General features: G+C 37.0%; 2 protein-coding genes across 2 annotated transcripts; both read left to right on the top strand.

Moving 5' to 3' along the window:
• Window positions 1-18,320: 18,320 nt before the first annotated feature.
• On the top strand, window positions 18,321-19,046 carry LOC129251469 (tigger transposable element-derived protein 6-like). The gene is made up of 2 exons (XM_054890812.1): window positions 18,321-18,762; window positions 18,820-19,046. The coding sequence occupies exons 1-2, from the start codon at window positions 18,321-18,323 to the stop codon at window positions 19,044-19,046; spliced, it is 669 nt and encodes a 222-aa protein (XP_054746787.1).
• A 33,858-nt stretch (window positions 19,047-52,904) lies between these two features.
• On the top strand, window positions 52,905-54,997 carry LOC129251468 (uncharacterized). Its single transcript, XM_054890811.1, has 2 exons — window positions 52,905-54,759; window positions 54,854-54,997. Exons 1-2 carry the CDS (start codon window positions 53,068-53,070, stop codon window positions 54,995-54,997), a joined length of 1,836 nt encoding a protein of 611 aa, XP_054746786.1. The 5' UTR covers window positions 52,905-53,067.
• The last annotated feature ends 17,092 nt before the right edge of the window (window positions 54,998-72,089 follow it).

Below are 72,089 nucleotides of genomic sequence, written 5' to 3'. Positions count from 1 at the left end.
CTTAATGATTTAAGAGCCCATACGATAACGAGCATCTCTTTTTAATTTGTTGCGTAGTGCTCTTCGCTCTTACTAAGGGTACGAGAAATGAACATAATCGGTTTTCCGTCTTGTGCAAGGACAGCACCTATCGCATAGTCTGACGCATCTGTTGTCAGTTGAAATTCTTTAGAGAAATCTGGATAGGATAACATGACATCTTGTGATGTCAAAGAACATTTCAGTTTGTTAAAAGCATCGATTGCTTTAGCGTCAAGTTGTATTATTTTTTTCTTGGACATATTTTTGGACAGTCGTCCCTCTTCCCCTCTGAGAATCGCTGTTAAGTGTTTCGCAATCTTCGCATAGTCCTTTATGAAACGTCTATAAAACCCAGACATGCCAAGGAAAGATCGCAAATCTTTTAGAGTGTTTGGAGCAGGAAATTTATTAATTGCATCCACTTTAGGCGGGTTTGTTCTTATTCCATTGGAAGATATTAAAAAACCCAAAAATTCAACTTCTTGTTTCAAAAATTCACTTTTATCGAGCTGAACTTTCATGTTTGCTGCTTCTAATGTCTGAAAAAGTGTCTCTATGTTTTTGATATGAGATTCTTCATTTTCGCCAAAAATTACGATATCGTCAATGTAGACGTAGCAAATTTTTCCTATATGCTCCCGCAGGATGTCATCGAGTGCCCTCTGAAATATCGAGGGAGCAGTGGTGAAAGTTAACTTTTCGTCAGGTTCGACGAAAAGTTGGGGATATTTTTTTACTAAACTATTAATTTTCTGTTTTTGATCGCTTGTCATATGCGACGTTCTAATGTTTATGTTATTTACTGCTTGAGAGGCTTGCTGTTTAATATGGACTTTAACGCTGTTGTTGATTATCATGTAGTTGTCTTTGGTGTGAATTATGGCAGATAATTCTTTCAAGGAATCATTTCCCAAAATTCCATGAAATGATGTCCATGTTGGTAATAAAAATACTTTAACTTTGACTGATTTAATATTGAACAGATTTATGTAAGAATAATGAGTAATTCTCGTTTTCCCACCTACAGAAGTAGCGTGAAAGATATTGTCGTTAGGTATTGGGTTTTTGATAAGAGCCGGTTGAATATAATTTTTATTTGACCCGGTGTCAATTAAAAATTTAAGAATTTTATTGTCGCTCGTCTTACATTCAAAATACGGCAAGGACGAGCATGTTATTCTAAAAAATGGATTTCTATAATATCAGTATCGTTCATATCGGTATTATCGTCAGTGGGTTCATTGACGTTATTTCCGTATTCGGGGTATTCATTTAAATATTCTTCCCAGGATTGGTCATATTCATAATTTTCTGTTCTCGCGATTTGCGCGTTGTCATAGTCTTCGTTGCTGCCATTACTTTGAAGAGTTTCAATGTGATAATTTCTTTGCCATTTATGTGGTTGCTGTGTTTGTAAAGATGTCGGCAGAGGTCGTTTACCTATATTTTTGTTATTATTTCTAGGGTTATTTAGATAATTAACGTCTTTAGTTTTGAAGGTTTGATCGATTTCCATGGGGACTGGAGCCGGAAGTGGTTTAGGCGCAACTGGTCTCGGTGGTGGTCTACTGTCATAATTGTTATATTGTGGAAGATAAGGTCGGACCTTATTCTGATTGTTAAACTGTTGAAAGTTTGTTGGATTTTTTTGTGGCCAGGTTGGGATGTTCGCTTGTCGTAACTGTGGTAAGTAAGCTGCTTCAGGGTAAAATTGTTTGGGCAACATGTGATTATTTGAATTATTTCCACGGGGTGGGATTAAAGGCTTTTTATCCGCAATATTATTATGAGTGTAGGCCGAAAATTGTGCTCTGAATTGTTGGTTCTCAAGATTAAGGCATAACTGAAGGGCCTGGGGAAGATTTACCGGTTCACGAATACCTAATAGGCGAGGTAAGTCTCCTTTAAGCCCTCTGATGGATGTGTCTAGAGCCTTATTTCTGTATGTCCTAATTAATATTTGCATGGCTTCCGCTCCGATTTCCATGCACAAAATTTTATTAATTATTAATGAAAGGTGCATGTAAACCTCTTGATAGAAATCTTGTATTGTTTTACTGCCTTGTACCATTGCTGTTAACTGATACTCTAAAGTGTTAATATCCCTTTTGTCTGCATAGTGCAGGTTTAGGCATTTCACAATACAATCCCATATCAAAGGTGTATTATATGATTCTAAAATGTTGTCTGCTCCTCCAATTATTTTGTTTCTTACAACACTTAAAATTCCATAGTACCTAGGGGTGCCTTTGATTGGGTCATAAAGAGCAAGGATGCGCTCAACACTTTTCCGCCAGGAGCTATATTCAATAGGGTTTCCAGAAAAGTCCCTGAGGCAACGTACTACATCTGGCACCTTGTCTAATTCGCTAAGGTTAATTGAATTACTTTCGTCTATAGTTTGGTCAATTCCCAACAAATCGTTATTTGGATTAATTATTGATTCCACTGTACTTCTACATTCACTGGCGACAATTCTCCTGACAATGGTTGAAATTAATGCCTCTAATTCCGGCGTTGCATTAATTCTAGGTGTGCGAGGATTATCGGATTGGGGAATAGCATTACTAGAGCCGGGCTGATTATGATTAAGGACCGGTGGTCTTATAATATTAGGATTCATTTTCACTCAACTTAAAAGTATTAAAATTTACACGATACCACCAATTATTTACTTATAAGTTTTCTTATTAAACTTTCTTATTTCTATTTAAATTTTATTAATCTTCCATTAAAACTTATTTTTAATTTTAACTTTCACTTCTGAGATTAACTTTTATTTTGTTTATGAACTCTTTATTTTTAATTTTAACTGTAAATTTTGGTTCATCAATTTTCTTGCTTTTTATAAAACTTTAAAAAATTCTTTCACAATTTTCATTTGCTTATCCTTATGTTAAACTTAACTTACAATGAAATCACCAGTCTCCACTGAGCCATTTGGTTGTATCCTGTTTGTCCGTTCATATTCGGTCTACTAAGGTCCTCCTGGACTTCTTCTTCGTGAAGGTTCCTGCGAACTGATACTACAGGTTGTTGGTGTGCGCGTGGATTCGTACTGCTTAAGGACGAGTTCGCGTTGGTACGTACTATTAAGGACGATTTTAATATTCGCGTTGGCACGTACTAGTAAAACACGTAAATTGAAATATACGATTTTAATATTCGCGTTGGTACGTACTAGTAAAACTCGTAAATTGAAATATACGATTTTAATATTCGCGTCGGGCGCCAGTTAGCCGAATTAAAACCCACTGTGTTTATGTTTCGACTTCCTTTATTGAGTGCTACTTGAGGACTGACTTACAATTTTTAAATTTTGACAAAAGTAAATTTGCTTACAATTAATATCGTGAATTTGTCACGTAGATGGGCCACGTGACTGCAGTGAGGTGTAGTAGAGCGATGTCAGCAAATTCCAGCAGGTATCTTTCTCACGGTTCGATGTCTGTTTGCCCGTGAGCGTTGTTGTTGTTTACGATTCCAGCGGAAGCGGTGTTTGGTTACTTTTATTGCGCGTGTGGACAACAAAGCGGACACTAAATTTGTGTGAAGTTAACTTATATATATGTATATATAGGTCAGTCCAGAAGTTCGTGCGTTTTTTAAAGGTGGTTTTAAAGTTAATAAAAAAGATGTTTAAAATATTTATTAATCAATAATATATTTTCCTGCATTATTTAGAATGTCTCCGCAACGTTTAGGCAAATTTTTAATTTCCTGCTCAAAAAATTGTTTGCCCCTGGAGCCAAAATACGCTTCGATATCCCTTTTTATAGCTTCTTTTGAGGAGTAGTTATTGTTACTCATATGGGATTGAAATCCACGCAAAAGGTGATAATCACAAGGTGCAATATCCGGAGAGTAAGGTAGATGCGGCATTTGCTCCCATCCGAGCTCGTTCAGCTTTCCTAATGTTTACCTTGCGGTATGAAGTCTTGCGTTGTCGTGGTGAAACAAAACTTTGCGTCTATTCACTAAAAACGGTCGATTTTTGTTAAGTACCTCATTCAGGTTTGATAGCTGATGTGAATAATAACACTAGTTTACACCAAAAATGGTCCTCGACCAAAAGGCGTTTTTTAAATTAATTTGAGGTCGCTGAAACCAAAAATGAATTTTATTTTTTTTTTTCAAAGAACGGTTTCCGAGATATTCCCAAAAAACCTGTTTTTTGGGCAATAGTGCAGATATTACTTGCAATCTCGAAAACAGTGCGCGCCATTTCTTTGAAGTGCATCAATTTCGAAAGGCACATACAAAACCTACATGGCAATACATAATTCGTGTCAATGGAAGTCGTAGTTTTCGCAAAACAGCTGTTGAAAGTTGAAAAAAAAGGCATTTTTGACGTTTTTTACTAAATTATCAAAGTTTATTAACTTTTTTCTGGAACAAACATTTGGTTTATATCGACATAAGATAAGTTTTCTGAAAGACAATTTTCTCACCTACATTTGAAGTCTAAGTTTGTCTGAATCGACGAAAAATTGTAGAAGTTATGACCCATAAAGTCAACACGTGTGATTTTGCAGCTTTTGACTTGGCTATGTTTGAGGTCGAAAATACGTTTTTACTCTCGAACTTCTTCTTTTATGTTGCACGGAATCTTTACGAAGTTGCATCCAGCAGTAGTCGCTCATCATTCCTTGATCCCAAAAGCCCTCATAACGCTTTTCAATCGTAGCAATATCTTGATGAAATCGCTCGCCTTGTTCATCACTTTCAGCCCCCAAATTCGGAGGAAAAAAATCCAAATGACTGTGAAGTAGGTGCATTTTTAACGACATGCGAGCACCTGTTAACAAAAACAAAGTTAATTGTAAATTTTCCAATCAATTTATATGATAAATATATTTTGGAGTATATACGTTTTACAATACTAACCAATAGTTTTAAAGTGTTTCATCATTGTATGAATCAACTGACGGTCGTTGTTGCTCCTGTTGTTTCCCAAGAATCCATGAACAACTTTTTGGAAAGCTTTCCAAGCTTTAGCTTCGGAACTGTCAAGGCATTGTTGAAATTCTGTGTCCGTAAACAATTTCTTTATCTGTGGACCGACGAATATACCCGCTTTGATTTTCTCTGTTGATAATCTTGGGAACTTGGTTTTCAAGTATTTAAGGGCTGTGTTTTCCGGTTTTTTTGTCAAAGCTTTCACAAAATTCTTCATTAGCCCAAGTTTTATATGCAAAGGGGGGAAAATAACTTTTTTTTCTCAACAAGTGCTTTTTTGGTAACGTTGTTTTTTCCCACGACATGCTCCATACGCTTCGGCCAAACTTGTTGAGTGAAATGTTTGTCATCCGCTCTGCTATCCCAAAGACACAAAAAACAACTGTATTTGGTATAGCCACCCTGCAGACCAGTCAGTAGAGCGACAACTTTCAAGTCACAGCATATTTTCCAGTTATACGAACTGTAGTCAATTAATTGAAGTAGCTCTTTCATTGTCTCATAAGTTTCTTTGACATTCGTAGAATGAGCAACGGGGATCGATGGTTTCTTGTTGCCTTTGTGCAGTAAAACAGCCTTAACACTGTACTTGCTACCATCAATGAATAGACGCCACTCATTTGGATCATGAGTTTCTCCAAGTGCCGCAAACAACTTATTAACATTATTGCTGTAGCAAAAATTTTCTGTTTTTGAGAAATACTGTTCGAAATTTTTATTGCGGTTTCGGTAATACGTTACGTTAGTACCTGATTTCAAATAACCGCGTTCCTGTAGACGTGAAGCTAGGAGTTCTGATTTTTCTTTCGATAAGTTGAGATCACGAAATAAATCGTTTAATGCTCTCTGATTAATTGGCTCTGCCTTCTGACTCGATGTGCTTGGGGAGCTGCCGACACTCGAAATCGAAGCTGTTATTCCTTGAGAACTGAGTGACTCTGCTTTTGGTGTTGGTGGTTCACGTTTTGGATATTGGGTAGAATGTGGTACGGTTTTTGTCACTGATGACACTTCGGGATACGTAGCTTTGCTATATTTTCCTCCTCGAAGTTTAGTCCGGCAAAAATAGCAATCACTCACATGATCAATAGGATTCCTCCACTCAAATGGCTTACCAAAAGATAAGTATGACCGTGAGCCTTTGGTAAATTCGTTCAAACGTGCGGAACATGTAGCGCAGACAAGTTTGGAGTCCACGTTTTGTCCATATCTTTTGCTCGTAAACCAAAATATTGCTCGTAAGCTGCTAATAAATGCATGGTCAGCTTTTTTCGAGCACTTTCTTTGAAGATATATAAACCACAAATAAAACAGAATTTATCTGGTGCGTGCTTGCACATTTCAGTGTATTTTCTTATAACACAGATCTAAACAAAGAAAAACGATGTAAGTTCTGCTCTAGTGCAAGGCGCAATCTCAACTGCCCGATCACCTGACGGACTTACGAAAGGAGCCTGTATAATTTCATCATCTCATTATTCTATTGCTCTCTTTCTTTCACTTATGTATTCCGCGCCTTACGACCAGACCTTACTTGACAACAGAGTCCGTCTCTTTTCCTCTGTCGTCGTGCACAAATTTATACTTGCAGAAATATGGCGTCACCGAAAATTGTATACAGACGTACAATGGTCATACCTACAAGGTCATACCTTTTATTTAGCTAGAATTGGTACAATGGGCAATTAGCTGAAATTGGTACAATGGGCAAATAAGCCTATTCTGCGACATATATATGTATATATGTATATATAAATATATATATCTATTTGTATGAAACAAATATTGTTTTTAATTATAGTGAGCCTAAGAACAGTTATTTTGCGTGACTCAATACGCAGGCTGGCATGATTTACTTTTGTTCGAAACCGTATTGTATACATCAAAAGGATATATGACAGACGATGAAATTGTCTTCACTCAAATAATATGTTATAACTTCTACAATTTTTCGTCGATTCAGACAAACTTAGACTTAAATGTAGGTGAGAAAATTTTCTTTCAGAAAACTTACCTTATGTCGATATAAAAAAATTTTTTGTTCCAGAAAAAAGTTAATAAACTTTGATAATTTAGTAAAACACGTCAAAAATGCCTTTTTTTCAACTTTCAACAGCTGTTTTGCGAAAACTACGACTTCCATTGACACGAATTATATATTGCCATGTAGGTTATGTATGTGCCTTTCGAAATTGATGCACTTCAAAGAAATGGCGCGCACTGTTTTCGAGATTGCAAGTAATATCTGCACTATTGCCCAAAAAACAGGTGTTTTGGGAATATCTCGGAAACCGTTCTTTGAAAAAAAAAATAAAATTCATTTTTGGTTTCAGCGACCTCAAATTAGTTTAAAAAACGCCTTTTGGTCGAGGACCATTTTTGAAAGTGAAAAATTGTAAACTAGTATAATCAGCAGTTGTCGTCTGGTTTGGTTCCATAAGTTCATAATAAACAATACCGGTCATATCCCACCAAATAGACAGGAGAATCTTCTTGGGGTGAAGGCCATCTCTAGGGGTCGGGTCTGGTGTTTCATCTTTATCTAACCATTGGCCTATGCGAACAAGATTATTGTAAAGGACCCATTTTTCATCACCAGTAACGACGCGGTTCAAAAAACTTTCATTTTCAAGCCGTGGCAGCAGCTGAGAACACACATTCACTCTCTGCTGAAGGTTGGCGACGGAAAGTCTATGTGGAACCCATTTTCCCAGCTTTGAAACCTTTCATAACTGAACCAGGTGCCTGTGAAATGTTCCATGCGATGAATTTCATCTCTGAGCTATCATATCTACTGTCAAATTTGGCTCAGCTTCGACGAGTTCGAGCAAGGCGTCGGAGTTAAAGACTTCAGGACGACCAGCGCGCGGGCCATCCCCCACGTCGCAGTTACCACTTCGGAATTTTGAAAACCACTTTTGCGTAGTCCTTACACTCACGGTATCCTCTTCGTGAACAGTGTTTATTTCTGCAGCAGCAGTTGTTGCTATTTTACCACTTTTATAAAAAAATGCAAAATATGCCCCTTATACTCGTACGCGTTCGAACATTCCATTTTATTTTTTAACAACACGGGCTTCCATCCGGGATTAAAATCACTTGTTGAAGGCAAAATTATCAAAGAAAATATAAATAGTTCCGCGAATAATTTTTTGTTCATAAAAATCCTACAAAAGTGAAATTATGGGTAAAATACGCACGAACTTATGGACTGACCTGTACATACACTTAATAAGTGGAGTAATTTCTTGATATGGCAGCTCGTATCTTTTGGCGAGTTCGCCATCTAGGCCAATTCATGTTTTTGTCATTCGCTCGCTATTGTTGCCAGTCGGTTCGCGAAGTTTTCCGTTCGCAACAATATTTTGGACTATAATGTAACTCAAAAATTTTATTTTGGGTTCGAAAAATTTTGATTAGCTCTTTCATTGATTAGCTTTTCTCAGTACTTCAATTATTAAATCCAATTCTTCTATGTGTTGCTCTAAGCTTTCTGAGAAAATAATTATGCCGACCATATAAATATGGCATATTTTCCCAATTCGATCGCGAAATACATCGTCCATTGCTCATTGAAAAATTCTGGGAGCAATTTTAAGACTGTAGATCATACTCAAGAACTCATATTTTCCGTTATTAACGTAAAAAAATGTATTCCTATGGCGTTTTCTGACATTAAAATCTGATGTAAGCCGGACTCTAAGTCAATACTTGAGATGTAATTTGCTTTTCCTAAATTTGACAAAATTATATTCGTATCCGGTATAGGATAGCGATCGGGAATGATTTTTTCATTAAGCTTCTTTATTCTTTTTCTATGCTTCTTCTTCTTTATTACCATTCTGAATTTTGAAAAACCATTATCGTTTATACCTTTATTTAGTACGATCCAAATGGGTGGGTTATACTGCCTTTTACTTGATCCTATGATTCCCTCATTTAACATTCTGTTAATTACCTTCTTAACAAATGAATTGATATTGTATGTTCCATATACGTTCCTTGCCCTGTGATCTTGTTTCTGCTCTTACACCAGTTCGAAATTGGAAATTTGTATCTGCTCGGAAATGGCGCTGTAGAACTTTTTGTTCCAAAGGGTTTACATTTTGTGCACTGTCGGTAAAAATATTGGCAGGCACCTTGGAAAATTTCGTATCCAAAGGATTAACACTTTTTGCATGAATATTAATATTGTATTATGTAGCAAGAGGTTGTTCCAGGGTCAATAAGAGCTTTCAAGACGCTTTTCAATTTTGCGTCGTGGCGGTTAATGTAGGGCAGTTCATTCCCTAATCCCTTAAAAACAATTCTCATTCAGACTATTTATTCACTGATGCTTTTCTTGTGGCCTAAAGCTATTATTGCTTTCTCTTTGAAGCTGTATACCATATGTGACTGGGGATGGTACCACCAATTTCGTTTGCTCTTTATTCGTTGGAACAGTCGTGCTAACCACGTTCAAATTTTAATTTTGAGGCCACTACCCTGTTGCGGCTTGTTGCGACATTGACTCTGATTACGAGACTTTCTTCATTAATGGGAACCTCAAATTATTACTCTGACAATTTGTTGTCCTGTCTTTTTTTCATTCGCAAAGTTTAGTGTAAATAATGCTCTTTGATTGTTCGATTCAGTCTCCTGTGCTTTTTCCTTTCTTCTTCTTAATTTTGGCGCTAACCGCTTCCGCGAATTTGGCCCGGTTTAACAAAGAACGCTAGTCGTTTCTTTCTCGTACCAGTTACACACACCAAGGGAAGCCAAGTCCTTCTCCATCTGATCTTTCCAACGCAGAGGATTTTTACGTGGCGGGACCCAAACCCAGCGCACAACCAGCTATCCTGGGATGCTTCACCTTCTCATAATAGCTCGCTCTCGAGACACTCGGAAAGTCCGTGTAGTGGATTTTTTTTTAATTTGTTAGTTTCATACTAAGTAATGATGACTGAGTATAGAATATAAAATACCTTCGTCCTTTTGTCTTCAATAAGCATCTACTCTAGCCGCCGTGAATGTATACAGTCACTCACACCTTATTTGATACAGATACGATTTTTTTTAAAGTATTCTTAATATATCTTCTGCTCAAATATGAACGAGACGGTATCAATAAAACGGTCCGCGGATGACATATGGCAAAAATTAATTTTTTGTTTTTTGGTATTACTGTTATAAGCTTACATGGCAAATTTCAGCGTGATATGTCACATAGTTTGTTTTCTGTGCTACTGTAAACAAGTCAAGCTCGAGTGTGTTCTTCGAATTCTCTTTTATGACTTCAATTGTCTCAAAATGTTTTCCACGGAGCGGCAACTTCAACTTGGGAAACTGGAAAAAGTCACATGGAGCCATATCAGGCGAATACGGTGCTTGCGGAACGATATTAACATTATTTTTGTTCAAATAATCGCGAACAGGACGTGATGTATGAGCTGGTGCATTATCGTGATGCAAGAACCATGACTTGTTGTCCCACAATTCCTTCCTTTTAAGACGAATGTTCTCGCGCAAACGCTTTAAAACGTCTAAATAATATTCAGCGTTAACCGATTTTGCGATTTGTGCGATTTTCAAGCACAATTTCCTTCTCTTTTCCGATGTTTTCGTCGTTTACTGATGTTGCTGGACGACGTTCATGAGGCAAGTTTTCAACCGATGTACAGCCCTCTTTGAACGATTTGTACCACTGGAAAACACGTGCACGCGATAGAGCAGAGTCCCCATAGGTTGTTTGCAACATTTTTAAGGCGTCTGAAGCCGAAATTTTGTTGGAATAACAAAATTTCAAACTAGTTCTTTGAATTTCCATCGTTAAATTCGAAGAACACACTCGAGCTTGACTTGTTTACAGTAGCACAGAAAACAAACTATGTGACATATCACGCTGAAATTTGCCATGTAAGCTTATAACAGTCCTACCAAAAAACAAAAAATTAATTTTTACCATATGTCATCCGCGGACCGTTTTATTGATACCGTCTCGTTCATATTTGAGCAGAAGTTATTGCAAAAATAGAAAAACAGAGTAAGCAGATATTTTATATTATTTTATTTTATTTATTTTTTGTCGTTACTCAACAAAAAAGTGTACACTCATTTCATTGTAATGCAAGAAAAATCAACATACACATATTTCACGCCGCAGCTTTAAAATTAAAAAGAGCAACTATTTATTTCTAGTTTTCAAGTTTTATATTTATACTTCGTACTTTGTTTTTTATTATTATGTTACCAATTTTTTTGTGTATTCTGAACTAATTTGGTTCCCCTCTTTAAGTATCGTATTTGTTATTGAAGTACCGAGGATTTCAAATGCTAATTAACGGCTGACTTTATTATAGTACATATAACAGAAGTGAAACTTTCAAGCCAGTCAAAGAAAGAGGGAGAGACCTAAGAGAGAATAAGAGAGGGAGAGAGAGAAAGAGATTTAGACACACAATACTTATACAAATAGACAAAATTCACAGAAATAAAATCGTCCCCTTAGTATTAAAATAGCCTATAAATTTTTTGATGTTTTGAGAAAATGAATTTCAAATTTTTTGTCGAAAGTAGCTCTCACTCAAATCTCGTTATGTCTGTAAATATTTATTATTTTCGACGTTTTTTTTTTAAGACTGTATAAAAATGAGTCTATTTTGTTAACTGACCAATTTTTATTATTATAATCATCCTTTTAGTGAACAAAAAAGAGGTGTAAACTACAAATATATCAGATAGGCTATTTTATTTTTTAATGTTTTCTATTAAGTTTCTGATACGTTATTTTATTTTGTATGGTATACACTATTTTATTCAAGAAATACACCAGAATAATAAGGAAATTTAATATGAATTTTTATTACTATAAAATTATTGTATGTTTTAATTACAGTAAGATCGTAAATTATTAGCATGGTCTTTATTTATTGTCGACTTCGTCCTCTTCTTCGAATTTGTCTGGTTCATCTAAGCAATCGCGATTATTCCCTCCTTGTAAATTGAAAAAAAATGTCTGTGAGCCGGGAGGAATTATATTTTTTTTGCATAAATCTTTGAGATCCTTCAATTTTGTGTCAGAAATTGGTAGTTCTTTTTTATATTTGCGAGTTAATGTAAAATTTGTGAAGATTTTTCAATTTTCCCCTCGAGATTATCCTCCTCTTCATCCGTTTCTGGAATATAATAATCTGACGATTCTGCTGAAAACTCTTCTCCATCCTCTTCGTCATTTTCCGATATATTTGAATTCACTGGTTCCACAGATAATCCAACAGAATTTGGAGCAAGTTTCACACATAGGGCTCCGGTTGATTTCGTCGCAAATTCTGTTGGCAACACAGGCCTGCGAAATTTAACTTTTTTCAGTTTCTAGAATGGCTGTACTTGTTTCTTGTAGTTTTTTATGCGCTGAAAACGAATCTGACCTTCAAAATGCTCCATCACGTCAGGATTTTTGGTAAATGAAGCCTAAAAGGTCAAAAAATGGCCATTTTAGCCATTTTTGATAATTTTTTTTGGGATAGAAAATTTTTTTTTTCAATTTTCGACGAAAAAGTCGCATAGTACAACTCTTTAGCTTTAAATCCCATTTTTTTAAATTATTGTACGATTTTTTAAAAAAAAGTTATGACATTTTGAAATTAACAGTTTCAGTTACATACATATACGTTGGGTATAACGTCTATTGGCGTAACTGAAACTGTTAATTTCAAAATGTCATAACTTTTTTTTAAAAAATCGTACAATAATTTAAAAAAATGGGTTTTAAAGCTAATAAGGATAATGGAAAACTTTTATCAAATTATTGCATTGTCATCGGTCCTTGATAGAGGTGCAAAATTCCAAGTCGATCAGATTTTTAGAAGCCAGTGAAAATTAAGCTCAAAGATTCCGTTACATACATACAACCCGAGCTAATAAAAGTGTGTTAATTATTCTATTTGTATCTTAATTTTTGTTACAATTTTGTTCTGAGGTAGCTGACTATGACTGATCGTTCGATTTGCTATTACTTCATTATAGGTCTCTTTGTCATTAAAATTTATTTTCTACTTTTTAGTTCGATTAGCAATAAAAGCGTGTTTTTTAGTTTTTTTAAACTATTTTTTATTTTCTACTTTTTAGTTCGATTAGCAAAAAAGCGTGTTTTTTGGTTTCTTTAAACTATTTGTTTTTATTATGAATGAAAATTATTGTTATCTTTGCCGTCAGTGAATAAATGATTCGATATATTCGTGTTATATTTAATTCCTTTCTTATCGACTGTGAGTCTAAAGCTATGCAGTTATCGGCCGTGATAAAGAAGTAATCGGGATGAAGAACTTAATTCGTGGAGGGAGCCCGAGAAACTGATTTACAAGAATAAATAAAGATTTTTCATTTTACAACCAAATTCACCTTACTTTTTGCCCACAGTAAAAAAAAGAAAATATTAATCCTGGCAATCCTAATAAGGATAATGGAAAACTTTTATCAAATTATTGCATTGTCATCGGTCCTTGATAGGTATGCAAAATTTCAAGTCGATCAGATTTTTAGAAGCCAGTGAAAATTAAGCTCAAAGATTCCGTTACATACATATATACATACAACCCGACCTAATAAAAGTGTGTTAAAAAAATAATAAAACGTTTGCTTCCAAAGTCAAACTTGAAGTGATTATTTTATTCCTACGTTATTTCTTTTATACAAAATTTTTGCTTACTCTATCCTTAACAAATAATTCTTTATGTTTACAATAAATCTTTCACTACTGGATGAGCTTATTTCATCATCCTCTAATTTGTGCTTATGCTAGCTTTAAAAAGTACTTGAGAAATAATTGTTTATGTTTATAGTAAACTAGCAACCCGCCCAGCTTCGCACGGGTATAAAATATATACCCTATGTCACTCATTGAAAAAATGATTAAAATCGATCCAGTAGTTTTGGCTTATTCATTACTGCCCGTGGCCCGCACGCGTTAAATTTGGAGTAAAACAATTCCCTTTTCTTTATAGCATGAAGATTTCCTGCTATCTTTGGGATAACTAAATTCATACCCTACATTTTTGCATATTAACTTTTTGCATTTTTACATATGTATTTATTTTATTTTTATAACAATTACCTTCTTGTCATTAGACAATACAAACATGTTATCTCTAGAGGTTACTCTTGAAAGAGCGACATACAGTTGGCCATGTGAAAAACAGTCAACACTCAAATCTAAGCCTGCAACGTTGAAGGTTTGACCCTGAGATTTATTAATGGTCATTGCAAAATATGTCTTTACCGGAAATTGTAAGCGTTTAAATTGGAATGGTAGATCCGATGGTATCAGAGGGATTCGGGGAATCAATACATCTTCTCCGGTACCACATCCTGTGAGTATTGTGCACTCTATTATGAAAGTTTTCAGTGATTTTACCAGCAAACGCGTGCCATTGCAAAGTTTAGGTGGACTTAGGTTTCTTAATAAAATAATAGGACAACCTATTTTCAGCTCCATTTTGTGAGGAGGGAGTCCAGACGGGTTCAAAGAATTTAGAAATTCTGTAGGAAATTGAACAGCTTCTTCCAAATCGAGAACAGTATCGACCGAGTAGTATATTTTCGTCGGCGCATCAATATTTGAAATAATCAAGTTATTTACTTTATCTACTTGTTCGTTAGTTGGTGACAGAATAGGTCTTTCTTTAAACCAAGATATTATCTTATAACTTATGTTATCAATGTCTGGATAGACATTGTTGACTAACTCTTGGATGTTGTCTATCAAAACACAAAGGTTTTCTAGGTTAATCCTTCCCTCACTTTGTGTTAATTCTCCATTGCCAACTTTTAGCAGCATCTCTGGAAATAGCCTGTTCTCACGTGAAGATGACGAAATCCTCATATTAGTTTTAAGCTCTAATTTATTGACATACGACTAAAGGTGGGATCTGGGAAGCATTTATTTCCTCAGCACGTGTTCCTCGAGTCACAACTGGTAGGATTTGACGGAAATATCCTGAGAACAGAATTGTACATCAACCCATAGGTGCATTTTTGTTGCGCAAATCGCGCATTGTCCTATCCAGTGCTTCCACAGACGTCTTGTTTGACATGGTAGCTTCGTCCCAGACTATTAATGAGCAGTCACGCATCAATTTTCCTGTATTGCTCTGTCTAGAAACACTACAGACGCTGTTATCATCATCGGTGGCGATTTTCAGCGGGTGCTTGATTGTAGAGTGGTGGTTCGGCCTCTTTCCAAAAGACTCTTTCCAAAAGAGTAGCGGCAATGCCGGATGACGCAACAGCTAACGCAATTTTTCCGGTAGATCTCAATTACTAATTACTGATGTAATATCTTGAAAAATATTGTTTTTAATTATATGCTGTAAAGAGCCATATACATAGATCTATATGAAAACAACAATGTATTTAAGGTATTTAATTGGATAAGGATTAATGTTGTACCTATTTGTTGAAATCGCTTCGAAAATAAGCTATTAGTTGTCGTAAAAAGTAAATGACAAAAAATGTTATTGTATGGAATCGATAGCAAACTAAACGCGCTCCGAATCAATAAAAACTATTCAAAAACTGTATTTTAATTATGTGCGATTTACTAATATAGAACGTGAAAATAGCGTTTTATTTCGCTGTAAAATTGTATGTACATATAATTACATGGAATTCAGTACATACATAGATACATATGTACATACGTCCGAAATGAAATAATGCGAGCGATTCGTAAATACATACATACATACGTCACCATACGATGTAATTCAACATTAATTAGGTGTGGTGAGATTATCGCTTAACGCCTGTTGCTTCATTCGGTTGACAGCGAACAAACACACAAACAGCTTTTTTTTGGAAAAAGAGCTGCTTTTGTTTAAACAATTTTGGTTAAATAACAAATAAATCAATGATTTTTTTTGATGCAGAACGAAAGTAAATATTTCAAAGTTAAACTTCAAGAAAATTTCATTTTAATTGATTGATTCGTTTATGATTTATGGCCGTGAAAACAAAAAATTTATGTTGTTTTGCAACATTTTGACCGATTGCCACGCCCCCTTTATATATTTCTTCACATTATATAGATATAAACCTTCCTCTTCAATCAATCTATCAATCAAAATCCGTTGCGTAGTTTTAAAGATTTAAGCGTATAAGGGGACATAGGGACAGAAAAAGCGACTTTGTTTTATAATATGTAGTGATATTTCACTACTGGATGTGCTTATTTCATCATCTTCTAATTTGTGCTTATGCTAGCTTTAAAAAGTACTTGACAAATAATTGTTTATGTTTATAGTAAATATTTCACTCCTGGATGAGCTTATTTCATCATCCTCTAATTTGTGCTTATGCTAGCTTTAAAAAGTATTGTTTACTATAACTTTTTGTATATATTTGCCGTTATGCGGCTTACCAGAGTAGGGTATTAATTCCCCCTCCTCTAAATCGAAACGTCCCGTCTTCGAATATGTATCGGTGATATTCTGAATCGTCAAATCAATATCACTCATTAACATTTCTTTTATATTTTTACTTCTTAATGCTTTTTTGACATATATTTTCTTTATTAATTTATAAGCTGTATAAAAAGACAATGACACTATCAATACTGTGGTAAGTGACCACCAAATCGGGTTTTCCTGAATTTCCTGTTTTATTTTATTTAATACATTCGAATTTTCAAATTTTAAGTATTCATTTGTAGATTCAACATACTCAGTTATTTCAAAGTTATTCACATAATTAATTTTAACATAATTCCAAATTTTTTCATCAATATTTTCATATGTAACATTATCAATTATAGTATAATTCTTAAAAACTATTAAATAAACTCCACCTAATGTGCGTTCATCAATTACATGCGTTCCAGAAACTAATATGGCCCCCTGTTTTATTTCTTCTATTTCTTTATTTTTCTCTTTTAATTTTTTGCATTTGGTTCTTGCTTTATTCAAAATTTTCGACAAACAAGATTTCCTTTCTTCAATTTTACAGGATGTATTTCTTATTTCTTCTTTACATTATTTTACATTTACATAATCATTTCCACACTTCGCTATTTTATCCTCAATTATCAATTTACCATCTCTCTGCGCTATAGCCCGAACTTCATAAAGTTTACAATCATATAATACCTTTGGATATTTTATATATACAGTCGAACTTCTCTACAGTGAACTTCCATATAATGAAGCTCTCCTTATAATGAACTGATTTCGAAGACACTGCTTTTTCGTTCTACTTTCGGTGTATTTTTGTCTCCTTATAATGAATTTCTATATAATGAACAAATTTTACAGCTGGAAACTCAAGCGTCCTAAGTTTTTGTCTCCATATAGTGAATTTTTTCAAAAGATGTGGACAAACTGTAATGAGGGGAATCCCAAAATTAAAACAGAAAGAGCTGAGCTATTGCAGTTTTGTTCAGTGATTGAAGTTAAAATGACGCATCGAAGCAGCATTTCGCTTGAAAAAAAGGTATTAATGATTAACAAAGTTAATGAAGGAAAGAAAAAAAAAAAAGATATTGCCAATGAATTCGGAGTTCTTCCCAGCACTTTATCAAATATTTTAAAAAATAAGGAAGTGATTTTAAAAAATGCGGAGGATTTGGCAGTAAATACCAAACGCAAAAGACTTCGACCTTGTCATTTTGAGGATATTGACGAAGCAATGCTGAAATGGTTACTCGTTGCACGTGGTAAGAATCTCCCTTTATCTGGACCATTATTGAAGCAAAAGGCCAAAGATTTTGCGGAAGCACTAGGACACCACGAATTTGAGGCAAGTACAGGTTGGTTAGACAAGTTCAAAAGTCGGCATGGCGTTATTCAAAAGACATTATGTGGAGAAAGTGCTGACGCCAACATAGAAAACCGTGATGAATGGGTAACGAACGTCTTACCGAAATTAATTGAAAATTACAACATTAATTGAAAATTACAACATTAACATTACAACAATGCGACGAGACTGCTTTGTTTTTCAAATGCTTGCCAACTAAAACACTGGCATTCAAAAATGAAAAATGCTTTGGTGGGAAGCAAAGCAAGGAGAGAATAACTGTCCTGGTGGGAAGCAATATGACTGGATCAGAAAAGCTGAAATTGCTGGTAATCGGAAAGGCCAAAAATCCGAAGTGCTTCAAGGGAATAAAATCTTTAGGTGTCGATTATGAGTTTAACAAAAAAGCATGGATGACCAGTGAGATTTTTACGAAATGGATTGTAAAACTCGACAAAAAAATTTGTGATTAAAACAGAAAGGTGTTGTTTTTTGTTGATAACTGCACTGCCCATCCTAAAGATGTAAGAGACAAGTTGAGAAACATTCATCTCGCTTATTTTCCTCCCAACATGACTTCGTTACTGCAACCAATGGACCAAGGCATTATCTACAACATGAAACAACATTACAGAAAACGAATTTTAACGAATATATTGACTCAAGTGGATGAGGGAAATTCTGTTATGGCCATAGACTTGCTGCAAGCAGTTCGAAATCTTAGCAATGTATGGAATGTCTATGTTAAACCAGAAACAATTGCCAACTGTTTTAAAAAGGCTGGATTTTCAAAAGATGCTATGCAGATTCGATTTGAGCATTGGGATGAAGAGGACCTTCTTTCAATATCGGATTTAACTGCTTTACAGTCTTCTTTTAAAAAAGTAGCAAATATCGAAGCATCGTTTGATGACTACGTAAATGTTGATAATGGTGTGCAGACTTGGGACAACCCATCCGAAGAAAATATTCTCAACAGCATTTTTGAAAGTCGCGGAGTTCCAGCTGAACCTGGTAAGCATTTATCTTTTTATAGTCAAACAAAAATTTAATATGTAAATATTATTTCAGATAACGATGAACACGATTTGACCGTTGAAGAATTGGCAGAAACTGAGGAGGCATTACCTACGTTGATACAAGCTGCTTCATCCATTACCATAATTAGAACCTTTGTGGAAATGAGGAGTGACGTGCCGATTAATGTTTTCAACTCTCTACATGATTTGGAAACTTTTATTGAAAATGAAAAATGGAAGACTGTAATTCAAACCAAACTCACTGATTATTTAAAATAAAATTACATAAAAAATCAATGTTTCTTTATAATGAAGTTTCTATATAGTGAAGTGATTTTCAGGTCCCGTGCGAATTCACTATATGGAAGTTCGACTGTATTACAATTAATTCTTTATTTTGAATTACTTTAAACTGTGAATCATCTATTAAATCTGTAATCGTTATTCGTCCGTGTTCATGTCGTGTTATATTTCTTATCTCATCAATGTGCAGAATAGCTGGATTCAAAATTTCTACCTTTGGCAAAGTTATAGTTTGTATTAAATTCTGTAATTCATTAATGATATAACTATTCCTACGCTTACTCATCATTCTAATATGTGTATTTCCTTGTAATTCTTTAACCCTCTCAGTTAAATGCGTAGTAGCTTTAAACATCTGTGAGTTTGTGGTATACTGTTTATTACTATTTGCCACTAATTCATTTAATTTATTGGTTCTTAATACTAAATCATCATGATCCGGTGTTCCTGCTATCCATTTCCACAATGTTTCCAACTCATTAATACCTCTTGTAAATCTATGATCCTTTTCCTGCAATTGCTCTATTAATGTCTCCATTAATTCTATTCGTATTCAATTTCATTTACGTCAAAATCCGTACGCATTGTCTTACTTCCATTTACATGAATATATTCATTCCTATTGTACATTTGTTGTTTCATTTCTTCCAATAAACTCGCAAAATAAGTTATATTTGCAATGTGAAAAATATCCCCATAATCTTCATATAATAAAACATCTCCGTCTTCTATTAAAACATAGTCTTCCCTTGTATAATCAATAATGTCCGTCATCCCGAAAGATATGAATGCTGCAAATAGCACCAATCTCTTTCTGTAAATATTAAGATTTAATATTATCCTTGTGAATTATTCTGTCGCGTTTCTGAATTATTATTTTATTTCCCCTATCTTCTTTTACTTTTTGTCTCCTATATTTCGGTTTTAATTTATTCCTTTCACCTATAACTTTCTCATATACTGTCTGACATGGAGTATAATTTTTTTCTTTTCGTCTTTTATTATGTACCTTCAACATAAGTTCCTGTGCCGATTTTAATTTATCTTTTATACTTACTTTCATGTGGTTTTTTATTGTAAAGCACCTCATACGGTTTTTCTTTAATTGTCGAATGAATAGTTTTATTGTATTGCTGAGCTGCTCTAATGATGGATTCTAAATCACTTATTAAATTCAATTCCTCCTTTAAACATCTTCCTATTTCAATGAGAGTAGAATGCACTCTTTCTACCTGACCATTAGTTACTGAATGTCTTGGATCGCAATAATATATTTCAATATTACATCTATTAGCAAATGATCTAAATTGAGCCGATGCAAAACTTGGTTCATTGTCCACTGTAGTTCTCTTTACTTCCGGAAATACCTGTAAAGCTTCCAAAATCTTTTTGATTAAATTTGTCTTATCTTCAATATGCTTAACTATCAAGGACTTGGAATAAGAGTCAATCAAAGTTAAAAATTTCAGTTTTTGAGCGTAAAAAATGTCAATATCAACTTGTTCACCTTCTTTCTCTGGAATTGGTGCCCTTCCAATTAGTACCTTTTTGGGTTGTCCATCGTATTTATTCTTATTACATACCTGACAACTTCTAACATATTGCTTGAATTGCTTCACCATTTGGGGCCAATAGTATTGATCCCTGATCTGTGCCAAATTTTCCCTATAATTTCTATGTGCTCTACCATGTGTTTCTCTATAATATTACCCTGGTCCTCTCTATTCGTGACATCAATTGGAAAACACTTCACACGTAAAAATTTCGTTACCGGAAAAGTATCCATCAATACGGTTTTTATTTCATATGCCACTTCCGGAGTACAAAATATTCCTGTAACCAATTTTGGATTTAATTGTTCAGAAAGAACAGGTATTATATTTTCTGGTTTATCATATTCTATTAAAAATCTAGTGTTACCGAAGATTAAAACTCTTTCTTGGGTAGTAATTTTTGCACCTTGATTTATTAATATTTGCTGTTTAAAATGATTCAATGGCTTGTTAGTTTCCCTAATTGAAATTTCATCACTACTCTCGGCTGAATGCTGTGTATTCGCAAATGAATCATCAGATTCTGAAATTTCATTATTCGATTCTGTTAAATTATTTAACTGCTGTCTCGATAGAGCATCTGCTACAACATTTGTTGCTCCGGGTTTATAGATTATTCTTGGCGAAAATTCTTCAATAAATGCCCTCCATCTTTTCATTTTAACATTAGGGTTTCTTTCAGATATCGCAAACGATAGCGGTTGGGGGTCCGTATAAATTTCTAAATCTTTTACAGCATAAAGGTAATGTCGCAATGTTTTCAATGCCCAAACAATAGCATAATGCTCCTTTTCGTTAGTTGCATAATTCTGCTCGGTTGAATTCAAAGTCTTTGAAATAAATGTTATGGGTTTTCCTCGTTGTGATAATACAGCCCCCACAGCTACATTTGAAGCGTCAGTATTTAAAATTAATTTTTCATTAAAATCAGGTTGCGATAATTCAATGCATTGGCATAATACATCCTTTAACCTTTCACAAGCGGCTATACCTTCTTGGTCAAGATCAATCCTTGTGTTTTTTGATACATTCTGCGATACTCCTCCATTTTTTCCTTTTAAGTGCTTTGTCAGTGGCTTAGCTATTGTAGCGTAATCTTGAATAAATTTCCTGTAATATCCTGTTAATCCCAAAAAACCCCTTAATTGTCGTAAAGTTTTAGGTATGGGATAATTGGCAAAATTGACCGATATATTCACGTAAAATATCATTCATTGCTCTCTGAAATATACTAGGGGCATTCCTTAGCGCAAATGGCATCCTCATTACTTTTCCGGTTTGCAGATCTGTCCGGAATATGTAGGGCAGGTGGAAGTTTGACCTAAAAAATGATTTTCACTAATATTTTTGATTCTCTGAGCCTTTGCAGGTTCATTATTATCATTTCTTTTTATCGGTGGATTAAATCTATAATATTTCCAGAGAAAGCATTACCCTGTTGTGATCTTGCAAACATTTCTCGTTACACCGCAGGAGCATTACAAGATGAAGTATCCATGGGTTCTGGCTTTGAGAAATTTACATTTATATTCTGTCTTACTTGTGGATATCTCAAATTATTTTGGAACACTATTTTTTGATCACCTCTAAAACTATTTTGATAATTTCCATTAACATTATTTCACTGGTCTATTAGGGATTTTGATCCTTGTCTTAAAATACTCATCTCTTGATCAATTACATGAATTGGTCGTCTGTCAGCATATGCAAAGTCCAATCTAGCAAATATGGCCTCTAAATTCAATACAGCCCCATGATTAGTCTAAATATCGTTCGCATCTCCTACAATTTTATTTCTTAATATAGTTAGTGCGCCAAAGTATCTTCTGCTACCTTCAATATACAAACTCATAGAATTTTTTGCAGCCTCTCTCCAACTCACATATGATTTACCTGAAAACACGGGCAAAAATCGAATTATATCCAAGCTTTCATTACACATTAATGCATCGTCAATAGTCTGAGTCCGATACTCAGTTACCTGAGAAGCTGTGTCAGAGCCCTAATTTGGTTATTCAATTGACCTATTTCAATACGTAAGTTTGCGGTGTGAGTAGCTATTAATCTAGCTATATCTTCCGCAGATAAATTATTTACTGCCACTCTTGCAAATCTAACTATAATATTATATCGTCCAGTGTATAAAAAAATTTTTCAAGGTCCTTTCCTCACCTTTTGCACTTATTCTCTTGATAAATCTTTCACTCAATTACACTTTTTCACTATCTTCTTATTTAAATGTGGGCACTTAGACTCTTTGTGATTATTGCCACAGTAACTGCAATAATACAGACGCACGTATTTAGGGGTACTTGAACTATTTCCCATTTACCTTATTTCTACGGGTTTTTTTATTATGATAAATTAACTTACATTAATATACTCCTGATTCTGGTGTCGTCCTTTGCTGGCACTTAGATTCTTTGATTGTTGCTTTCTGTTTCTTTCACAGCTATTTCACTGCCGTTTCCTTTCTTACAGCTTTGTAGTCCTGTGAGAATTTTCTACTGCTTTGTGGTCCTGCGAGAATTTTCTACTGCTTTAACTTTGTTTTTAAAAAAAATTTTCTCGAAAATTTATTTTTTTCGCCCAATTCATGGGGTACTTTTTTTTCAAAATATATTGTGTTATTTGTTTTTTCGCCCGATTCGTGGGGTACTTATTTTATTATCACCGACCGTATGCCCTCTCGCACGAGGTATTTGCTTACGATTGATGCTCCTGGCAGGATCGCCAATTAAAGTTCTAACGCGGTTGAGCGTTAAAAAAAATAATAAAACGCTTGCTTCCAAAGTCAAACTTGAAGTGATTATTTTATTCCTACGTTATTTCTTTTATACAAAATTTTTGCTTACTCTATCCTTAACAAATAATTCTTTATGTTTACAATAAATCTTTCACTACTGGATGAGCTTATTTCATCATCCTCTAATTTGTGCTTATGCTAGCTTTAAAAAGTACTTGACAAATAATGGTTTATGTTTATAGTAAACTAGCTTATACCCGTGGGTTTCACCCCACATTTCTATCAAAAAGTATGCAATGTAAATAAAACAACTTTAACTTTTTTAAGTCAGTTTAGGTATTATTTAAAACGATCGGATATACGACATTTTTGTTATATTATTTTGAGTATAAATAAAAAGGTTTTTCGGTGCGCCAACTCTGGAGCAGACTACATATAATTGGCCATGGGTAAAACATGAGTTGGTTAGATTGACTCCTACTACAGCTAATGATTGTCCCTGAGCTTTATTTATGAACATTGCGAAAGCCAGTCTAATAGGAAATTGGAGGCGTTTAAAATTGAAAGGTTATCCGTCGGTATCATTGGAATTCTTGGTATGAAAACTTTGTGGTTTTCAAAATTTCCTGATAAAACCATAGCTTCTATAACATTCGGTAAAAGTTTCGTGATGATTAGCCTTGTGCCATTGCATAAACGTGGAGGATCCAAATTACGCAGCATAATTATCATGGCCCCCTTTTTAAGCATCAGTCGATGAGGAGGAATTCCTGATGGGTCCAAGGAGTTAAGAAACTCAACGGGATAATAAACAGCCTGGGATTCTTCGACGACTGTGTCAATGGAATGATAAGTTGTGACAGTTCCTGGTAGTATTTCTTGAATTTTGGAATTAATGACATTTACATCGTCATTCTTAGGTGCCAAAATGGCCCTTTCTCGAAGCCATCTATAGTTTGTGTGATTGGCTGAAATATTTGGAAATACCCTTTCTATCAAAGCATCGACTGATAATATAAGTTGACAAAAACCTGGAGGAAAAGAAATTAAATTTGGTGGTAAAGAAACTGGTATTTTCCCACTGCCTATTGTAAGTAGTTGTTCAGAAAAAACGTCTGCTGAAGCATCTCCTCCCAAATGTGCTTTCATATTTGTAGAAAGAGTCAATTTTTGAACGTAGTCCCATAGGTATTACGATTTTAAGCAGGCATTCACTTCATCTGCGGCGGTTCCTTTCGGAATAACTGGAAGAATTTGTCGAAAATCCCCTGCCATTTAGAGTAAGGCACCGCCCATGGGTTGATCATTACCTCTCAAGTCTCTCAGAGATCGGTCTAAAGCTTCCAGCGACTTTTTATGGGCCATTGTGCACTCATCCCACACGATTAGCTTACATGTCTTTAGAACCCTACCTTGACCTGAGTTTTTGCTTATATTGCACATCGGTGTGTCAGATATTTGCATAGACAGTGGTAACTTAAAAGCTGAGTGAGCTGTTCGTCCGCCACACAAAAGGGTAGCCGCTATTCCTGAAGAAGCAACTGCCACAGCGATTTCTTTCTTTTCTCTTACATCAGCCAATATCAAATAAAGCAGAAATGTTTTGCCGGTTCCTCCAGGCGCATCCAAAAAAATCAATCCTCCCTTATTTTCAATAATCATTCCTTGAATAGTTTCGTACGCAACTTTTTGATCCGTAACCTCTATCGTTGATAATATAAATTCGTTTCTATATCAAATGGTCTAACTCCCATTTTTCTCTAAGCTCATATTTTTTCTAGGAGTACTAAATACTAACTTCATTAAACCTTTTACCAAGTTTTGGTGTTCTACCATAAATGCGTCCAGTAATATGCAGTATGAAAAATCCCATTTGTATAGGAGGTGTCACGCCCCATTTCTAGCTATCACCAGTTTTCATCTGCACCTGCAGGTATTAACCTTATATAATCTCTTACCAAATTTCAGTTGTCTAGCCCAAATACTTCCGGAGATATGGACAATGAAAAATTGCATTTATATGGGAGGTGCCAAGCCCCTTTTTTCGTTTTTCTCAGTTTTCTTGGAGGTGTTAGGAACTAACCTCATATAACCCCTTCCCAAATTTCATTGGTCTAGCCTAAATACTTCTAGAGATATGGACTATAAAAAATTCCAGTTGTATGGGAGGTGCCATGCCCCCTTTTTCGTTATACGCAGTTTTTCTGGATGTGGTAAGGATTAATGTCATATAACCCCTTACCAAATTCCAGTAGTCTAACGTAAATACTTCCAGAAATACGGACTGTTAAAAAATCCATTTGCATGGGAGGTGCCACGCCCCCTCTTTAGTTATACGCAGTTTTTGTGAATGTGGTAAGGATTAATGTCATATAATCCCATACCAAATTTCAGTAGTCTAACGTAAATACTTCCAGAAATACGGACTGTTAAAAAATCTATTTGCATGGGAGGTGCCACGCCCCCTCTTTAGTTATACGCAGTTTTTGTAGATGTGGAAAGGATTAATGTCATATAACCCCTTACCAAATCCCAGTAGTCTAACGTAAATACTTCCAGAAATACGGACTGTTAAAAATTTGAGTTGTATGGGAGGTGCCACACCCCCTTTTTCGTTATACGCAGTTTTTGTGGATGTGGTAAGGATTAATGTCATATAACCCCTTACCAAATTTCAGTGGTCTAACGTAAATACTTTCAGAAATACGGACTGTTAAAAACTCCATTTGTATGGGAGGTGCCACGCCCCCTATATATATCAAAATATTTTTTAGCCTATGACCATCCCGGTAAGGTATCCAGTTCGTGTTTCAAATTTGGTTACGATCGGTTTATGCGTTTAGGACGCAAGTCGATCTATAGATACATACATAATTTGAATTTTATATATATAGAAATTTCACTACTGGATGTGCTTATTTCATCATCTTCTAATTTGTGCTTATGCTAGCTTTAAAAAGTACTTGACAAATAATTGTTTATGTTTGTAGTAAATATTTCACTCCTGGATGAGCTTATTTCATCATCCTCTAATTTGTGCTTATGCTAGCTTTAAAAAGTATTGTTTACTCTAACTTTTTGTATATATTTGCCGTTATGCGGCTTACCAGAGTAGGGTATTAACTTGCATGTATGCCCAAATAACCATGACTTATTTATTCACATGTCACAGCACATCACATTCTTACAGCGAGTTTCTTCTTAACAAGCGCAAAAAAAATTCTGCTGTAAAGCATATGTAGGTATGTATGTTAATATACCCACTTTAAGTCCTAGCATGCATACATACACACATATCTACTTGCCTTCTAAACTTCCTACAAAATAATTGTATTCATATGTAACTACATCCATGTACGTTCAAACATACATGCATACATGCGCGAGCACGAGCACTTCTGTCTTTTACCAGTCGATATTCTGAATATTGCAATTACAAAAACAAAATACCTTGATTGACGCAAAAGCAGCAGCAAGCGCAACGCCAAGGCCACTTTGGCACCACGCATTCCAAAATGTTCTCGAACACAACAAAAACACAGCGCATTAACTTCATGCCTCAACATGCGTATGTCGCCCAAGCCCAAAATCTAAGCCTAGCGACTACAAAAACAAAATACATTCGTAGACGCAGTCGCAGCGGCCATGATTCTTTTAGTCGCGATGGCGCTGAACAATTTAGAATATTATATGGAGACGTGAATAGCCTAAAGTGTATCTAAGATTTATATAAGGTATAGTTCTCTCCATCCTTTTCCTCTACGTTATATATTTTTTCTCTCTCGCGGAACGAAAATGCCCAAAACGTTGCATGGCCTTGAAATTGTACTCTCCATTCTCGCTCGTCCATCGCCGCCTAAGAAGTTTCGCTTTAAAAAGGGAAATACAAAATAGTATACAGAGTACATAGTTGAAATATAAAGTATGTACTACGAACTACTTTGCCTCCACAACACCTCCTCTCAAAGTAAAGAATTTATTCTTCTGAACTGCATTCGAGAAGACCCAAATGCGATGAGCACATATTGTGCTTCATGTGTGTTAGACCCTTGGTAAGAATATCCGCTAGCATTTGCTGTGTTGGCTTATACTCTAGTATGATCATTTTAGTTTGTAAGCAGTATCGGATGAAATGATGACGTATGTCAATATGCTTTGCACTCTGGTTATCGTTAAATAACTTGACGCTGGCACAATTAATTCGCACTTCCTGTAAGGCAGTTTTCAAATATAAAGCTTCTTTAGTCGCCTCAGTTCTCGCTACTTATTCCGCTTCTGTACTTTAAACCGAAACAGTGCGCTACTTACGCGCTGCCCAGCTTATAGACGATCGGGCGTATATAAATGCAAAACCTGAGTAAGACCGCCTGTCTGCTGAATTTGCGACCCAATTGGCATTGAGTACACCGTATAAATCCGCACCAGTCTTTTTGTACAGCAAACCTTGTTGTAATGTATCCTTGATGTAGCGCAAAATGCTTTTTGTCGCCTTGCAGTGCTCTTCTGTGTAGTTTGTATTGATTTGGTTCATAAAATTCACGGCATTCGCTATAGTAGGTCTCGTTGATACTGCCAAGAACATCATTTCGGCGTCATCTTTCCTCGCAGGCATCGCGAGTTTGCAACTTGTTTCTATTGGCGTTTTCGAAGGATTGCAGTCTGACATGCCAAATCAACTCAATACTGATTCAGCATACGACCGTTGCACAGTGGTCCCGCCGCGTAGGAAGAGCGGTCATAAGAACTTTTGGCGTGATAAATGACTTTTTAGTATGTTTTTAAGTTGAGAAATGTTTTTATTGAAGTGAAAACTTCTTTAGAATCGTTGGGAGTGATTTGAGAAAAAGTGAAACGAAAAAGCGACACCAAAAAGAAGAAGAAAAAAGATATACGTATATATATGTATGTATAGAAAATGCTTCATTACCAGGCACACAGAAGGATGGCATAAGCAAATTTAAATTTGTGAATTTATATATGTATGTATATATGCGGATATATGTATATATGTTGTGTGTATGTACATATGTGCCTCGCCACAGCAGAACATACGGTAAAATTTCTCAAGAAATCCAGCGCGCATTCATAGGCACAGCATTGCATGTACAGTAGGGCGGGTCGATTTAAAAATCGCTCATTGCTCTATGAAAATCGTATTCTAGGGATCAAAATAAGAAACTTTGCCGAAGGAACCATACCTCTAAAACGAATTCTGATGTCCCCCAATTTCAAAATATCACCATTTTTGGCCTTTACATAAAAAAATCAGCTAAATGGCTATGTTTTTTCTTTATTTTTATTTATTTATAATATTATCTATTTTTTCTCTTAAGAAATTTATTTAGTCAGAACATATGTAAATGAATGAATGTGAGTTATAGAAAAGAAACTAAAAAGTTCGACCCATATTGGGGGACATCAGAAATCGTTTTAGAGGTATGGTTCCTTCGGCAAAATTTCTTATTCTGATCCCTAGAATATGATTTTCACAGAGGAATGGGCGATTTTTTTGCCTTCCCACAAATCGACCCGGCCTAATGTACAGTTACCTTGAACAGGCAGCTGCGGTTGTCGAGCATTTAGAAACATATATTTACATACATATATGGGAGCAAACATATTTACGGAGCCGCGGGCACTCGACTTGACAAAAATTGAATATTGGCAAATGATTCTACGCAAAATATTCCAATATTGACTATTTTCGAATTGTCGAGAAAATTAGCATAAGGGCTTGCTCGTTTTATGAATGAAAGTACTTGCTCTTAGAACTATAAGCTCGAATTTATAAATCAATTTTTTGATGATGAGTTTTTGTTGCACAGTACAATAGTTGAAACTGTTCGGCGCCGCCGCGACTGTTCAGTGCTATGGCAACTAGGATGATGGCCGCTACGCCTGCGCCTATTAATGCATTTTGTTCTTGTAGTCGCTAGGCATAGAATTTTAGCTTTGGACGACATACGCATTTACAGGAATAAAGTGAGTGGCCTGTGTGTGCGGTTGTATGTAGATGCATATGTGTATATTAATAAGCATTGTTTTGCTGGAAGTTCAGAACACAAATATGTATGTATGTACATAGGCTAGGCCATAGTATAGCATACATACATATGTATAAAAAATTCAAATCAAGCGTCCTACGAATGTTTGTGTGTATGTTAGTACGTCTGTATAATATACGCGCTACGACGCTCATAATAGCAACCGCGTGTGCTGTATTGCGTCCGTATTTTTATATTCGTAAATATTTTCATTTTTAAATGTTTACCGCAATTATGCCGAAAAATAATGCAGAAAAGTGTCGTGAATATCGACAGAAAAAAACAACAATTGACACGGTATTTCAAAGATATGTTGACAACATCGAAACCAAAGCATTTGTATCATATTTTAGCTATCATAAGCAACTCATATCATTTGTTGAAATTGAAAACATTGAGGATGAATAAAATATGAACTTTATAGCAATATTATAATGAACCTATAATTATCCCGCTCCTAATGCTGCCTTCGTCTCATTCTCTCTCAGTTTGTTTTACGGAAGGTTTCACTTCTATCGCGTCTAACCGTTAGACTGGTATTTTTTTTTTTGTTAAAAAAACATTAAGACATATAAAAAGTAATATATATATAATAAGAATATATATAAGATATAATAATTATATGCTTCTATATATATAAAATTCAAATTATGTATGTATCTATAGATCGACTTGCGTCCTAAACGCATAAACCGATCGTAACCAAATTTGAAACACGAACTGGATACCTTACCGGGATGGTCATAGGCTAAAAAATATTTTGATATATATAGGGGGCGTGGCACCTCCCATACAAATGGAGTTTTTAACAGTCCGTATTTCTGAAAGTATTTACGTTAGACCACTGAAATTTGGTAAGGGGTTATATGACATTAATCCTTACCACATCCACAAAAACTGCGTATAACGAAAAAGGGGGTGTGGCACCTCCCATACAACTCAAATTTTTAACAGTCCGTATTTCTGGAAGTATTTACGTTAGACTACTGGGATTTGGTAAGGGGTTATATGACATTAATCCTTTCCACATCTACAAAAACTGCGTATAACTAAAGAGGGGGCGTGGCACCTCCCATGCAAATAGATTTTTTAACAGTCCGTATTTCTGGAAGTATTTACGTTAGACTACTGAAATTTGGTATGGGATTATATGACATTAATCCTTACCACATTCACAAAAACTGCGTATAACTAAAGAGGGGGCGTGGCACCTCCCATGCAAATGGATTTTTTAACAGTCCGTATTTCTGGAAGTATTTACGTTAGACTACTGGAATTTGGTAAGGGGTTATATGACATTAATCCTTACCACATCCAGAAAAACTGCGTATAACGAAAAAGGGGGCATGGCACCTCCCATACAACTGGAATTTTTTATAGTCCATATCTCTAGAAGTATTTAGGCTAGACCAATGAAATTTGGGAAGGGGTTATATGAGGTTAGTTCCTAACACCTCCAAGAAAACTGAGAAAAACGAAAAAAGGGGCTTGGCACCTCCCATATAAATGCAATTTTTCATTGTCCATATCTCCGGAAGTATTTGGGCTAGACAACTGAAATTTGGTAAGAGATTATATAAGGTTAATACCTGCAGGTGCAGATGAAAACTGGTGATAGCTAGAAATGGGGCGTGACACCTCCTATACAAATGGGATTTTTCATACTGCATATTACTGGACGCATTTATGGTAGAACACCAAAACTTGGTAAAAGGTTTAATGAAGTTAGTATTTAGTACTCCTAGAAAAAATATGAGCTTAGAGAAAAATGGGAGTTAGACCATTTGATATAGAAACGAATTTATATTATCAACGATAGAGGTTACGGATCAAAAAGTTGCGTACGAAACTATTCAAGGAATGATTATTGAAAATAAGGGAGGATTGATTTTTTTGGATGCGCCTGGAGGAACCGGCAAAACATTTCTGCTTTATTTGATATTGGCTGATGTAAGAGAAAAGAAAGAAATCGCTGTGGCAGTTGCTTCTTCAGGAATAGCGGCTACCCTTTTGTGTGGCGGACGAACAGCTCACTCAGCTTTTAAGTTACCACTGTCTATGCAAATATCTGACACACCGATGTGCAATATAAGCAAAAACTCAGGTCAAGGTAGGGTTCTAAAGACATGTAAGCTAATCGTGTGGGATGAGTGCACAATGGCCCATAAAAAGTCGCTGGAAGCTTTAGACCGATCTCTGAGAGACTTGAGAGGTAATGATCAACCCATGGGCGGTGCCTTACTCTAAATGGCAGGGGATTTTCGACAAATTCTTCCAGTTATTCCGAAAGGAACCGCCGCAGATGAAGTGAATGCCTGCTTAAAATCGTAATACCTATGGGACTACGTTCAAAAATTGACTCTTTCTACAAATATGAAAGCACATTTGGGAGGAGATGCTTCAGCAGACGTTTTTTCTGAACAACTACTTACAATAGGCAGTGGGAAAATACCAGTTTCTTTACCACCAAATTTAATTTCTTTTCCTCCAGGTTTTTGTCAACTTATATTATCAGTCGATGCTTTGATAGAAAGGGTATTTCCAAATATTTCAGCCAATCACACAAACTATAGATGGCTTCGAGAAAGGGCCATTTTGGCACCTAAGAATGACGATGTAAATGTCATTAATTCCAAAATTCAAGAAATACTACCAGGAACTGTCACAACTTATCATTCCATTGACACAGTCGTCGAAGAATCCCAGGCTGTTTATTATCCCGTTGAGTTTCTTAACTCCTTGGACCCATCAGGAATTCCTCCTCATCGACTGATGCTTAAAAAGGGGGCCATGATAATTATGCTGCGTAATTTGGATCCTCCACGTTTATGCAATGGCACAAGGCTAATCATCACGAAACTTTTACCGAATGTTATAGAAGCTATGGTTTTATCAGGAAATTTTGAAAACCACAAAGTTTTCATACCAAGAATTCCAATGATACCGACGGATAACCTTTCAATTTTAAACGCCTCCAATTTCCTATTAGACTGGCTTTCGCAATGTTCATAAATAAAGCTCAGGGATAATCATTAGCTGTAGTAGGAGTCAATCTAACCAACTCATGTTTTACCCATGGCCAATTATATGTAGTCTGCCCCAGAGTTGGCGCACCGAAAAACCTTTTTATTTATACTCAAAATAATATAACAAAAAATGTCGTATATCCGATCGTTTTAAATAATACCTAAACTGACTTAAAAAAGTTAAAGTTGTTTTATTTACATTGCATACTTTTTGATAGAAATGTGGGGTGAAACCCACGGGTATAAGCTAGTATATAATAAAGTAATATATAATTAATATAAAAAGTCAAAGGAAAATTAGGTACACACATTTTTTATATAAATAAATTTTTTTTGTTTCGTTTAAAGTTTTGCATAAATCTTAAATTATAAACAATAATAGAAAAAAAACATTAAATTCGGAAAAGATGAGCATAAAGTATACTTTGATGCCAGTTAACTTATTCTTATTTAGGAAAACAATAAAATATTCACTTCCCAAAAAGTTAATGTACTTAGAAATACAAAACTCTTAACTCAATAAATCTAACACTTCTCTTGATATCATAGATTTCTTTTTACATGGTAATTTTCGTAGACTAGATATAAATGGATCGGAATTAAGAAGAAGCCTGTGCAAAACATCCGTGTTAGTTACAGTTCTTGAGTACTTTCTGGTTTTGTCACGTCTGAATTGATTCACTAATTTATTACATGATTCAGCTGCCTCCTCTGATAATTCTCCAATTGATAATAAACAATGATCGATTACCTCCGACCCATGAATGAGCACTTTATGAACTTATGCAGGTAAATTATACCATGAATATTTACTAACTAGAATTTTAGCAGTGTCTAGTGCGTATATTTTGAATTTATTCGAATTAGTTTTAAAAGCAGATGAAAGACATTGTAGGAGACAACTACATCTGTCTATAACGTGTTTGTATATTCCTGTGATTTCGGATGATATGGTTGAATGAAGGAACAATTTTCGTGCTGTATTTCCATCATTAGAGTTGCCACTTCCTCCACATCGCGGTGTGTCAACTATCAAGCCTAATTGTCCTCTAAACTCCCTCTGAACAAATTCCTTTCTCTTAGCTAAAAGTGCTTTTTCCTCAGACGAACGTGCTTGCCACCTTTTAAACTCGATTCTATAAGAAACATGAATACAGTATTCAAAAAATCGAATCCAAGAATGCAGGGGTGATAAACCAAATTCAAATCTACTGGAGTTTACTTGTTTGTTTCTACACTTTTCTAAGTCATTCATTTCTTTAGGTGTCACACCACAAATATAACATTTACTCGTAGATGAGTCACTAAGAGCACAGCACACTTTACCATCAACCACAGTTAATTGTAAAGAATGACTTACTTTATAACTATGGTTATCAATTTTAACAACAGTCGGATTCAAGTCACTAATAGCTTTTTTAAAATACTCTTCTTCTTGAACACAAAGAGCTTCAGTTTCTTCAGCAAATTGAAAACGCATAGGCCAACAAAACCTTGTGGATTCGATTTACAAATTAATTTCAAGGGTACATAAGATGTAACACTTAAACTTCCATCTTCCGTTCTCGGATCAGAAAAACTTTGCTTGTATTCGCTATGTCCAGTGCTGCCATCGAAACCCCATTTACCTACTAATTCATACTCAGTGCAACTTGATTCAGATATATTTACCAATACTGGTTTTTGAGATTCGAGAATTCGAGAGCATGTGTGGTCCAACAAACATTGTAAATTAATTTCGGCAGATGATTCTGTAACGCCAATTCCTGTTGGGTAACACCGTTTTTTTGCGTCAAGAACTTTTTTATAAGATGGTAAAGCGTTAGGCAATTTTGAATGAATAAAGTCTCTTAATAACAAATTAACCAGTTAACCAATTACTGTACTTGGCAATCAGCCTTGCTTTTGATCTTTGCAGTTTTTTCCAGTATCGAGAAATCCGTGAACAGATTCAAGAAACACGATTTTCAACGTCTTCTAATGCTAAGTTTCCACCGCAGCCGCTATCGTGTTCTCTGCCGCTATCGTGTTCTTAGCGCAAACACGAAACAAAACTCCTGTGAAATCCCATACAAAATTAAAACACAACTCCATACCTAAACTCACTTTCAAAGCGTGTTTTGTGGGTTTGCGTCTAATTTAAAGCGTGTTTTGTTGGGTTTGCGTCTAATTTAATTATTAAGTGGTGGCAATGTTGCTCATTTTCCTCATTTATTATTGCATTCTTATCGAAACATGGCAACAATGATTGCAATTTGTCAATATGACATTTGATTGACGGCCGCCGTAGCCGAGTGGGTTGGTGCGTGATCACCATTCGGAATTCACAGAGAGGTCGTTGGTTCGAATCTCGGTGAAAGCAAAATTAATAAAAACATTTTTCTAATAGCGGTCGCCCCTCGGCAGGCAATGGCAAACCTCCGAGTGTATTTCTGCCATGAAAAAAATCTGCTCATAAACATATCATAAAACAAAATGAAATAAATGTATAAAAAAAAAAAAATTTTTTTTGTGATTCGAACCAAGGATTTCGGATCGGAAGCCCACATTGCTAGCCGCTGGGCTATCGCGCTGTGCTGTCGCCGCAAAATAATGTATCATAAATCTGCTTACCATACCAAAGACCATACACTTTGCAAACACATTTCGGTGGAAACAGTTGACAGTTCTCCCAAACACAACTCCTGCAAACACGGTGTTTGCTTTTGGTGGAAACGTAATATAAGGTTAAATTCTCAGAGTTTGGTAAAGCTTGAATTATGTTCTTCAGTACGTGGCGACATCTATCAACATCATTATTAATGCTATTGTAACATAACCACGTGTCCAGAATATGCATGCGTGTAAATGAACACTTCAAATTTACACCTAAAACAAACAAAAAATCTTTATCAGCAATCTTGGTAGTTAGAATCACATTTTTCAAAATCCTACACAGATTAGACCCTATATCAAGCGCAGTCGCAGGTCATCGCAGCTGGAAATTATTTTTCCTTAAAGAGGACATACGTAAGAATATTTTAATGTGTGTTTCATTTGAGCAGATTCGTGCGAACTTAGTTAAAACTTTACAAACTTCTTATAAAAAAAATAAATGGCAAATTTTAAAGTACGTATTTCGTACGGTCTGAAAACCTATTAAATAATAATTAAAAAAGATAACAAAACGTTCAACATGTCGTACATACCTTCAACTTGAATTTCCATTGTACAACAGGACATAAACACAGTAATTCTTAGAAAAATAACACTTCCCGGAACTGCGTAAGTACGGAGCGGAGACCACGCTAACTATCACTTTTCAAATTCTCTTACTTTGGAGGCACAATTAAAAGTGAATTGTATGTGCAGTTGAAATTTCTTTTATACTCTAAGTTACTATGACTAATGAACTAACATTTAGCTAAATATTGTTGCCTAATTTTAACATAACTATTTTCATCCAATGTCCTATGGCGGAACCACTGTGCGTTGTGAAATATCTCGCCCTTCTCCAGATTCTGATGGAAATTTATACCCAAACATCGATTAACATTTCCGATTTCCTCCATATCGAAATGTTGGGACACGTTTCTTTCGTGGTTTTTATCGAATTACCATTGTTAGATGCCAAAAGTCAGTTATCTTCATATATAATGACAAACATGGTGTCACTGCCTTCATGCCGCGCGTAGAAACATGGATCAAATTGCGTCGACTTCAATCCAAACTCGTTCCGAATTAATGATAATTTATGATACCCCATTAACCCTGATTGACGTAAGCCATATAGTACTTTATTTACTAAACACGCAGAGTTACTTCAATGTATTGATGCTCACCACTCTTCTGCTATTTTCTGGATTTCGTTGCTACGCTTCGTCAAACACTTTAAGCCAAAAGGTAGAATTTCCTTCAACACACTCATAAGTAGATCTAGAACATGCATATAGACATTCTCGTCTAGACCTCCGTTTAAGTATGCGGTGACCAAATCCATCTGATGTATCTGCGAATCTAGCTCTGCAGCCAATGACGTGAAAAATCGTACTGAAGTTGATCGTACAACAAAAGATGAAACCTCATGAAAATCTTCCCCTGGCCTTTAGCGTAGTCCTTTGCTACGAGTCGAACCTTCATCATTCTTCTATCTTTAGTACGAAATACGAGTTTGTTGCCAATTACCTTACGGTTGGAAAGTTTTTCTACTATCTCCCAAGTTTTGTTCCGCATATGCGCCAAAAAATCGTCTTCAAGCGGCTTTAACCACATAGATGCATGCTCGGTTTTCAACGCCTCGGCTAAAGTTTGCGGATCTTCGGTGATAAGTCGTGCTGAGATATCTTCATGGCACTCGTAGAAGTCACTAGCAGCATCCTCCTCTAAATTGATGCCGTTAACCGTCTGAGGATAAACTTGCTGACCCGTTCGCACATAAATTGGTCGACCCTTCCAACGCCGAGCATTACTCGCACCTGCTACACTTTGAGGTACGTCCAGCGATTCTTCATCGCTAACTACACTATCTGTATTATTGTTTTCGAACATCACATCAATTTTGTTTGCATTTTCATTGTCTTTTTCGTTTTCTTGCTCAAAGTCTTCGAATGTTCCATTAAAACCTAATTTGTCGATCAATTTTACATCGCGGCTTATTATTAATAAGGTCAATCCTTAATTAGCGTTTGAAATCCTCGGTACTTCAGGTTATGGACCCAGCGCCCCCCAGTAAAGGGTTTTTCAATTGGCGCGGGTCAATTTTGGCGCCCTGTGGCAGCCATTTTTTTTTTTGGTGACATCTGTCAAATCTTTTGTTTATTATTCAGTTGTTTATACCAAATCATCATGGCAAGTTACACGATTGAACAGCACGTTCAAATGATAAAACTTTATTATCAAAATGAGTGTTCATTAACGCAAACGTTGCGCGCATTGCGCCCATTTTTCGGTAGACGTGGTGGCCCTTCCAATTTCTTATGGCCCATATTGAACCATATGGACCTAGACGACATGTGGTTCCAGCAGGACGGCGCTACGTGCCACACAGCAAACGCCATTTTATTCCATTTCAACATCTACACGCCCTTATTGAAAAACCCTTTATTTACTACGAACTACTTTGCCTCCACAACAGTTATGCATGCCTTATTTTCTTATATTTGTTTTCAAAACCGACCACAAATTTTTGATGACGTTCAAATGCGACAATTATGCCGGATTTGCAACAATGTGGGAACAATTATATAGGAGTATTAACCATATTTGTGACTTGTGCTTAGGGTCATTAGGTTAATAAAAGCGAAAGTCATCTTCAATTTGGAGCTTTGAACCACATTTTCTTACAGAAGTTTTAAATAAACATATTTCCTCATTGTTTTTTCGACGATGACGATACGCTTGCTCTTCCGCACACAATGCAATTATATTAGCTATCGTCAAACTACGAGTGGTCAATATTTCGAGCGATGAAGAGGAATTTATTTTATTGTACTATCTTCTGCACTGGGTGCATCCGTACATTAGGAATAACTCAAACAGCAAATTATTCATTGCCACAAAGGAGTTACAAGAGGATTATAACAAAATTTACACTTTTGCTTACACAAATGATTACAATGATTATAAATTTCAGACATTTTACTAAAATGCTTTAAAGAAGCTTGTAGAAATTTTTAAGCCGACTTTTCAAAAACAAAATACTAACACTGAAAATCATAAACAAACTACAAGCGTACAGGATCTTTGTCGACTCTGCTGTACGATAACCGTCATGTTGCATACTTGCTGTGACGAGTACCAGTAGCTGACGGCCCGTATGCGGTTCGCCATTTGAACACAAGTGTGCGACAAAGAAGGGTATGCCTCGCGCTCATTTTGTCGCATATGCTACGATGACGATACGACCGATGTACTTTCCTATCGAAGTACGCGGCCCCATGTTTAAAAAAGTGCGTGTAGCGTAGTAAACATATAAGAAGTGAAACTTTCAAGGCAGACAAAGAAAGAGGGAGAGACCCGAGAGAGAACGAGAGAGGGAGAGAGAAAAAGAATATATTTCTAAATAAATTCACAGCATTTGTAGAGATATAGGCACACAGTGCATATACAAATGGACAAAATTTACAAACATAAACTATAGTCCAGTCAAAAGAGACAAAAAAATAGCCAACTAAGTAATTTTAGGAGTATGCGAGTTTATGGTTTTATTATGTAAAACCCATCACTGTGAACTTAAATTTGAGTTTTCGGGGTCGGGGGTTGTGTCCCGCGGCCGCGATCTTGGAAATAAGGGTGCAACTGGTTTTTTGCGTTTATCTCGTGAATTCCGAAAGTTACGAACATTTTGTCAAATACTTTTTTATAGATAATAATATTATCTACAACTTTCATTCAAAACTTTTTATTGTAAAATTAATCATAAAGAACTTATAAACAAAATTACGCGAAAAATTAGGGGATGAATTTTTTTCAAGCGTAATAACTTTTTTTTATTGATTTTATGGAAAATATACATCAGAGCTTTTTTATAGAGCATTCTTTTGTGAACATTTTTGTCTATAAGTTTTTTTCGCTATCTTCATTTAATCTTATGCTTTTGAGCTGCTAAGCGGAGCAACCAATACATAAGCGAAGCCTATAAGCGTATACGAATATCATATACATTGCATTTATCTACTTTTCTTAATGATGTTATTATGTTATTATTGTATTGTTAATTTTGTACGCAATTATATTTATTTATTTATTTTATTTATTTATTTACAAACGTGGTATAATAATATAATTATTTTAACACGAGAATAGGAGCACTGGCTGCCAGGACCTTCGGCTCTCTGATTTGTTATAAAAAGAATTATGAATTAATTACAGGCAAGCTAGGTAAAGTCATGGTAAATTAGGTAAATAAGTTTCTTTAAATCGGTCTGTGCTAAGTAATCTGACATTTTTATAATATTTTCGTAGCATATATTTTTTAATAGTGATGATGGGATTTGGTCCCCAAAAATATTGCTCCTTACTGTGGAAAATTGTGTGCAGTTGTCGAGAACATGAATTGATGTTAGTGGTGATGTAGGGCAGTGCTGGCAGTTTGGCCGGTTAGTTCTGTTGAATATATATGAGTGGCTTGCAATCGTGTGCCCAAGCCGTAGCCGAACAAACATTTTGACATCATTGCAACGGCAGTAAGATGGATATTCGGGTTTTAGCCTGTTTGGATTAAATGTAGTGTATTGGTGCTGTGTAGATCCCCATGTAACCAATTGTTTTTGAAACAGGTGATTGACTACATATTTATTGAAGTCTTTTTTCGAAAACTTGTTAAATGTTTTGAGCGGTTCCATGGTGGCCAATTTAGCTCGTTCGTCCGCTATTTCGTTCCCTTTAATGCCTGCGTGGCCTGGTACCCACATTAATTTTATGTTGTTGTTATTGCCGATCAGTTTGTTGCGAATTTGGGAAATAACATACGTTTTATTTCTTATATTAAGTATTGACGCTATTGTTGATCTGTCGGTAGTTGTCAATCCCTTGTTAATTTTCCAACGAATGTGTGTGTCGAAAGAATCAGTAACTGATATGAAAAAATATTTTGAGTACGAACTTGCACCTTTTCCGTTGGCATTATTTTCTGAAGAAGGTATGCGAAAAGGTACAAAATCCACACTATACAATGCCTTTAATAAATAAAAAATTAGTGGATTAGGCCTACAGGGGAGACCACATAAAAAAAAAACGCGCTGCAGACTCTACCTCTTAGGTGGTGCGGAAAGGAGTATCAATAATTTATATAAAATATAAATATAATTGCGTACAAAATTAACAATACAATAATAACAATAATAACATAATAACATCACTAAGAAAAGTAGATAAAAGCAATGTATATGATATTCGTACACGCTTATAGGCTTCGCTTATGTATTGGTTGCTCCGCTTAGCAGCTCAAAATCATAAGATTAAATGAAGATAGCGAAAAAAACTTATAGACAAAAATGTTCACAAAAGAATGCTCTATAAAAAAGCTCTGATGTATATTTTCCATAAAATCAATAAAAAAAAGTTATTACGCTTGAAAAAAACTCATCCCTTAAAATTTCGCGTAATTTTGTTTATAACTTCTTTATGATTAATTTTACAATAAAAAGTTTTGAATGAAAGTTGTAGATAATATTATTATCTGTAATCTTATTTCCAAGATGGCGGCCGCGGGACACAACCCCCGACCCCGAAAACTCAAATTTAAGTTCACAGTGATGGGCTTTACATAATAAAACCATAAACTCGCATACTCTTAAAATTACTAAGTTAAATCTTCTTTTGACTGGACTACTAGTGATTTAAGATAAATCAACACTTATTTTATGTTGCATGTCAATTTATACAATAGTTTATGTATTCGACGGCAAATTACATATGTTTGTACGTACATCTGTATATGAAAAACAAAAGTGCACAAGCGCAAGAACATCATCTTCTTTTCAGATGTACATATGCATGTAGGTATGCCCAAATAACCTTGTCTTATTTAGGCACATGTCACAGCACATACCTTCCCACAAGAAATCAGATGCACATACGCACTAGTGAACGAGTTTCTTCTTAACAAGTGCAAAAACAATTCTGCTCTAAAGCATATGTAGGTGTGTATGCATCCATACACACATACATACCTACTTGCCTTCTAAACTTCCTACAAAATAATTGTATTCATCAGTCATCGACTAGCACTCTTGGCGTTCGGTTGTGTTTCCTCTTCTCGCAGTCTAGTCATTACAATCTGAGTTCATCGCAGTGTTTTTTTTTTCTTCTATTCTCTAATTATTCATCTCTTTTCGTGCACCGGTTTGTTTATTTGTTTACGACCTTATATTGCTTCTCACCTTGCGGACTTCGGTAAGAAATAATGCCTCCCCCTCTCGGGGATAACCGGTTTGCCTTGCTTTCGGCAAGCCCTCAACGCAAAAGAAAGAAAGCACAAACAATTACTAAGGAGTTGTTCCCAGCACTGCCGGCAGTGTTAAAAGAGAATCCCAAATACTTAATTGCAAGTGCACTTGATACATCCAAACCCCTTAGCAAATACTCTTGCTTTGCTGTTCACAAGGCACTTAAAAATGTAAGTACCGACATTTTAAACATTTCAGAGCTAAGAGACGGAAATTTACTTCTGTTTGTTAAAAATATGAATATAGCTAACAAATTTCTGCAAACTAAAGCCCTTCTTGGCATCTGCCCAGTTAAGTTTGAACTTCATAACAACCTTAACTCTACTAAAGGCACTATATTTGCACCGTGTTTAAATAACGTCTCTGAAAATGAAATAGTTGACAATCTAAAGGATCAAGGAGTTACTTCTGTATACAAGTTCCTAAAATTCGTTGACGGCAAATCCGCACCTTCTGGAGTCATTCTATTGACCTTTGATCTCTACCACTTGCCTGAGAAAATTGAAGTGTCATGGTATACAACAAAAGTAAAACAGTTCTATCCTAATCCCATGCGGTGCAAGAGTTGTCAACTACTTGGCCACACACTCAAACGATGCAAAAAAACGCCTGTATGTGCAAATTGCTCACTTCCCCCTCACGGCGATTTGTCATGCTCCCGCACCTTTTGTGCTAACTGCTCGGGTGATCACTCATCCTCAAGCAGAGATTGCCCAAAATTCATCCAAATGAAACAAATCATCTCAATTAAAACTGATAAAAAATGCACTATGCGCGAAGCCATAGCTCTACACAAACAACAAATTCCACCCCAATTAAATGATAACTCAACTCCTTTCTCCAATATAATAAAACAATCCGCAGCCAACCAACAACAAAACATTATTTCAAACCAAACTAATTTCTCAAAACCAAATCAAATTAACAATAACAATAACGAAAATCCAACAAATAATTCTAATACTCCCACAACAAACAACAAAATATCAACAAATAGCCCAAGCACTATCGCTTCAGGCAACAACTCACTTGAAATGAACTCAGATGATAATCAAACACAACAAAGAATGCTAATCGATAACTTTCTCGCCCAAATGATTTCTATTCCACACGAATTCACCTCTTCTCTTTCTTCTCTTCCAACAAACTCTTCAAATCTCTCTCTTAATCCTGACTCTTCAAATTTCGCTCTTAATCCTGACTCTCAAGCTACTACCTCAGAAACAAACACTCTTAAGGAGAATTAAATCATGAAGATAGTACAATGGAATATTAATGGTCTTCTCAACAACTATGTTGACCTTGATTTAATTTTACATGAGTACTCGCCTGAAATAGTTTGCCTACAAGAAACACACATTCCACATAGTAAAACAGCTCACGCTCCAAACAAATACCTTAGTTACTTTAGCAATAACCCCAACAACAAAACATGCAAACAAGGTGTGGCTATGTTTGTAAAAAAATCCCTCAGCCATAAATTTATCCCAATAGCTTCTAATATTCAGTCTGTTGCTGTAGAAGTAGATATAGGTTTTAAAATTACAATTATTACATGTTACATTCCACCTGAGCAACCATTTAGTAGTACAGAAATCCTAAATTTAATAAATCCCTTTTTGGATCCTATCATCCTTCTAGGTGACTTTAATGGGTGGAGTCCTCTTTGGGGGTCACCTACAACAAATAACAGAGGCAAAATAATCGAGGATGTCATCCTTGCAAAAAATTTAGTTGTTCTTAACGATGGTTTCCCTACACATTTTTCAACACATAGGAGCTTTTCACATCCAGATATTTCTATTTCCTCTTCCTCTATAGCCCCAAAACTAGAATCTAAAACGTTGAGTGATCTTCACAATAGTGATCACTACCCTATTGTTACATCTCTCTCCATGCCACAATTTTACAGAGTTAAGCCTAAACCTAAATTTATAACAGAAAGAGCTGATTGGGAAACTTTCTGTACTAACATAATACACCTATCAAGTGAAAAACCTGAATCACATAATGTAAACAAAGAAGCTTTTACTATCAAGTCCCTCATACGTTCAGCGGCGAATATTTCTATCCCACAGACTTGCACCAAAAAGTTCTCTGCGAAACTTCCACATTGGTCAAACTTGCTCTCCATTCTGAGGAGAACTAAACAATCTTCTTGGGCGGAGTACAAGCGAACTAGGTCTAACGAGAATCTTGTAAAATACAAAAAAGCCAACGCATGCTTCAGGCGCGAATTAAAAGCGTCGAAAAGGCAAGCTCTAGAAACTCTTACCGCCAGCATAACACCCTCCTCTAGCCCAAAAAAGATCTGGTCAGATATAAAATATCTTACTTCTTCCTATCAGCGTAACCACATCCCTTTTATACACTCGCCAGAAGGCCCAATATATTCCCCCAAGGAAATCGCCGACAAATTTGCAATAACTTGGTCAAACTATTCACATAGTTCAAACTTTCATCCAGATTTTAGCTGTAAAAAGTCAAATATAGTACCAAAATGTTATCACAATTCCTCACCCTCTTACGAAGCTCTCTGTTTAGATTCTCGCATAACATTAGAAGAATTTAACTTAACTCTTTCTTCGTTGTCAGGCAAAACACCAGGTTCTGATAGAATAACGTACAATATCTTAAAAAATTTGCCATTCGCCTTAAAATCGCGCGTTGTTAATTTGTACAATTCGATATTAGAACAAGGAACATTTCCACAATCATGGAAAATTGCTGCAATTATCCCGATTCCCAAACCAAACAAACCAAACTCCCTCATTTCCAATTTCAGGCCTATATCCCTGTTGCCTTGCATCTCAAAAGTTTTGGAGAAGATCATTGCTCGACGTCTTGCATGGTTTGCCCAGCAAAATAACCTCCTAAGTCCAAATCAGTTTGCATTCCAGAAAAACTTAGGCGTTATAGATCCACTGCTTATCTTTGAAAACTTTGCCTCAACAGCCTTAGCAAACAGAAACCATGTTTCAGTACTTAGTATAGACTTTGAAAAGGCGTATGATAGAATTGGCTCGCACGTTGTCTTGGAAGAGCTTAGTCGCTGGAAAGTCGGAGAAAAAATATACAAAGTCATAAGATCATACCTATGTAATCGCAAATTCTTCGTGCGTGTAAACAACAATGATTCTAACATTCTCCCACTTTTCAACGGAATACCCCAAGGGTCTCCTCTTTCTGTAATCTTGTTCATAATAGCGTTCAAAGAAGTCAGCTCTATCATATCCTTAAACTCAAATATCGAACACTTTGCTTATGCAGACGACGTGCTGATTTTCTCCAAAACTTCCGATTTAACAACGGTCAAAAACTCATTCACTGACATCCTCTCTAAACTCGAGCTTTGGTCGAAATCATCAGGAGCAACTATGTCTATTAACAAAAGCTCCACTTTTCACATTTGTCGTAAACATAAGTGTACTTTCCCCTCAATATCCTTTTCTAACGTCACTCTTCCTCACACTAACACCCTAAAAATACTCGGAATTATATTTGATAAAAAATTAACTTATAAGCATCATTGTGAACATATTAGAATAAGCTTATTATCAAGACTAAATATAATTAAGTACTTGTCTTCAAAACACTGTCTAGTTCATACACAAACGTTGGTAAATATAACTAGAGCTTTGATGTTATCTAAGATAGACTTCGGATTAGTTATTTACGGACATTGCGCATACACCCATCTGAAACGCCTAGAAGCGCCTTATCACGCAGCAGCTAGAAGGAGCATTAGAGCCTTTCCTACTTCTCCCATTTATGCCATATTAGCGGAAGCTGGTCTATCTACCCTTGTGGAAAGAGTATCAAATAACACGCTGATGTGTATCCCTCGAGTTCTATATTGCAGAAACAAGCTTTTGTTTGAATGCGTTTCTTCATGTCAACACAATACAAGTAAAAATGGCCGAAAATCAACGATCTCAGAAATTTTAAATCAAGCCAAAGAACTGAACATACTCATATCACCAATTCTCGTCGAAAAACCGTCTCATCCAGAATGGATCGTACCAAGCTATTTAGCCATAAATAATTTAATGCATCATCAAAAAAATATTACTGGCCCCGATGAATTCAAACAATTATATCTTGAAACTGTTTCTCCCTTGAAATCAGACTGGGACCTGTTATTTACTGACGGATCTAAAACCGATACCTGTACTTCATTTGCCGTAACAAACGAAATAGGTACCACTATAACCGTTGGAGTTTTACCAAGTTACTGCTCAATTTTCACAGCCGAAGCTGCTGCGTTACTTGAGGCGGTACACTTTGCGTCCCAAAAAAACCATCAATATATAATATGCAGTGACAGCAAATCAACAATCGAGGCTATTCTGAACCCAGCTAATAACTCTCCAGTAATAACAAAAATGCGCAACATGCTCACACAAAAAAAAGGTTCAATCAAACTTATGTGGGTCCCGGGTCACAGTGGCATCAAAGGTAACGAACAGGCCGATAGTAGAGCTAAGGAGGCAACCAAAGAGCCATTGTACATGTTCGAATACACTCACCCAGAAGATATAAAAAAGTTGGTAAGGCGTACCAATTATGAAAGTTCCCTGAACAAATGGAACCAGTACCAACATCACTACAAATCCTTCAATCTCTCCAGATCGAAAAACCAATACCCGTCAAACTCTTCATGCCGGAATATTAAGACCGTTGTTCGTCTGAGAATTGGCCATACAATTTCAACCCACTCGTATTTGCTAAATGGTTTGCCGAAACCCCCGTGCCCGTTTTGTGGATTTAGCGAATTCACCGTATCGCACTTCATGGATATATGTTCAGGAATCCAAAATATCAGATCATCGGTGTTTAGAAATATCAAACCATCTGAACTTCTGAAGCAGACAACGGACTATAATATTAGTATCATAAACCAATTCGTTTCTTGCTGTAAATTAAAAATTTAACTTCATAGGCTTCTAAGTTATCTGGTGTGTATAGTAGTGGTTAACTCCACATACCTTCTATTGTACTATCTTCATCTTCTCCAGTGTAGATATAATATATTTTTATCTCGAATCTAGCGTATAATAAACCTAGTATAATATAATTATTTCATTTTCTCGTCTTGATATATAGTATTAACCATTTAAAACAATAGCCGAAGGCCTTAGCAGCCAGTGCTTGTTAATTTTTTTTTCTTACCTATAAGTGGAATAATTATTTATAATTATTACTCTTTTCAATAAATAAATAAATAAATTGTATTCATGTGTAACTACATCCATATACGTGCAAACATACATGCATATATGCGCGAGCACAGCGCTCCCTTCTTGCTTCTGTGTACTTTTGCCTTTCACCAGTCGATATTCCGAATATTGCACTTACAAAAACAAAATACCTTGATTGACGCAAAAGCACAAGCAAGCGAAACGCGAAGGCCACTTTGGCACCACGCATCCAAAATGTTCTTGAACACAAAAAAAAACACACGGAATTCACTTCAAGCCTCAATATGAGTATGTCTTCCAAGCCCAAAACCTAAGCCTAGCGACTACAAAAGCAAAATACATTCGTAGACGCAGTCGCAGCGGCCATAATTCTTTTAGTCTCGACGGCGCTGAACAATTAAGAATATTTTATGGTACATCTACGTTATATCTTTTTTCTCTCTCGCGGAACGAAAATGCCCAAAACGTTGCATGGCCTTGAAATTTTACTCGCCATTCTCGCTCGTCCATCGACGCCTAAGATATTTCACTTAAAAAAAAAAATACAAGAGTACACAAAATTTAATATTGCTGCATGTCAAACTCAATCTACAAACTTTCGCATAACAAAAAAACAAATTGTGTTTGTTGAAACTTGTACCGGGAATAGCGGTACTTTTAACAGTATCATTGAAGCTGCGGCGTGAATTCTCTGCATACTCTGTTTTTCTATTTTCTCAAAATATTGTGAAATATAGAACACTTTACAAAAGAATCTTATCTGTATCAAATAAGGTGTGAGTGACTGTATTCAGCATCGCAAGCTACTGGCAGCACAATACTAAGAAATTTCGTATATTCTTGCAGTAGATTCAATAGCTATGTATCATATTTCTCGTCGATAGCACCGACTCAATTGGGCATGTTCCATGCCCGTGCGAAGTCTAAGGTGAACGATGCCCACAATGCCTCATAAGTTTCTAACACAATGTTGCGGACTGTCGTTTTTTCCTTATTTATAACTCTATGACAATTTGTGTTACAGAATCTAAATATTCAATAGCAAAGTTTAATAGCGACAATTATTTTAACTCGCGCTACAAAATGCAAATGTTGCTTATCCAAAAACGTGTATGGAAAGCGATTTCTCAGGAGGTGTCAAGTTCAGTAACATCGCTGTGGACAGAAGCAGATCAAAGGGCTCACTCTACAATTGCGCTTAATGTAGAAGACAGTCAAATACAGCATATAAGGAATTGCGAAACAGCGGAGGCAGCGTGGAGTGCGTTAAAAGAACTTCACGAAAAAAACACACCAGGAAATCGAGTAGGTAAGCATTGTAAGAAGGATTATAAGGCAGAAACTTGAAGAAGGAGGGCATGTCGAAGAGAACGTAAGTAAAATGAATGAGTTATTTCAAAAATTATTGGCTCTAGGTGGCGAAATAAAGCCGGAATTTTTTATGAGTGCTCCATTATTACGCTCGTTACCGGAAAGTTACGATACTCTCACAACCGCGCCTGAAGCTCGGAACCAAGAATTGACATCGAGTTTAGCATGCTCAAAGGTAATTTCTGAGTAGAAACGCCGAATAGAAAGAGACAGAAATAGTAAGCAACAAGAAACGAGTGTGTTATTTTTGTAAAGAAGACGGACATTTAAAAGCACATGTAACAAGTATAAAAAATGGTTAGCAAAGAAGGATCATAAAGAAAAGGCAAATTTGGCTGAAAGTGTCAATACTGAGCAATATTTACTCACCACATCAGCTGAAAGCGGCTGGATAGTGGATTCAGGAGCGACTTGCCATATTGTAGGGAATAAAGAACATTTTATAAATTTTAATCCAAACCACCATGCAATTGTTTTTGTTGCAAGCGGTCAACGAGTACTAGCCACAGGCAAAAGAACGGTAGCTAACAATTTTATAAATAAATTCGAGAGCAAAGTTTTAGTCAATATTACGGATGTATTGTATGTTATTGTAATAAATGGTAACTTCATTTCTGTAAAACAACTTACAGCAAAAGGGTACACTGTAAGCTTTTCAAACAAACGTTGTGAAATAATTAAAGATAGAAATCATGTTGCTGTTGCTTATATCGATGGAAACCTCTACAAATTGCGAACATTTAACAAGATTTACAGTGCTGAGAACCGGATTTAACATACGTAACACATGTATAGTCAAGGGTGTGTTCACGAATGGCACAAAAGGCTCGGTCATAGAAATATTAAGGTAGTCAGAACTTTATCAACTGCAAACCTTATAAAAGGTTCAAAATTTCAGAAATGCAGCAGCGGTTGCAAAAATATCTTACATTGTAAGATATGCTTAGAAGGAAAACTGAGCAGAATGAAGTTTCCTTAAAAATCGTCTACAAATACAAAAAAAGCACTTGATTTAGTACATTCAGACGTTTGCAGTCCTATGCAAACTACCACACCGTCAGGCAAAAATATGTACTCACATTTATCGATGACTTATTAAAATATACCGCCGTTTACCTTATTAAAGGAAAACCAGAAACAAAAATTTAAAGAGTTCGTAGAAATGTACAAAACGTTGTTCGGCAAGAAAATGAAAATGATTCGGACTGATAGAGGTGGTGAGTATATGAGTAGGGCATTTCTAAAATATTTAGAAACTCATGGCTTACAGTATTAGCGTACTGCTCCGTACAGTTCGCAACAAAACGGGGTAGGAGAACGTAAAAAGCGTACTCTAATAAAAATGGCTCGCTGTATGATCATAGAGGCCAAAGTCGAAAATAAGTTTTGGGGCGAAGCAGTAATGGTGGCAAATTATATCCAAAAGACACCATTTGAAACTGCCAAGTGAGAAGAGACTACGACATATATCGGAGGAAAACACACGTGTTTTGATTTCGCTCCGCAGTTTTTAAGTGTATTAATATCGTTAGTGACTTCTAACCATTTTAATGGTGACGTGGTGACGTTGAGCCTGTGATTATTGATATATGTACATGCATATGTACATATGAACAAGACTTGCGATTAGCAAAATATATATTTCTGCGTTAATAGTTTCGCTGTGCATATATATGTACATATTATTGTACGGTAGACTAAACGGGAAAACAAAGAACCAACAGAAGAGAGAATAAAAAGGAAACCAAAATCTTTACAATAAATAAACCCCCGCTATCGAGAGTGTAAACAATCTCGTAAACAAAAAATCTCGTAGGTCGGAAGCTGTCATTGTAGACTGCATTACCGACTCAACGAAAAGTCGTCTACTATACCGACTGTATCTCGAACCCAAAGTGCTGTGCTAGATAAGTATTTAAACATATATATATCCCTGCACATACCAGCAATTACATAAATTATGCAACGAACACCTCCACCTGCAGGTGGCCTACTAGCGAAAAATCATGAAATTATCGTAAAGAGCGTGCATCATACGAGTGATCCAGAATAAGTAATATCTTACCTTCAAAAACAAGGACTTAAAGCTATCAACGCAGTTAATAAATTCAAAAGGAAAACTAAAGAACCCTTAGATATGTTTCTCCTTACGTTTGATTCCAGTGAAAACATCAAGAAAATACATGAAATAAAAGCTATTTTACACTCTGTTGTCACTATTGAAGCTGTGAGGCACTCAAAACTCATACCGCAATGCAAATCATGCCAGGCGTATGGACACACAACCAAGGTGTGTCAAATGCGCAGGAAAGCATAAAACGATTGAATGCACAAAGCCTGAACAACAACAACCAAAATGCTGCAATTGTGGCGAGCTACAGGGGATGCGTTGTTGCCAAAGAACTGCAAAAGGTACGTGACGTCAAAAAAGACTAAATTTTTAAAAATAATGCTATGGAATGCAAACGGGTTGTTTAAACATCAAAGCGAGCTGGAAATGACTTTAGAAACTGAAAAAATCGACATCTGTCTAATATCTGAGGCGCACTTCACCAAGCAGTCATACATCAAATTCGAAAAATACATATCATTCAATTCACCCAAACAACGCCGCACGAGGAGGCGCTGCTATTATTATAAGAAGCAATATAAAACATTACGAAAAAGGCAGCATTTCTATACCTGAATTTCAAGCAATAACCATAACAGTGGAAGGTGATAAGAATTTGTCAGTCACTGCAGTCTATAGTCCCCAAAACATCAGATTAAATGCGACCAATATATAGAGCTAATTAATAGTCACGACAACCGATTTTTAATGGGCGGTGATTTCAATGCGAAACACACACACTGGGGCTCGAGATTAGTTACTACAAAAGGTAGAGAATTGTGCAAAGCTCTTCAACAGACTGGATGTATCAAATTTTCTACGGGAACTCCAACATACTGGCCAACGGATCCACAAAAAATACCCGACCTAATAGATTTGCTCATTGCCAAAAAAATAACAGGTAATTATATCAGCATAGAAAGCGCTTATCAAGAAATTGCCATTAACGCTAACGAATAAATATACCGAATGGGAATACTGTAGAAATGTCTTAACCGCGGATAATCACAATGCAGAAATTACCAACACTTCCGATTTAGATGATGAAATATTCAAAATATCTAAACTCATACAACAGGCAGCCTGGAGTAGCACTTCGGAAAAAAAGTTAGTTATATCAGATCATAAATATACCAAATATATTAAAGATATGGTCGCGGAAAAACGCAAGACGATGTCAGCAAACAAGATCTTCATCCAACAAAAAATTACTATTCTAAATAAAATTACGAAAGGAATTTCCAAGAAGATAAAAGATTTTAAAAATAGATCTCTGAGTACTTATCTAAAAGCCTTAACAAACGAACGCAGCAATGATTACTCGCTCTGGAAATACACAAAAAACTTTTCACAGCCAGTAAAACAGTATCCACCAATTAAAAATAAGACAGTTCTTGGGCCAAAAGCAATAAAGAAAAAACTAATGTTTTTGCTGAATACCTCGAAGGCATCTTTAACATATGACACATCCAGCGCAGCCGGAATGCAGCCACTTAACTATGAAACTGATGCCGAACTTCCCCTTGTTGCGGATTCCGAATTGCTTGGTGAAATAAATAAGCTAAAATCAAAAAAGGTATAATTGGTACTGCTGACATTCTAAAACAACTTCCTCAATGCACAACATCCAAGATTACTGAAATAATGAACGCCACATTCAAACTGCACCACATCTCTATATATTGGAAAACTGCTGAAATAATTATGCTTAATAAACCAGGGAAGCCAACGCATCATGTCACATCTATCGGCCTATGTCGCTCCTACCAATCATATCAAAACTGATGGAAAAGCTTTTAGCCAAACGCCTCAACATAATTATTAATCAAAGAAATATAATACCAGTACCTCAATTTGGTTTTCACACAAAATACTCTACCATTGATCAAGTGCACAGAACTACCCGCATCATTGAAACCGCCTTTGAGGAAAAAAAGGTGTCTGGACGTGTCTAAGGCATTTGACAAAATTTGCCACGGTGGGCTCCTCAACAAAATAAATGCGCTTCTACCAACACAATATTTTAATATTCTAAAATCGTACCTATCGGATCGCTTCTTCCAAATAAAACACGAAGACACATATTCCGAACTTAAGGAAATTAAAGCTGGCGTGCCACAGGGCAGCGTGCTGGGGCCCATTCACTATATTCTTTTCACATGTGATTTGCCTAATGACAAAAATTGCTCCACAGCCACTTTTACTGACGACACAGCCATCTTGTCGGTAGGAGCAACCCATATTGACTGTTGGGAGCAGCACCTAATTTACATGACATAATTTAAGTATAGGCTTAATTGTATAGTTTTTATTTAATAATTTAGTATTGTAGTCTAACTTATAAGATTGTAATATTTTTAACTCGTAACACCTGGTCACCCTAATCCTTGTACTTGTCCTTGAATTATATTAATACACATTATCCTATATTTGTCATTTTCCTAACGTTCGTATCAACGCATTCTTATGTACATACATTATATATAAGCTGTGCTAAGCAAATATTTCGAGACTTGAATCTCGACATCAGCTGTGGCCGGTGAACTAAAACTTTGTAACAAACACACGAACGCGTAAACTCTGTGAAAAATAAATTATAAAGTGGTTTAAAAATAAAAGTGTTTAATTTCAAAATTAATAGCTGCCAAAAAAGCTTGGTGGCTCAACATTTTTGGTGACCCCGACGTGATTTTCGTGTGTTTTAATTGTGTGAAATAGAAATTATTATTCAATATAATAACATTTGTTATCCCTTCGAAAATATCGTGTTACGGTAGTCAATTATTGTCGCGTAGTCGTTTAATACCTACCCAATAAATAAAGCCGTTTGTTAACTTTGTGCGGGACTTGTAAAACAAAGCAGTTAAAACCGCAACCTATATTTACGGCTAAAAATTAACTTGCACCGTTTTCTATTTACTAACTTTTTCAACGGTTTCCGTGTACATAGAACCGTGTCTATAAATTCGTGTGCTATCGATATAACCGGGCAGTTAATTTTAAAAGTCCAACGTTCAACATGTCGTTCAGTCCAGGTAATGGTACCTTCATTAGAAGCGATTCACCACATACTGTACCATCGAGTGGGCAACCGTCTTCAGATCGGGTGTCGTTTTTAAAACTGAAAACAGTGTCAGTCTTTAATCGACTTGAGCATACAGCAGCAGAGATGAACACCGAAATGCTACAAGGCATGGATGAGTACGGGTTGGCAGCAATCATGGAATCAGTGGGAGATTTGAAAGCAACATTCACCGCCGCTCACACCAGTTTGGAGGAAATGGACTTTGAGTCTATTGCCAGTGACCTGCCCTGCAAATTCGATGCTACATTAGTGAAACTTAAGGCGAACCTGCAACGAGAGATTGGGAGACGTAGCACAGGTCAGCACTGCTCGACATTTAGAGCGAACACTGGTGACTCGCAGTCGATCATCGTAAATGCCAATCGTTCTCGCCTGCCTTTGCTAATGCTACCTAAATTTAGTGGCGCGTACACCGAGTGGAGCAACTTTTTCTCGATGTTCACCTCCGTCATTGACAACGATGGCGACCTAACGCAAAGCGATAAGCTGCAATACCTGCGTTCCTGCTTGAGTGGTGCTGCTTTGGATACTATCCAATCTTTGGAGATAAATGAAACTAATTATAAAAATGCATTAGATTTACTCAAAAAACGTTTTGATAACAAGCGAATTATATTTCAGGCACACATCAGACAGATCTTTGGGCTGGACAGGGCAGATGCATCCGCAAGCAAGTTGCGGGAGTTGACGGACAAGGTTACATCACACATACGCGCGTTGCAGTCGCTTGGATCACAAGAACAAATCGCTGACTGCATCATAGTTGAACTACTAATCCAGAAGTTGGACAAGGCTACTCAATCCAAGTGGGAAGAAAATTCATCAAGCAACGAACTGCCGTCGTGGGATCAGTTAGCTGCATTTTTGGAAAGGCGGTGTCGTACCCTCGAAAATGTGGAGCATGCCATACAAACCCAAACGGATCAAGTTGACAGAAACGGTAAAACTGTAAGTACAAATAAAAGAAAATCATTTGTGGTTTCGAATGCCTCAGTAGGTGGTTGCGCGTTTTGTCGGTGCCCTGATCATAGAATTTACCACTGTCAGCAATTTTCCACTCTTTCTCCAAATCTTCGCCAAAAGGAAGCCAAGAAGCTCTCGCTTTGCCTTAACTGTCTAAAGGGTGGCCATCAAATGAGAGATTGCAAATCTGGACCCTGTAGAGCTTGTCAATTGAAACACCATACGCTTTTACATTTTGACCGCACATCTTCTGCTTCAACTTCTATATCAGGCCCACTCACGCAACCACCCACATTGAAATCAAATACCATAGCTGCAACATCATCTGTCCCTGGCCGTGCCCTCACTTCGAGATCTCCATCTGATGCTGTGCTTCTAGCCACTGCAGTCATTTTTGTCAAACATCGTGCTGGTACCTTCGTGCCATGTCGGGCGCTTTTGGATTCGGGTTCCCAGCTTCACTTTATTACAAATCGTTTTACTAATCAATTACAACTTCGTAGGACCAAATATTCGGCGGCAGTTTCGGGCATCGGGGATGCCAACCTGTCAACTGAAGGCTATTCGGTCAATGTCGTACTGAAGTCGCGGACTTCAGATTTCTCAACGCACATCACTTCCGTCGTTGTTCAAACAATCACTGACAATCAGCCTGGTGTTTCAGTGAGCATCGCGGACTGGAACGTCCCTTCGAACATCCAACTAGCTGATCCCAATTTCAACATACCTCAGCGTATTGACTTGCTTATCGGAGCAGGACTATTTTTCGAACTTCTCTGCGTTGGGCAGATACAATTGGCGCCCGGATTTCCGGTTCTTCAAAAAACCTTCCTTAAATTCGATGACGCGCGACACCTTAGAGGCACCAGAAATTCTAAACGGTCTGCACTATCAACAATAGCTCGAAAATCGTTTGAGCACATCATGGCCGATTTGCCTAAGGAGCGCATTCAGGCCTCACGAGCCTTCATCGTCACAGGAGTGGACGACTGCGGCCCATTTTACTTCAAACCCGAAACCCGCAATAAGTCACCCCAGAAATGTTATATCAGCGTCTTCATCTGTTTCGCAACCAAGGCCGTATGGAGGGAGCTAGTGAGGGACCTTCCAACAGGTGCTTTTTTGGAAGCTCTCAAGCTATTTACGACAACACGCGCCATGCCAAGCTGTATTTGGTCAGACAACGCAACCAATTTCGTAGGCGCTAAGAACGAGTTGAGAGACCTAAAACGCCTACTCCTAAGCCAAGAGCACCGCAGTAAGGTTCACGTTCACTATCTCAACAATGGTTTCGACTGGCGATTCATACCACCTCGTTCACCACATTTCGGCGGCTTGTGGGAAGCCGCAGTAAAAATGGCTAAACAGCACCTGTACCGCACTCTTGGCTCTGCAATTCTTGGTTTCGATGAACTGCGTACATTGGTATGTCAAATCTCTGCTATAATTAACCTCTTGTACCTCTTTCAGAAAATCCAGAAGACCTTGATGTTTTAACTCCAGGCCCGCGGCCCGCTTACAGCTGCTCCTGAGCCTAACATCACGCATTTGAATTACAATCCACTCGGTCACTGGCAGCGTGTCACATACTTCTAACAACTATTTTGGAAACGGTGGAGCGAAGAATACCTCACTCTTTTTCAACAAAGAGCAAAATGGCGCACCCCTCACCCCAATGTGCAAATCAACGATATTGTATGCATTAAAGCGCCTCTTAAGTGGCCTATTGCGCGCGTCGTCGAAGTTATTACTGGTGAGGACGGTGTTGCACGAGTAGCTGTTCTACGTACATCCACTGGCCTTACACGTCGAGCTGTTATTAAATTGTGCCTCCTTCCGACTAAGGAATCAGTTGAAAGCCCTGAACTTTCAACGGAGGGGAGGATGTTGGGAGCAGCACCTAATTTACATGACATAATTTAAGTATAGGCTTAATTGTATAGTTTTTATTTAATAATTTAGTATTGTAGTCTAACTTATAAGATTGTAATATTTTTAACTCGTAACACCTGGTCACCCTAATCCTTGTACTTGTCCTTGAATTATATTAATACACATTATCCTATATTTGTCATTTTCCTAACGTTCGTATCAACGCATTCTTATGTACATACATTATATATAAGCTGTGCTAAGCAAATATTTCGAGACTTGAATCTCGACATCAGCTGTGGCCGGTGAACTAAAACTTTGTAACAAACACACGAACGCGTAAACTCTGTGAAAAATAAATTATAAAGTGGTTTAAAAATAAAAGTGTTTAATTTCAAAATTAATAGCTGCCAAAAAAGCTTGGTGGCTCAACATTGACTCAATCAAAAACCTTCAAATTTATTTAAATAAAATCTCAGAGTGGACCATTAAATGGCGCATAAAACTAAATGAAACAAAATCGGTTCATTTATACTTCACACAGAAGAAAATCCAATATCTGCCACTATGTATAAACGGCATGCAAATCCCGTATCACAACAACGCCAAATACTTAGGTATGACACTAGATACCAAGGTTAGATGGAATGCTCACGTTAAAAAGAAAAAAGAACAGTTAGAAATCAGATTTAGAAATATGTACTGGCATATGGGCAACCAATCAGCCTAATACCTATACAATAAAATTCTTATACAAGCAGGTGCTTAAACCAATTTGGACCTATGAGACCCAGCCCTTGTCATGTCGGTCTCCTTGCCGCGGGGATGAGGCTTAAGTGGTGAGTTAACTCCATGCTATGGAGATTAACTTACCACGAACTAAGAGGGCAGCTCCATATAGGAATTGGGTATCCACTCGTCCGCGGAACGGCGGAATTGGTGGCCACCCAAGTACTATGTGGAGAGTACCGTACCGACAACCTGGCAGGAGGTATAAAATGCATTTTAGCACAATGTGGAGGCTAACAAAGGATCTCTCTGCACGAGGTAACCCACTTTCAGGAAATCCTCCCGTCGAGCAATCGACGGCTCGGGCACCGGATGGGCAGGCCCGAACGCCACACTCCCCTATGACCGGAACTGACACCCAGGGTTCCGGAGGAAGCGCTCTGCTAGTGGTGAAACATGGCACATTGGCTATGCCAATGGAGAGCCGAGTGAGTGTGAGCGATATACCGTCGTCGAAACGATCTGAAGCAACTGAACAAGTTGTGGAGGTTGTAGAGATGGCGGACAATCTCTCAGTAGACTCAGACAGATCGCTGGTACCGAGTAAGTCTTTGACAATGGTTAAACCTGGTGCGAATCAGGTAAGTACCGGTAAAAAGTCTGAAGTTATTGGAGAGTCGAACGAAGAAGACAGAAGGCGAGGCAAGCCGAAGCACTAGCCAAGGCAAGGACTCAAGCACCGTCAACTTCGACACCTGTAACGGAAACGGGAAAGCGTGGTAGAACAGAGGATTCCTCTGTAGCGCTGCGCCCTTCCGGAAACGAAACGGGGTCTGTGTCAACGACCGGGAAGAGGAGAAAGGCAAAGAACAGGAAAGTCGAGAGACGGAATTCGGAAATGCCTGAATCCTCGACCCAATCCAAGGCAGACAAACCTTTGCCCGACAAGGCAAAGGCTAAGGAACCTCAAATGTCGAATGACACTCTTCCGTCAACGTCTGGCAAATCATTCGCGAGAATGGCAGCAAAGGCAATGACGGTGGAGATACATACCGACAAACAAGACCGTCTACTGTCCAAAGGGCAACAAGACTATCTTGACAGCTATCTTTGGAAAGCTATCGGTGAGTCGAAAGACGCGCCGACTTTCGAGGGGAAAAGCGTGGTGGACGGCATCGTAAAGGTGCACTGTTCCAATGCTTTTTCCCGAGAATGGCTAGAAAAAGCGAGTAGCAAAGAAAGGCTGGTACGAGCGAGTGTCTGGATTCCGGGTCCTTCCTGTAATTCAGCAGAACTCCTCACACGCATCCGTGTTCAGAACAAGGATCTTGACACGACTCTCTGGAGAGTATACTCGTGCACCAGGCAGAAATCCGCTACCACTTCGGAGGCGGGTTCCCACCTGGTACTGGTAATCGATCTTGGGTCCCTCAAGGTTCTTAAGTCGAAGTACGGGTGCCGTCCTCACCTACATCTGGGGCGAATCCACTTCCTTGTCCAGGATAAGGTGTAGGACAAAGCGTAAATATACTCAGTCTCATGACTGAAGTAATATTTACACAGCCAGCCGATGGCCTATGCTGCTAGCGCTGCTGCCTTCTTATATTTGTATAACTTGTTATTATACAAATTTAATAATAATAATAATATTTACACAGATAAATCTGCAGCATAGCACAGCGTCTACGGCTCTCTTGTGCCGTAGGCATGCAAAACTGCAAACAAACCCACACATAATACTAATACAAGAAATATGGGTATGTCACAAGCGTATTTGTGGTCTAGGTGCTATGTCGTGGGGACAAATACTTCATTGTGAAGGGAATGTGAGACCGCGAGCATGTATTATCATGTCGAGGTTGATCGAACACACGATGTTAAAAGAGCTATGCTTCAGAGATATCGTTGCTGCAAAAATAAAGTTCTTGAAAAGTGGGAACAGTGTCGAAGCTATCATAGTTTCGGCCTACCTACCCTACGACTCTTTACAGCCACCTCCTTCGAGGGAGCTAAGAGAAGTGGTCAAGTACGCAGAATCCAATAATCTGGGGCTAATAATGGGCTGTGATGCAAATTCACAGAACATTGTGTGGGGAAGCAGCAACTGCAACCGCAGAGGTCTCAAGTTACTGGATTTTATCCTGTCATCCGATTTGGTCATTCAAAACACTGGTAACAAACCAACTTTTGTGACCAGAAGGAGTCAAGAGGGGATTGATTTAACACTTACCAATAGGTCAGTTGGAAATCAAATCAACCGATGCACAGTGGTTCCGCCATAGGACATTGGATGAAAATAGTTATGTTAAAATTAGGCAACAATATTTAGCTAAATGTTAGTTCATTATTCAGAGCAACTCAGAGTACAAAAGAAATTTCAACTGCACATACAATTCACTTATAATTGTGCCTCCAAAGTAAGAGAATTTGAAAAGTGATAGTTAGCGTGGTCTCCGCTCCGTACTTACGCAGTTCCGGGAAGTGTTATTTTTCTAAGCATTACTGTGTTTATGACCTGTTGTACAATGGAAATTCAAGTTGAAGGCATGTACGACTTGTTAAACGTTTTGTTATCTTTTTTAATTATTATTTAATAGGTTTTCAGACCGTACGAAATACGTACTTTAAAATTTGCCGTTTATTTTTTTTTATAAGAAGTTTGTAAAGTTTTAACTAAGTTCGCACAAATCTGCTCAAATGAAACACACATTAAAATATTCTTACGTATGTCCTCTTTAAGGAAAAATAATTTCCAGCTGCGATGACCTGCGACTGCGCTTGATATAGGGTCTAATCTGTGTAGGATTTTGAAAAATGTGATTCTAACTACCAAGATTGCTGATAAAGATTTTTTGTTTGTTTTAGGTGTAAATTTGAAGTGTTCATTTACACGCATGCATATTCTGGACACGTGGTTATGTTACAATAGCATTAAAAATGACGTTGATAGATGTCGCCACGTACTGAAGAACATAATTCAAGCTTTACCAAACTCTAAGAATTTAACCTTAGAAGACGTTGAAAATCGTGTTTCTTGGATCTGTTCACGGATTTCTCGATACTGGAAAAAAGTGCAAAGATCAAAAACAAGGCTGATTGCCAAGTACAGTAATTGGTTAACTGAAACCGAATTATGTGTGTTGAAAAAGCGGGAGTCGGGCGAGATGACAAACTCTACAAATCCTTCTCCGAGCGAACACAGGCAGGCGACACAGAAAAGATTTTGAGGATTGCAGCAAGAGGACAAAGCGTCACAGGTTATCCGATCTAGCTAATGTTGATAGTTCCGCTATTCATGCAATACTAAGTAATTCAAAGCAATCAAATTCAAATTCTTTAGAATTCAATACGGACGAAGTTTTGTCTCTATTTAATGAGCCAAAACTCACCAAACATCAGTATTTGTTATAAAAAGACTTTATTCATTCAAAATTGCCTGACGCTTTACCATCTTATAAAAAAGTTCTTGACGCAAAAGAACGGTGTTACCCAACAGGAATTGGCGTTACAGAATCATCTGCCGAAATTAATTTGCAATATTTGTTGGACCACACTTGCTCTCGAATCCGCGAATCTCAAAAACCAGTATTGGTAAATATATCTGAATCAAGTTGCACTGAGTATGAATTAGTAGTTAAATGTGGTTTCGATGGCAGAACTGGACAGAGCGAATACAAGCAAAGAACGGAAGATGGAAGTTTAATTGTTACATCTTATGTACCCTTGAAATTACAATAATTTGTTATTTGTATATTATTATTATTATATCTTATATATATTCTTATTATATATATATATTACTTTTTATAAGTTTTAATGTTTTTTTAACAAATAAAAACATTTCGCAACTTAAAAACGTACTAAAAAGTCATTTATCACGCCAAAAGTTCTTATGACCGCTCTTCTTACGCGCGGGACCACTGTGCGATGGCGAGTTTTGGAAGATGACTCTTTTTCTGATCATCGTCTTATCGAATTCCGACTGGGAATTGACACAATATCAATACCTTCCGGTAGGAATCCTCGAAATGTGGACTGGGACAGGTATGGTGAACCCGTAACAGAGCGATTACCAAACCTGAAAAAACTCAAATCAGCAGAAATGATTGAAGATGCTACTAAAATTAGAAGGTACTTTAATCAATTGCTTTGAGCAACTGTGCCCACTCAAGCAAAGCAGACAGGGTAAAGCGGTTCCTTGGTAGAACCCCGAACTGTCGAAGCTTCGTGTACGGTCCAGGAAACTTCTTAATAAGGCCTTGAAGGCCAAAACAGAAGAGGACTGGGCTAATCATCGACCTACACAGAGAGAATATAAGAAAAAAGTACGGAAAGCCAAACTTGAATCCTATAGAAATTGCGAGACTTTGTAAGATCCTTATTTAAGTCCCGTGGACCTGACGGAATATATCCAGCAATGCTTAAAAAAGGAGGAGACAGGCTGATTGAGGCCCTGAAAAGGATCTTCACAGCCTGTCTTGCATTTGGTTGTATACCATCCCAATGGCGATGCGTAAGAGTAGTATTTATTCCGAAACCAGGAAAAGATGACTATTCCCTAGCAAGAAGTTTTAGACCAATCAGTTTGACATCGTTCATGTTGAAAAGTCTGGAACGAGTGGTGGAGAAGCATATTCGAGTGGGGGTATTGCCGAGAAGTCCACTTAGTAGAAATCAACATGCTTATCAGAGTGGAAAATCATGTGAATCAGCCTTACACGATCTTGTTAGCAAGATTGAAGCTGGGCTGGAAGCTGACGAATACACAATGGGCGTGTTCGTGGACATTGAAGGAGCTTTTGATAATGCCACTTTCGGCTCGATATGTTCTTCTGCCGAACGACACGGAGTTAATCAAGCCATTATAAAATGGATATATTCCATGCCCTCTGAGAGGCTGTTAACCGCTGGTGGGAGCAGTGACGAACAAATCACAGTCAGGGCCAAGCAAGGATGTCCCCAAGGGGGTGTTCTTTCTCCGCTGCTGTGGTGCTTCGTCGTACACTCTCTATTAGTGGAGATGCAGGAACTCGGTTTTCACGTCCAAGCATATGCGGACGACGTCTGTGCGCTAACATCGGATAAATCCTTAAGGAGGCTTTGCACAAAAGTGAAGAGGATTTTTGACAAAATCGATGACTGGTGCATGAGACAAGTCCTTCCGTTAATCCGAACAAAACAACCATAGTCTTGTTTACGAAAAAACGGAAATTGGATGGACTCAGTCTTCCAACACTGAAAGGTGTGACACTTGGTCTTTCCAACGAAGTTAAATATCTAGGAGTAATCTTGGATAAGAAGCTGACTTGGGAGACACACGTTTCACTGAAGGTGAATCGTGTATTGAAGATTTTTCAGCAATGCCGTAGAGCCTTTGGCAAAACCTGGGGTCTGAAACCTGCTGTGGTCCTATGGATATACACGGCACTTATCAGACCAATCATCACTTACGCTTCTGTGGTCTGGTGGCGACGGAGCATGGTTAAGTCCACAATCCGGGAACTATACAGGCTGCAAAGAAGTGTATGTTTATGCATCACGGGTGCCATGAGTACAACCTCTGGGGATGCCCTAAATGCTATGCTTGATTTGCTCCCCCTGGATCTTAAGATACAACAGGAAGCAATAAAAGCAATGTGTAGACTCCATAAATATGGTTTCTGGCACGAAGATGGAACTTCGGGACACAGAGAAATCTTTAAGTTGCTGTCGGAGCAGTATCCACTGTTTTTGGCAAAGTTTCATTCGGAAGGAAATTTGATGTCAGATTTCCACTGCGTGAGCAATGGAGCAATCCAGGAGGCATGCAGGGAGGTTTGACGGATATTTTCTTTACCGATGGGTCCACGAATGAAATAGGGTCTGGATAGTAATAAGTATCACTATGCTCCCCCCATAATGGCAACTGTTTTCCAAACAGAAGTTTTTGCCATCCTATAAGTAGCCGAATGGATAATCGAGAAGAGATGGAGCGGGAAACAGATTGGAGTCTTCAGTGACAGTCAGGCTGCATTGAAGGCCCTGAAGAACGCGAAGCAAACCTCAAAGATTGTTCAAGAATGTAAGAAGAAGCTTAATTCTGTTGCAAGACAAAGCAGGCTTGTACTTATATGGGTTCCGGGACACTCCGGTGTTCAAGGAAACGAAATTTCCGATGAATTGGCCAACCGTGGATCAGCGGTGCCCCCACAGTGGCCAGAGCCAATAATCGGAATCAGTCCCGCAGGAATCAAGAATTGTATCAGCGATTATGTAGGCAATCTACATAAAGAGTGATGGTCCGGTCTGGAACGCTGCAGAACTGCAAAGTGTTTTGTGACAAGTCCGAACAGAAAACTGTTAAACTTTCTACTAAAACTTAGAAGGAAAGACATTCGGTTGATGGTCGGCATCATTACAGGACACAACCCATGGGGTCAGCATATGATCACCATTGGAATCATCGAGTACCCGGTATGCCTGTCATGCTTGGAGGAGGCGGATAGCACTGAGCACTTTCTCTGTGAGTGTCCTGCCTTTGCTAGAGCAAGGCTACGAGTATTGGGTTCCGATGTCATGAGAATGAGTAATATTCGATCTCTAAAACTGGAGGATATTTACAGATTTGCCAAAGAATCTGGAAAATTCTCACAGGACTAACTATCTCTATCTCTGTCTCTATTCTTTCCTATCTCTTTCTCTGATACTTTTCTCCTTCCCTCCTTGACTATCTACCCCCTTTTCAGAGCTTTAAATACAATGGGCTCTTTGGCCTGAGTGTTTTAGGAGCCACCAAATCTCCTGGTGCTCCTTGGCTCGACCTTTTCAAATTCAATTTAAATTCATGGGATCCAGCTATGGGGCTGCTCAAGCTTAACCAATATAAAATCTATACAAATATTCCAAAAGAAGGTACTACGATGCACTGTTAATGCACCTTGGTTCGTCCGCAACACCGATCTCGAACGCGACCTTGGCATCGAATCAGTTGCCACTTCGATCAACATAAACGCAAAGTCTCATATGGAAACACTACGCCACCATGTAAATAGCAAAGCCTCAGCCCTAATTGATCCCGGCAAATGGAAAGAAAGGCTGAAACGAAAAAACTGCACCAACTCTCGCAATAGCCCACTTCTCTGCAAGTCATGGGCAGAGAATTATCAAATTTAGTTGTATTGCACAAAATTAAATCCAAATTGTTCGTTAGTTTATCATTTATTAACTAGTTACAATGTAAATAATGAAAACAAAATAAAAAAAAGGGAGAAGGGACAAAAACTTGATTCAAAAGGTATCAAATCTATTTGAGTTGGCTTAAGGTTATCATCAGTCGTGATGTGAAGTTCATACACACGGATAGGGAATTAAAAATAAACCAGGTTCAGGAGGAGAATATAGTCATACTACAAAATAAGCATAATGATCAGAATGCCACGAATGAAAAATCCCATGAAGAAATTACCAACGATATACATAGACACACTCCAAAACGAAAAAGAACCGAAAAGTGATTCAGATTCAAGCAACGATACAGAACTTCGTCGGTCAGCAAAGACAAATAAGGGCAGAAGTGCTACGAGGTGGGCTGATGAAATGGTAAATAATAAAGAAGCGATTTACTGAGTAATTTAGAAACAGAAGCAAAAAGTTTAAAGGAAGTTGTGGTGAGCAAGCATAAAGGAGAATGGCTAGCAGCCAAATAGAGGAAATGCAATCACTTCAAAATATTAGAACATGGGAACTGTGTGAGTTACCCCTGAACAGAAAAGTCATTGGTTTCAAATGGGTTTTTAAAAACAGAACCGATTGTCAAGGTTCAATTACTAGCTACAGGGCTCTATAAGTCGGACAAGGTTTTTCGCAAAAATTTGGAACAGATTACGATCTGATATTTGCACCCGTAGCAAAACAATCAACTTTTCGAATTTTTCTTACTATTGCAGCGAAAGAAAACAGCATTCTTTAACGGGGAACTTAAGGAGACAATATACATGAAGCAACCTCCAGGATTCGAAGTAGAAGAGAAGGAGCATTACGTTTGCCGATTGAGAAGGAGTATTTACGGACTTAAGCAATCAGCAAGAGTTTGGAGCCAAGCGGTACATAAAGTTTTATTAGATGTTGATTATGTTCAAAGCAAAAATAATGCAAGTTTGTTTTTGTACTTATTTATGTTGATGGCTTGATCGTGGCAAGCAAATCAGCGGACTTAATCAGAATGCGGGAAAATTCGAAATTCGGAATCTTGGAGATATACAAAATTACCTCGGACTGACAGTCACAAAAACAAATGGATTTTATACGTTCAACCAAAGGTCATATATTGAAAAGATATCTCGCGAATTTTGCATGGCGGACGCAAAACCTTCGGAAAGCCCCATGACTGTGTTTCACGGTAAAGGTGAAAAATCAGATCCACTAATTAATAAATTAATAACGAAAAATATAGGCAACTGGTTGGCAGTTTACTGTACGTTAGTGTAAATACTCGACCCGATATTTCGGCGAGTATATCTATTTTGGCTCAGAAGGTATCTAGTCGAAGTTAAGAGGACTGGAATGAGCTCAAGCGCATACTTAAGTACTTGCACGGCACCGCAAACTTATCCTTAGCTCTTGGAAGAAGCGATGCCGAATGCAACCTCGTCGGATATTCCGACGCTAACTGGGCAGAAAATCGCGTTGATAGAAAGTCAAACAGCGGATATGTTTTTATGTATATGGTGGTTTAGTCAGCTGGAGCTGCAGATAGCAAACCTGTGTGGCACTATCTTCAACTGAAGCAGAATTCATCGCTCCATCAGATGCATATAAAGAGGCTCGGTGGATCCGTAAAATTCTCGAAGACATGAACCATCAGGAGACTGCACCAACGACATTATTCGAAGACAATCAAAGCTGCTTAAAACTCATCGAAGAAGAAAACTTGTCGGGTAGATCCAAGCACATAGACACCCGGTATCACTTCGTTAAAGGCTACGTACAAAACAAAATTATCAAATGCTCTTACTGTCCAACGGAAACTATGGTTGCAGATCTTTTAACTAAGCCATTGACAGCAGTGCGCATTAAATTATATATAAACCTACAATTGGCGCGTACACCCTTTTGGGTGTTTAGCCGAGCTCTTCCTCCTATTTGTGGTGTGCGTCTTGATGTTGTTCAACAAATGGAGGGACCTGGAGTTTCAAGCCGACTCCGAACGGCAGATATTTTTATGAGGAGCTTTTTCATGGCAGAAATACACTCGGAGGTTTGCCATTGTCTGCCGAGGGGCGACCGCTATTAGAACCAACGTTCTCTCTGTGAATTCCGAATGGTAATCACGCACCAAACCATTCGGCTACGGCGGCCGCCTTAAATTACTAAGGGAAAAATGTGGCCCAACATCATTTGAATGAGGAGGAGTGTTGGAGCTATCTATGCATTCAAATCTTTAGCCATAATAGTTCATACGTGGTAACTCTCCTGTGAACTTATATTATCGTTAATTAAAGTTACTTTCGATACATTTTTGTATTCACTACCTTTTTATCTGTCAGCATATAATTTTCTTTCCATTAACACGCGGTATATGCATCTCACTGTAATTTATCATAATTAATTGAAGTTGAATAAAGTTATATTGGTACTATGCATTTATATTAGTGCTTTCGATAATTGGTACAATTATCCGGATGCTAGTTAGTTCTACAGGTTTATGCAACAATACTGCCGTCGTCAGATCTGCGCTGCAAAACTGTGGGAAGAGAAATATGTTAATAAACTTACTATAGCAGTTCTTCCTAACCCAGATGCAACTTCTTATCTTACCATAGTTGGTGAAGGCTACGGATGCCAGCTGTAACAAGCTCTAAGGATTCTTTGTTGTCCTGTTTTTATTAGAGCCTTGAGTTATCTCTGTGAGAATAAATCGTATTATTTTCTCTTCCACAAGTCGATAACGGCTACTTGTAGCTCCGGCGGCGAGTCTAAGCCAGAAGATGGCTTCATGCGCTTGTTCTCAGACGCGTGCTTATCATCTGATCTTTGGCGCATTGACGATGTGCCTGCTGTTTTCCTCGAAGGTCTCAAGTCGAAGGCAGTTTTCGTTTCCGAAGCCTAGCCTTTGTTCCGATATTGATATAGACATAGCGCAGTGAATAAAGATCCAGTGGCTGGGTCATGTTGTCCGAAAAATAAAAACGCTCTGGCAGTAGAGAAAGAAGAAGACCTCCTTTATATTGAAAAGATTAGGTGGAGAAGGACTTGGCTTCAATTGGTGTGTCCAACTGGCGTCGGTTAGCGCGAGAAAAAAGCGCCAAACGCGTTGTTAAAAAGGGTCAAAATCGCGTCAACGGCTATCGCGCCAAGCAAGAAGAAAAATATTTTATTCATGAAATTTTTCTAGCCTGTTCTAATTAAAAGTAATGTTTATAATATACATTTTTTAAAAATTAGTTCAATAATTCACTCAGTTTTATTTAGCTTTACATTTTTTAACATCTGGTACCATTGCCCGCGATTGCAGCTGTTGTTGATGGTCTTCTACTTTCAGCAGTCAAATCTCTCTCTCGCTATTGCAGTGTTGCCTAGCTTTGGATATAAAAACGCACTAAAATGCCCATTTAAAGAAAATAAAACACGAAATTTTTATTGTGTTAGTTAAAGAACTTTGTATGCGTGACAAATTGTCCTTAGAATGTGCGTTTTTTTTAATAAATGTGTTATGCTTATCTACAATTTAATTTATGAGTTTTTTTTTTTTGTTAAGCGACACTCTTTTGTTAAGGGAACGACTTTTTTGCTATATTTGAGGTTATGTAACTAGATAAGGTACTCTTTTTGTAAAAATGTCAGTATGGTTTCTTTAGCATTTTTTGGTATTTTGTGGTTTATTTTTACAATGAATACAACTCTTAATGTCCTATGTCTCACTAAGGATTGATGACCGGAAGAAACGTTTACTCCTCTATGGTTTTAACTCGCATTCAGTAAATTCAAACGCTTTTTAAAATGTGTTAAAAAAGGTTTTCAATGTTAAGAAGAGTTGAAGAGCGACATTTAATATTCTTGCATAACCTTAAAAGGAGCAGAAAATTAAATTTACACTTTCAAAATATCAAATTTTATAAGAACCAACTAATTTTCATTAGCACTAAAATCTTCTCAGAGTGGCCTTTTTTAAACTTCTTTTGTATAATAATACAGTTTTTTTTAACTTAAGGTTTCGGAAGTTTTAATTAAAAAAAAGAAGGAAACACAAAACTTAAAATTTTTTGCAATTTGCGTATAAAAAAGCAATAAATTTATTGTGAAGAGCAAATGGTTGGCAACACTGCACAACTCGGCAAACGTGACGTCACGCACTCTTGATGGGCGCAATCTTCTTTCTATCATTCTTGCATAATAGTGGTATTGCAGTTCCGTGGCGTTCGGGTGCAGCCGTTAGTTTCTTGTATCATAGGCTTATTGTTAAGCGATTGAGCATACTTAGTTTTAGTTCATTTTTTGAATTATAAGGTGAGCGTGTGCTATCCAGAGAAAGAACACAAATGTTAACACATTTTGATGCTTTTGTATACTATATTAAATTAATTAAGCTTAATAAAGATTTCAGCATTTCACTAAGCATCAGCTGTTTTATATGGAAGGTGCCGCTTGATTTCCCTGCCTAACAAGCACACGACTCAACATCCTGAAATATTTTTGCGCACGGATGGACAGTAATACAAATTTTTGGAGGTCTTTTTTATGACCTTTTAGATCCAGGGAACATAACTAATGTTTGGAAGCATGTGTACTAGGATACCATCGGAATGGACAGGAGAGAAAGGCGTGCGAAGGAGGGACGGCAAGTGGCGGTCAGTGTGGCGAAACTGTAAGCGGAGGTAAAGCAGTATGCTCAAATGGGATGGGGATTCCCGCTAAAGCAGGAATGAGTGGAGCCATAGCCGGCAAAGGCGAGCAAACCAACATAGAAGCTACTGTTTGCTTGTCTGCGTCGTCTGCTAAGTCGTCAACGCCAACGCAGCATGATAACGTCGATCACAGCACTGATTTGGAGAGCCAGCCAATAGATGAATTTTTCTTAAATCGCGCCGGGTAATAAATATCACCACAGGTAACGATAAGTCAATTAGCGTAGATGAGACCTGTACATGGGCCCTGCCTAGTAAAGTAGCTGCACCCGCACTAGAAGCGAGTGTTCAGGCTAAGCCGAGTATAGGTGGAACCAGTTAGGTGTGGATTCAGCGACGGGTTTAACGGCTACCTGAATGGCCTTCTATTGATAAATTAACTTGTCGCAAAAATGCCTAGGGACCTGAAGTTGGACTAGCGCAGAAATAGGCTTTCAACTACACATCTGTTAGACGAAGCCATGATGTAATTCACTTTTCGAATCCTGGAGTCCACGACAAAATATCTTCCGAAAGAAAAACGTTGGGAGAGAGACCTATTTATTATGGAAATTCGGCAAGATAGACTTGCCCTTCTCATATACGATGGCTCTCAGGCGTCTGCAGTGCCTCGAAGCCAAAATGTCTAAGGATCCACAATTGAAATCCTTCATTCTTACCACTATACCAAGCAACCAACCAAAGCGTTACATACGCAAGCTGAGCGACACTGCACTTCGGGGCAATACTCTTTCATGCTTTCTTCCGATATTCACCGTAACAAATCCTAACAAGAATAAAACACGTTTAGAATGGGACGCTGCTGCCAAAGTACGTGGTGTCTGCCTTTACGACGCAAACTGGGGATTTTTGTACAGAGATGCGGAAAAAAGTATACATCCCAAAAAATATTTACATTTTTACTACTAACGAAGTTGTATATATTTGTGTATGAAAAGAACATTTTTTTTTTTTTTTTTTTTTTTTTTTATTGAAATGTTATAAATTTTTATTTACATTCCATAAAGATTACACCTAGTATAAAACTAATAAGTAATTTTCATTTGACAATTTGAAGTAGCTTAAACAATATTGACAACTAAGTCTTGAGGTTTCTTTCTTTTCAATCTTCTTTTTACAGTTGCTTCATCGCTTAGTACGGAAGCTTCTGCATTAATGTGTTTTTTTAATTTTTCAGCATGCTTAACTGCACAGAAATTGGCTGTGTCTGAGACGGTTTTTAAATTTAAATCCTTGTGCAGATCTTCATTACGCACGTACCAGGGAGCTTTAACGATTCCCCTGATTACTCTATTTTGGAGGCGCTGTATAATGTCGATGTTGGTCTTTGCAGTACATCCCCATAATTGAAGACCATAGGTCCACACCGGCTTTAGCACTTGGTTGTATATGAGGAGTTTATTTTGAGTTGATAGCTCAGAGTTTCTGCCAATTAGCCATTGGAGTTTTTGCATCTTTAGATTCAGCTCAGCAGCTTTGATTTTCACGTGCTCTTTCCACTTGAGCTTTACATCTAAAGTCATGCCTAGATACTTTGCACTATTAGCATTTGGCACTATTGCTGACAAAATATGAACTGGTTTGTAGATAATTTTTTTGTTAGTAAAATCCACGTGAACTGATTTAGTTTCGTTTAGCTTTATGTTCCAATTTTCAGTCCATGTGACTACTTCGTCAATGGACTTCTGCAGTTTCTGGATGGATTCGTTTTCAGTTGATCCAACGGCTAAGATGCATGTATCGTCAGCGAATGTAGCTACTTTGCACATTTTCGGTACTGGTAGGTCTGCGGTATAGAGTAGGTACAGTATTGGGCCGAGTATGCTGCCTTGTGGTACTCCGGCCAATATTTGTTTTATTTCCGAATACGCCTGCTTTTGCTTTACTCTAAAGTACCTATTTGTTATATACGATTCCAAAATGTCAGTGAACTGCAACGGAAGAAGGGATTTTAATTTACAAAGTAGTCCTTCGTGCCATACTTTATCAAATGCCTGGGCAACGTCAAGGAATATTGCTGAGCAGACTTTATTACTCTCTAGCGCGTCTTCTATTGTATGCGTTATCCTGTGTATTTGTTCGACGGTAGAGTGTTTTTCCCGGAAGCCAAACTGATGTGAGGGTATGATGTTTCTACATGCAATTATAGATTTTAAGCGTTTGGAGAACAGCTTTTCGAAAAGTTTACCCATTACTGGAAGCAGAGCGATTGGCCGGTAAGATGACACTTCATTCGGATTTTTGCCTGGTTTAGGTATCATTACTATTTCGGATACTTTCCATTGGAATGGTATATATTTCCAATCTAGGCATGCATTCATTATAAAAGTCAATTTCATTAGCGCCTTAGTTGATATATTTCTCAAAACTTCGGCGGTTATTAAGTCGAACCCTGGACTCTTCCTTAATTTTAAATTGGAAATTTCGGTAGCAACTTCATCTATACTGAAATGCTTTATTTTAACGAACTCTTGTACAATTGATGGCGGAGTGAAATTTATTGTTTTTCCGTGCGGTTGAAAGATTTTCTGCAGGTGGTTGGCAAATACGTCAGCTTTTTCTGCATCGCTTTTAGCCCAAATGTGAATACCATTTTGCTGTTTTATTGGCGGATTATGTTGAATTGGTCGTTTGACACACGTCATCGCTTTCCAAAGCGAGAATTCACCTGTTTTTTCTGCTGATAAGTTTTTCAGAGTGTTTTTTGTCATATTGTTTTTATGCTCCTGTATTTTTTCTCTGAGCAATTTTGTTAATCTGTTTAGTTCAGTTTTCTTGGAGGGCACCCTTGTTGATTGCCACTTTTTTCTTACTTTTCTTTTTTCTCTTGATATTTTTAATATTTCTTGTGGATATCTGAAAAGAACATGTCTAAAAACTATTTTTTAAAAAAATTAAAAAAAAAAATTTTTTTTTTTTAATTCATAAATTTTAATTTTTTTTTTTTTTATTAATATAAGCCAGCAAATATGTACGCACAGGATACATGTAAGTTCATAATTCTGAATTACCCTCAAAATGTCAAAACAAAATTAAAAGTGTTTCGTTATCATTATGCACACACTAGAAAGCGTTTAGTTATTATCATTGCCAAAAAATAATCAGTGGCGCCTGGTGGCACCTGCAATTGATTAAAACTGAAAGAGACGTTATTAAGCAACACGTTGATACTAGTTTCTGACCGTAGGTAAATGTAGCTCAACTTGCAGATCCAAGAATATGAAGGAATATGATTTTTTTTTTTCGTAAAATTAATTATAAATAAATAATCAACTGCTTTACAGCCTTTGTTCTTCCGGCTAAAATATATAAAAATATCGTACCCTAAATGAAAAATAAAAAATTGGAAGTCGGCTCAAGCAAAAAGAAAAAAAACCACCTTGGGCTTTGAAGTTTTTTCTTAGTCAGTTCAATACTATAAAAAAATTATACTTTTGACATATCTATAAAAAAAAACTGTAAGTCGGAGTTTAGTAATTCTTTTTGATTTTATTGTTGGTTCTATTCTGG

This window comes from Anastrepha obliqua, unplaced genomic scaffold (genome assembly GCF_027943255.1).
Source record: "Anastrepha obliqua isolate idAnaObli1 unplaced genomic scaffold, idAnaObli1_1.0 ptg000023l, whole genome shotgun sequence".
Classification (NCBI taxonomy): Eukaryota; Metazoa; Arthropoda; class Insecta; order Diptera; family Tephritidae; genus Anastrepha; species Anastrepha obliqua.
Note: the sequence above shows the minus strand (reverse complement) of the source record. Positions and strands in the feature narration are given on the sequence as shown.

What these genes read in the sequence shown, in the direction of transcription:
- LOC129251468 (XM_054890811.1), top strand. Translation starts at nt 53,068, where the DNA reads ATGTCGTTCAGTCCAGGTAATGGTACCTTCATTAGAAGCGATTCACCA. An exon ending in ACAATCAGCCTGGTGTTTCA is followed by an intron (nt 54,760 to 54,853) that starts GTGAGCATCGCG and finishes TTATCGGAGCAG; the next exon opens with GACTATTTTTCGAACTTCTC.
- LOC129251469 (XM_054890812.1), top strand. Translation starts at nt 18,321, where the DNA reads ATGACTTCGTTACTGCAACCAATGGACCAAGGCATTATCTACAACATG. An exon ending in CGGAGTTCCAGCTGAACCTG is followed by an intron (nt 18,763 to 18,819) that starts GTAAGCATTTAT and finishes ATATTATTTCAG; the next exon opens with ATAACGATGAACACGATTTG.